The following is a 58,036-nucleotide window of genomic DNA, read 5'->3' as shown; positions in this document are numbered from 1 at the left end:
AGGGATTATAGTGTGGTGTGTTACTGTAGAAGTGGAAAATTATAATGTGAGGTGTGGAGAGGGATTATATTGTGGTGTATTTACTGTAGAAAGGAAGGATTATATTGTGAGCTGTGGAGGGATTATAGTGTAGAGGTAATATTTACTGTAGAAGGAATGGTGATTAGTGTGGTGTGTTACACTGTAGAAGGGAGGGATTATGTGTGTGGTGTGTGTTACTGTAGAAGGAGGGATTATAGTGTGGTGTGTTACTGTAGAAGGAGGGATTATAGTGTGGTGTGTTACTGTAGAAGGAGAGAGATTATGGTGTGGTGTGTTACTGTAAGAAGGAGGGATTATAGAGTGGGTGTGTTACTGTAGAAGGAATGATTATAGTGTATGGCTGTATTACTATAGAAGAATAATTATAGTGTGGTGTGTTACTGTAGAAGGAGAATGAGATTATAGGTATGGCTTATTGTTATAAGAAAGAATAACTTATAGTGTGGTGTATTACTGTAGAAGGGAGGGATTATAGTGTGGTGTGTTACTGTAGAAGGGAATGATAGGTAGCAGTGTGTTACTGTAGAAGGAATGATTATAATTATAGCTGTGTTACTGTAGAAGGAATGAGGAATTATAATAGTGTGGTGTGTTACTGTAGAAGGGAATGATTATAGTGTAGCAGAAAAGTGAAATTTACTGTAGGAAAGAGGAATGATTATAAGATGTGAATTATGTTTCTGTAGAAGGGAGGGATTATAGTGTGGTGTGTTACTGTAGAAGGAGGGATTATAGTGTGGTGTGTGTTACTGTAGAAAGAGGGGATTATAAGGTGGTGTGTTACTGTAGAAGGAATGGTATTATAGTGTGAAGGATATTTACTGTAGAAGGAAAAGAGTATATTGTGGTGTGGTGTGTGTATTTACTGTAGAAGGAATGATTATAGTGTGGTGTGTTACTGTAGAAGGAGATTAAATTATAGTGTGGTAAATGTTACTGTAAGAGGAAAAGAGTATATTGTGTGGTGTGGGAGGGATTATAGTGTGGTGTGTTACTGTGCAGAAGGAAGGGGAACATATTGTGGTGCTGGAGAGGATTATAGTGTGGTGTGTTACTGTAGAGAAGGAATGATTATAGTGTGGTGTGTTACTGTGAAGGAATGATTATAAGTGTGGTTGTGTGTTACTGTAGAAGGAATGATTATAGTATAGCTTGTTACTCTAGAAGGAATGAATTTTAGTAGTGTGGTGTGTTACTGTAGAAGGAAGGAGATTATAGTGTGGTGTATTACTGCTGTAGAAGGAATGATTATAGTGTGGGTGTGTTACTGTAGAAGGAATGATTATAGTGTGGTGTGTTACTGTAGAAGGGAATGATTATAGTATGGCTTGTTACTATAGAAAGGATGATTATAGTGTGGTGTGGTTCTGTAGAAGGGAGGGATTATAAGTGGGTAATATTACTGTAAAGAAAGGAAAAAGAGTTGTGTGTGGTGTGTTACTCTAGAAGGAATAATGATTATAGTGTGGTATGTTACTGTAGAAGGAAAAAAAGAGTTTTTAGTGGTGTGTTACTGTAGAAGGAAAGGAGTGATTATTGTGTGGTATGTTACTGTAGAAAGGGGAAAGAAGTATATTGTGGTGTGTTACTGTAGAAAGGAGGAAGGAATTATAGTGTGGTGTGTTACTGTAGAAGGAAAAGAGTATATTGTGGTGTGTTACTGTAGAAGGAAAAAGAGTATATATTGTGGTGTGTTACACTGTAGAAGGAAAAAGGATTATATTGTGAATTATTTACTGTAGAAGGGAAGAGTATATTGTGGTGTGTTACTGTAGAAGGAAAAAGTATATTGTGGTGTGTTACTGTAGAAGGAATAATTATATTGTGGTGTGAGAGGGATTATAGTGTGGTGTGTTACTGTAGAAAGAATGAATTATAATTGTGGTGTGTATTTTATGAGAGAATGATTTATATTGTAATTGTGTTCTGTAGAGAGAATGTGGTATTATGGTTGTTATTTACTGTAGAAGGAATGATTATGGTAGCGGCTTGTTACTGTAGAAGGAATGATTATAGTGTGGTGTGTTACTGTAGAAAGGAATAATTATAGTGTGGTGTGTTACTGTAGCAGGGAATGATTATAGTAGTGTGGTGTGTTACTGTGGAAGGGAATGATTATAGTGTGGTGTGTTACTGTAGAAGGGAATGATTATAGTATGAAAGCTTGTTACACTATAGAAGGAATGATTATAGTGTGGTGTGGTTCTGTAGAAGGAGGGACTATAGAGTGGTGTGTTACTGTAGAAGGAAAGGGGGTATATTGTGGTGTGTTACTCTAGAAGGGAATGATTATAGTGTGGGTATGTTACTATAGAAGGAAAGAGTTTTTGTGGTGTGTTACTGTAGAAGGGAAAGAGTATATTGTGGTGTGTTTACTGTAGAAGGGAAGAGAATTATATTGTGGTGTGTTACTGTAGAAGGAAGGAGTATATTGTGGTGTGTTAATTTACTGTAGAAGGAAAAAGAGTATATTGTGGTGTGTTACTGTAGAAAGGAGTATAATATATGGTGGTGTGTTACTGTAGAAGGAAAAAAGATATTGTGGTGTGTGCACTGTAGAAGGAAGAGTATATTGTGGTGTGTTACTGTAGAAGGAAAGAGTATATTGTGGTGTTGTATTACTGTTGAAAGGAATGATTATATTGTGAACTGGAGGGATTAGAGTGTGGTGTGTTACTGTAGAAGGAATGATTATAGTGTGGTGTGTTACTGTAGAAGGAATGATTATAGTGTGGTGTATTACTGTAGAAGAGGAATGATTATAGTGTGGTGTGTTACTGTAGAAGGAATGATTATAGTATGGTGTGTTACTCTAGAAGGAATGATTATAGTGTGGTGTGTTACTGTAGAAGGAATGATTATAGTGTGGTGTGTTACTGTAGAAGGAATGATTATAGTGTGGTGTGTTACTGTAGAAGGAATGATTATAGTATGGCTTGTTACTATAGAAAGGAATGATTATAGTTAATGAGGGTATTAGTTCTCTGTAGAGGAGAGGGATTATAGGGGTGGTGTGTTATTTTAGAAGAGGAAAAAGAGTATAATGTGGTGTGTTTCTGTAGAAGGAATGAGATTATAGTGTGGTATGTTTTTGTAGAAGGAAAGGATTATTTTGTGGTGTGTTACTGTAGAAGGAGAAAGAGTTATATTGTGGTGTGTTACTGTAGAAGGAGAAAGAGTATATTGTGGTGTGTTACTGTAGAAGGAAAGGAGTATATTGTGGTGTGTTACTGTAGAAGAGGGAAGGATTATATGGTGGTGTATTACTGTAAAGAAAGGAAAAGAGTATATTGTGGTGTGTTACTGTAGAAGGAAAAAAGTATATTGTGGTGTGTTACTGTAGAAAGGAAAAGAGTATATTGTGGTGTGTTACTGTAGAAGGGAAAGAGTATATTGTGGTGTGTTACTGTAGAAGGAAAAGATTATATTGTGGTGTGTTACTGTAGAAGGAATGATTATATTGTGGTGTGGAGGGATTATAGTGTGGTGTGTTACTGTAGAAGGAATGATTATAGTATGGCTTGTTACTAGAAGAATGAATGATTATAGTGTGGTGTGTGTTCTGTAGAAGGATGGACTATAGAGTGGTGTGTTTTACTGTGGAAGGAAAAGGAAGTATATATTGGTGTGTTACTGTAGAAGGAAAGGAATTATATTGTGGTGTGTTACTCTAGAAGGAATGATTATAGTGTGTGGTATGTTACTGTAGAAGGAATGATTATAGTGTGGTGTGTTGCTGTAGAAGGAGTTATTATATTATGGCTTGTTACTGTAGAAGGAATGAGTACAGTGTGGTGTGTTACTGTAGAAGGAATGATTATAGTGTGGGTGTGTTTCTGTAGAAGGAGGGATTATAGTGTGGTGTGTTGCACTGTAGAAAGAGGGATTATAGAGTGGTGTGTTACTGTAGAAGGAAAAGTATATTGTGGTGTGTTACTGTAGAAGGAAGAATTATATTGTGGTGTGTTACTGTAGAAGGAAGAATTATATTGTGGTGTGTTACTGTAGAAAGGAAAAGAGTATATTGTGGTGTGTTACTGTAGAAAGGAAGAGTATATTGTGGTGTGTTACTGTAGAAGGAAAGAGTATATATGTGGTGTGTTACTGTAGAAGGAAAAGAGTATATTGTGGTGTGTTACTGTAGAAGGAAAAGAGTATATTGTGGTGTGTGAGAGATTATAGTGGAAGTTTATTTTACTGTAGAAGGATGAATTATTTTGTAATGTGTGGTACTGTAGAGGAATAATGAGATTGGATATGTGGGGTTGTTACTGTAGAAGGAAAAGTATATTGTGGTGTGGAGGATTATAGTGTGGTGTGTTACTGCAGAAGGAAAAGAGTATATTGTGGTGTGGAGGATTATAGTGTAGGTGTGTGTTACTGTTGAAGGAAAGAGTATATTGTGGTGTGGAGGGATTATATTGTGGTGTGTTACTGTAGAAGGAAGGAGTATGGTGTGGTGTGTTGCTGTAGAAGGAAGGAGTATGGTGTGGTGTGTTACTGTAGAAAGAGAGATTAAAAAGTGGGATGTTTTAATAGGTTGGTTTGTTAACAAAGTGGGAGATCAAATGTGTGAACATGTAAACTAAAACAAAGGATATAGATGTTAGTGGATTTTTTATATACATTATGAGAATCTAATCCACTGAAAATATGTCCTTCGAATGTTCTCTAGAATCAATTTATAAAGAACAAGATACACGTCTTGCTACACCAGTTAAAGATACTTCAACTTTCATTACATGTTAGGCATTATATACAAATATGGAAGATGGAAAAGAAAATTGCAAAAAAATGTTATTGGAATTGTGTGTATAACTGAAATAAACTTATATAAATGACAACAACATGTCCGTGTTTCTCAAACATTGGATAACTTTGATTTTGGTACTGGAAAAAACAGCATTAGTTTTATATAAAATAAAACATGGTGAAAGACTTCAGTGTTAGTACAATACCATGAATCAGTGTGTTTATGAAACAGATATGTTTCTAACTCTGTGGTGTAAGTGTTAGTACAATACAAGTTACAGTTGTTAAATTGTACTTCTAGTTAAAGGTGTTTTTCACTCAATTAATAGCTTTGAAGTTCGCATTCATTTAAACATAATATGACTAGAAGATAGGAGAGTATTAACAACTGTAATTCTGGGAATGGTTTATCTTGTGTTATCATCACATTGTGACTAGAAGATAGGACAGTATTAACAACTGTAATTCTGGGAATGGTTTATCTTGTGTTATCATCACATTGTGACTAGAAGATAGGACAGTATTAACAACTGTAATTCTGTGAATGGTTTATCTTGTGTTGTCATCACATTGTGACTAGAAGATAGGACAGTATTAACAACTGTAATTCTGGGAATGGTTTATCTTGTGTTATTATCACATTGTGACAAAAGATAGGACAGTATTAACAACTGTAATTCAGGGAATGGTTTGTCTTGTGTTATCATCACATTGTGACTAGAAGATAGGAGAGTATTAACAACTGTAATTCTGGGAATGGTTTATCTTGTGTTATCATCACATTGTGACTAGAAGATAGGACAGTATTAACAACTGTAATTCTGGGAATGGTTTATCTTGTGTTATCATCACATTGTGACTAGAAGATAGGACAGTATTAACAACTGTAATTCTGGGAATGGTTTATCTTGTGTTGTCATCACATTGTGACTAGAAGATAGGACAGTATTAACAACTGTAATTCTGGGAATGGTTTATCTTGTGTTATCATCACATTGTGACTAGAAGATAGGACAGTATTAAAAGCTGTAATTCTGGGAATGGTTTATCCTGTGTTATCATCACGCTATGACTGGAAGGTGTCTTAAAATCATTAAACGTATTGCGATGTGTTACGGTTTAAACGGTAGACACAAGAGCCAGTTTATTTTATCTCTTATACGATAAACCATAAAAGTACCTGTAAACACTACGCTAATTTCTGTGTCTTAGTCTTTCACAGTTCAGTTCACATGTTTCTGGCATCCCATGCTTGCATAGTTGAATTCTTCAATGAATCCAGCTACAGTTCATTTTACTTTCGGTAGATGTCGCTTCATGTGTAGAGCTAAGTGGTCCGACCGAGCGAAAGATCGTTCACACACATTGCACTTGAACGGCTTGGCTCCAGTGTGTTTCCTGTAGTGGCGAGTAAGTTCGTCCGACCGAGCGAATCGCCACTGACACTCCGGCCAGTGACATGTATAGGGCTTTTCTCCTGAATAAAACAAATACATGTATGTATATCACAAGTAGCATGCATTAGGAAGTTAATCAACGTATTTGTCTACATCGGAAAACATTAAGCCTCTTATTTAACATGCACTAATAAATTAGTAGTTTTAAAACAAATTACGTTTCAGTTTCTCACGAATGATCAAAATAAGCAACTTGTGAATGTCCATAACAATAGGGCAATAAGCAGTTTATGAATATTCTAGCAAGAAGGCAGAGACAGATTATAATGTAAGGCGAGGTTCTTTGTGTAATCGATATGTACTGTCACACGAATGACTGTTCCTGCAGTTGTGGGCAGTTGACCTGAAATTACGATCGTCTACAGATAAGTTAGCTCTTGAGTTAGATGGTCAGAAAAATTGCAGTATTATGTGTGACCACTTAAAGTCGATATCTGAAACCCATCCCTTTAAGCTGGTGTTTTATGTGACCAATCAGACTTGATTTATTTGTTTGTAGTAAAGCATAGAGTACATACACCACGGATATCGAAACCCTGCTTTTAACGTAGTAACTCCACAGACATTAAAGTTCATTAATGGTTCTTCTGATCTGATGTTATTAACAATTTTAAACATCAACCTTCTCTCTTCAAGTCATATATTTACTATTTCCAAATTGCTTAGTATTTCTGTGCTGTGTTGAAACAGTAACTCTGTCAATAAGCCGATAACGTTGTTGTCCAATCACCAACTCACACGTCAGGTGAAGGTCTTGTTGACTGACACTTTCAAAGCTATACAATATACTTACTGACTAAAACGTCCACATTGTGTTAAAGCTACTGACCTTGGCCTGAACTTTGTTCGTTACACACGTGCAGTACAGCTTCACAGTTGTATGTAGTGGTAGGTACAACCAGCTTTGATTTACTACCTTTAAGCCAATGTTTACTCTGTAAACCGTTAGGAGGCGGCTTTTGTTAAAAGAAGCGCTGTTAGCACGACTTAGTGACATATGTTGTAAAATAACGTCCGCTTTAGAAAACTGACTCAGTCATAAAATCCTGCTCTAAGTTCGGATTGTATGGCCGAATTGGAAAGGAAAGCCATTTTAGAAAACGATAAGTGAATAATTGTAAAATAAGAGATCGTTCAAAGAGCTTTCCTTATTAAAACAGGCTCACTGTTTTTAGAAACGAATTATACTTTCACGCCAGCGGCTTTAACTGCTGTATATCTCAGTGTATTTACGAAGTTCTTACTTTTCCCAAAAATATGTCGTTCCAAAGTAACACAACGTAATACGTAGATGACTGTTTTGAAAGAATATGAAACCAAAATATTACCAGGCTGTAGAGATTTTCTTCACCATGAACCGTATTGCCATATAGCGATTATTAAATGCGATTTATCTTCAATTATGTAAAGTGACACAATTTAATATTCAAAAGAACAGATATAAACGTTTTTTGCTCATATTTTACGGATTAGTTGGACTAAACACATAAACTGTTATTTTCAAGCTCATTATATCAAAATTTAAAACAGATAAACTGCTATCTTCAGGCAGTGTTTTACATCTGTTTTTTTTCAGACCGATAGGTCATAAAACAAAAGCCGTACATGTACTTCCACAGACTGTGTCCCAGAATGCATTATTTATTGAACATTTTAAGATTGATAAATACAATACAAATTAAAGGTACAAATATAATAGAAATTGGAGTATAAATACAATCCCAATAAAGTTATAGTTTATCTGGTTATTTACTTAGTACTGAAATTATTAACATTTAATTATGAAAATTATTGTTTTACTTTAAATAAATATTGTGTTTTTATTGTTAAACAGAAATCATCTCATGGTTAGTGTTATACAGTAAGTAAGGTTTCTATTATATTACAAGTTAGTGTTATACAGTAAGTAAGGTTTCTATTATATTACAAGTTAGTGTTATACAGTAAGTAAGGTTTCTATTATATTACAAGTTAGTGTTATACAGTAAGTAAGGTTTGTATTATATTACAAGTTACAGTTTCTACAGTAAGCAAGGTTTATATTATAATACAAGTTACAGTTTCTACAGTAAGCAAGGTTTATATTATATTACAAGTTACAGTTTCTACAGTAAGGTTTACATTATATTACAAGTTACAGTTTCTACAGTAAGGTTTGTATTATATTACAAGTTACAGTTTCTACAGTAAGGTTTGTATTATATTACAAGTTACAGTTTCTACAGTAAGTAAGGTTTGTATTATATTACAAGTTACAGTTTCTGCAGTAAGTAAGGTTTGTATTATATTACAAGTTACAGTTTCTACAGTAAGTAAGGTTTACATTATATTACAAGTTACAGTTTCTACAGTAAGTAAGGTTTGTATTATATTACAAGTTACAGTTTCTACAGTAAGTAAGGTTTGTATTATATTACAAGTTACAGTTTCTACAGTAAGTAAGGTTTACATTATATTACAAGTTACAGTTTCTACAGTAAGTAAGGTTTACATTATATTACAAGTTACAGTTTCTACAGTAAGTAAGGTTTACATTATATTACAATTTACAGTTTCTACAGTAAGTAAGGTTTACATTATAATACAAGTTACAGTTTCTACAGTAAGTAAGGATTGTATTATATTACAAGTTACAGTTTCTACAGTAAGTAAGGTTTGTATTATATTACAAGTTACAGTTTCTACAGTAAGTAAGGTTTGTATTATATTACAAGTTACAGTTTCTACAGTAAGTAAGGTTTGTATTATATTACAAGTTACAGTTTCTACAGTAAGTAAGGTTTGTATTATATTACAAGTTACAGTTTCTACAGTAAGTAAGGTTTGTATTATATTACAAGTTACAGTTCTTTACAGTAAGTAAGGTTTGTATTATATCACAAGTCACAGTTTCTACAGTAAGTAAGGTTTGTATTATATCACAAGTTACAGTTTCTACAGTAAGTAAGGTTTGTATTATATTACAAGTTACAGTTTCTACAGTAAGTAAGGTTTGTATTATATTACAAGTTACAGTTTCTACAGTAAGTAAGGTTTGTATTATATTACAAGTTACAGTTTCTACAGTAAGCAAGGTTTGTATTATATTACAAGTCACAGTTTCTACAGTAAGTAAGGTTTGTATTATATCACAAGTCACAGTTTCCACAGTAAGCAAGGTTTGTATTATATTACAAGTCACAGTTTCTACAGTAAGTAAGGTTTGTATTATATCACAAGTTACAGTTTCTACAGTAAGTAAGGTTTGTATTATATTACAAGTTACAGTTTCTACAGTAAGTAAGGTTTGTACATATATTACAAGTTACAGTTTCTACAGTAAGTAAGGTTTGTATTATATTACAAGTTACAGTTTCTACAGTAAGCAAGGTTTGTATTATATTACAAGTTACAGTTTCTACAGTATATAAGGTTTGTATTATATTACAAGTTACAGTTTCTACAGTATATAAGGTTTGTATTATATTACAAGTTACAGTTTCTACAGTATATAAGGTTTGTATTATATTACAAGTTACAGTGTTATACAGTATATAAGGTTTGTATTATATTACAAGTTACAGTGTTATACAGTATATAAGGTTTGTATTATATTACAAGTTACAGTGTTATACAGTATATAAGGTTTGTATTATATTACAAGTTACAGTGTTATACAGTATATAAGGTTTGTATTATATTACAAGTTACAGTGTTATACAGTATATAAGGTTTGTATTATATTACAAGTTACAGTGTTATACAGTATAATATCTTTAATGCCTTTACTGTAGTTAGTAGTAGACACTTGAGGCTGTATAATATCTGTAAAGTCATTAGTGGTAGACACTTGAGGCTGTATAATATCTGTAAAGTCATTAGTGGTAGACACTTGAGGCTGTATAATATCTGTAAAGTCATTACTGGTAGACACTTGAGGCTGTATAATATCTGTAAAGTCATTACTGGTAGACACTTGAGTCTGTATAATATCTTCAATGTTTGTATGATATCTGTAATACTTTTACAGTAATTACCACTACAGTCAGTAAACTGTTTAATGTGTTTTTTAGTTTTTTGGAGTAGTGTTTTTACAGTAATTACCACTACAGTGAGTAAACTGTTCAATATGTTTTTTAGTTTTTTGGAGTTGTGTTTTTACAGTAATTACCACTACAGTCAGTAAACTGTTTAATATGTTTTTAGTTTTTTGAGTTGTGTTTTACAGTAATTACCACTACAGTCAGTAAACTGTTTAATATGTTTTTTAGTTTTTGAGTAGTGTTTTACAGTAATTACCACTACAGTCAGTAAACTGTTTAATATGTTTTTAGTTTTTGGAGTAGTGTTTTTACAGTAATTACCACTACAGTCAGTAAACTGTTTAATATGTTTTTAGTTTTTGGAGTAGTGTTTTACAGTAATTACCACTACAGTCAGTAAACTGTTTAATATGTTTTTAGTTTTTGAGTAGTGTTTTACAGTAATTACCACTACAGTCAGTAAACTGTTTAATATGTTTTTAGTTTTTGAGTTGTGTTTTACAGTAATTACCACTACAGTCAGTAAACTGTTTAATATGTGTTTTAGTTTTGAGTTGTGTTTTTACAGTAATTACCACTACAGTCAGTAAACTGTTTAATATGTTTTAGTTTTTTGAGTAGTGTTTTTACAGTAATTACCACTACAGTCAGTAAACTGTTTAATATGTTTTTTAGTTTTTTGGAGTAGTGTTTTTACAGTAATTACCACTACAGTCAGTAAACTGTTTAATATGTTTTTTAGTTTTTTGGAGTAGTGTTTTTACAGTAATTACCACTACAGTCAGTAAACTGTTTAATATGTTTTTTAGTTTTTTGGATAGTGTTTTTACAGTAATTACCACTACAGTCAGTAAACTGTTTAATATGTTTTTTAGTTTTTTGGAGTAGTGTTTTTACAGTAATTACCACTACAGTCAGTAAACTGTTCAATATGTTTTTTAGTTTTTTGGAGTAGTGTTTTTACAGACTACAGTAGCTGTTTTCCATTGATCTACACAACAATAACTTTATCACTTGAACTGAGTTAATGAAGATGATTTACCTGTGTGGATACGTTGATGAGCTTTCAGATGGCTGCTTTTTGTATACACCTTGGAACAACCTAGAAATACACAGTAAAATATCAAAGATGGCTGTGTGCACCTTGGAACAACCTAGAAATACATAGTAAAATATCAAAGATGGCTGCTTTTTGTATATACTTTGGAACAACCTAGAAATACATAGTAAAATATCAAAGATGGCTGCTTTTTGTATATACCTTGGAACAACCTGTAAATACATAGTAAAATATCAAAGATGGCTGCTTTTGGTGTGCACCTTGGAACAACCTAGAAATACAAAGTAAAATATCAAAGATGGCTGCTTTTGGTGTGCACCTTGGAACAACCTAGAAATACATAGTAAAATATCAAAGATGGCTGCTTTTGGTGTGCACCTTGGTACAACCTGGAAATACATAGTAAAATATCAAATATGGTTGCTTTTGGTGTGCACCTTGGAACAACCTAGAAATACATAGTAAAATATCAAAGATGGCTGCTTTTGGTGTGCACCTTGGTACAACCTGGAAATACATAGTAAAATATCAAATATGGTTGCTTTTGGTGTGCACCTTGGAACAACCTAGAAATACATAGTAAAATATCAAAGATGGCTGCTTTTTGTATATACCTTGGAACAACCTGTAAATACATAGTAAAATATCAAAGATGGCTGCTTTTGGTGTGCACCTTGGAACAACCTAGAAATACATAGTAAAATATCAAAGATGGCTGCTTTTTGTATATACCTTGGAACAACCTGTAAATACATAGTAAAATATCAAAGATGGCTGCTTTTGGTGTGCACCTTGGAACAACCTAGAAATACAAAGTAAAATATCAAAGATGGCTGCTTTTGGTGTGCACCTTGGAACAACCTAGAAATACACAGTAAAATATCAAAGATGGCTGCTTTTGGTGTGCACCTTGGAACAACCTAGAAATACATAGTAAAATATCAAAGATGGCTGCTTTTGGTGTGCACCTTGGTACAACCTGGAAATACATAGTAAAATATCAAATATGGTTGCTTTTGGTGTGCACCTTGGAACAACCTAGAAATACATAGTAAAATATCAAAGATGGCTGCTTTTGGTGTGCACCTTGGTACAACCTGGAAATACATAGTAAAATATCAAATATGGTTGCTTTTGGTGTGCACCTTGGAACAACCTAGAAATACATAGTAAAATATCAAAGATGGCTGCTTTTTGTATACACCTTGGAACAACCTGAAAATACACAGTAAAATATCAAAGATGGCTGCTTTTTGTATATACCTTGGAACAACCTAGAAATACATAGTAAAATATCAAAGATGGCTGCTTTTGGTGTGCACCTTGGTACAACCTAGAAATACATAGTAAAATATCAAAGATGGCTGCTTTTGGTGTGCACCTTGGTACAACCTAGAAATACATAGTAAAATATCAAAGATGGCTGCTTTTGGTGTGCACCTTGGAACAACCTGTAAATACACAGTAAAATATCAAAGATGGCTGCTTTTGGTGTGCACCTTGGTACAACCTGGAAATACACAGTAAAATATCAAAGATGGCTGCTTTTGGTGTGCACCTTGGAACAACCTGTAAATACACAGTAAAATATCAGATGGCTTATTTTGGTGTGCACCTTGGTACAACCTGGAAATACACAGTAAAATATCAAAGATGGCTGCTTTTGGTGTGCACCTTGGAACAACCTGTAAATACATGGTAAAATATCAAATATGGCTGCTTTTGGTGTGCACCTTGGAACAACCTATATATACACAGTAAAATATCAAATATGGTTGCTTTTGGTGTGCACCTTGGAACAACCTAATAAATACATGGTAAAATATCAAAGATGGCTTATTTTGGTGTGCACCTTGGAACAACCTGTAAATACATAGTAAAATATCAAAGATGGCTTATTTTGGTGTGCACCTTGGTACAACCTGTAAATACACAGTAAAATATCAAAGATGGCTGCTTTTGGTGTGCACCTTGGAACAACCTGTAAATACACAGTAAAATATCAAATATGGCTGCTTTTGGTGTGCACCTTGGAACAACCTGTAAATACATAGTAAAATATCAAAGATGGCTTATTTTGGTGTGCACCTTGGAACAACCTGTAAATACACAGTAAAATATCAAAGATGGCTGCTTTTGGTGTGCACCTTGGAACAACCTGGAAATACATAGTAAAATATCAAATATGGTTGCTTTTGGTGTGCACCTTGGAACAACCTAGAAATACATAGTAAAATATCAAAGATGGCTGCTTTTTGTATACACCTTGGAACAACCTGAAAATACACAGTAAAATATCAAAGATGGCTGCTTTTTGTATATACCTTGGAACAACCTAGAAATACATAGTAAAATATCAAAGATGGCTGCTTTTGGTGTGCACCTTGGTACAACCTAGAAATACATAGTAAAATATCAAAGATGGCTGCTTTTGGTGTGCACCTTGGTACAACCTAGAAATACATAGTAAAATATCAAAGATGGCTGCTTTTGGTGTGCACCTTGGTACAACCTAGAAATACATAGTAAAATATCAAAGATGGCTGCTTTTGGTGTGCACCTTGGAACAACCTGTAAATACACAGTAAAATATCAAAGATGGCTGCTTTTGGTGTGCACCTTGGTACAACCTGGAAATACACAGTAAAATATCAAAGATGGCTGCTTTTGGTGTGCACCTTGGAACAACCTGTAAATACACAGTAAAATATCAGATGGCTTATTTTGGTGTGCACCTTGGTACAACCTGGAAATACACAGTAAAATATCAAAGATGGCTGCTTTTGGTGTGCACCTTGGAACAACCTGTAAATACACAGTAAAATATCAGATGGCTTATTTTGGTGTGCACCTTGGAACAACCTGTAAATACATGGTAAAATATCAAATATGGCTGCTTTTGGTGTGCACCTTGGAACAACCTATATATACACAGTAAAATATCAAATATGGTTGCTTTTGGTGTGCACCTTGGAACAACCTGTAAATACATGGTAAAATATCAAAGATGGCTTATTTTGGTGTGCACCTTGGAACAACCTGTAAATACATAGTAAAATATCAAAGATGGCTTATTTTGGTGTGCACCTTGGTACAACCTGTAAATACACAGTAAAATATCAAAGATGGCTGCTTTTGGTGTGCACCTTGGAACAACCTGTAAATACACAGTAAAATATCAAATATGGCTGCTTTTGGTGTGCACCTTGGAACAACCTGTAAATACATAGTAAAATATCAAAGATGGCTTATTTTGGTGTGCACCTTGGAACAACCTGTAAATACACAGTAAAATATCAAAGATGGCTTATTTTGGTGTGCACCTTGGAACAACCTGTAAATACATAGTAAAATATCAAAGATGGCTTATTTTGGTGTGCACCTTGGTACAACCTGTAAATACACAGTAAAATATCAAAGATGGCTTATTTTGGTGTGCACCTTGGTACATCCTGTAAATACATACTATAATATCAAGTAACTATATCAAGTATTAGAAAACAGTGAAATAATTTCTATAAATAATGTCTATAAATGCATATTCAAATGATGACATGTAGAGTTTAATCTAGTAGTCTGACTATATAATGTAGTTTGAAGTTACAAGGTTGTCTGTACAATGCAGTAATCAGTTCAAGGTAGTCTGACACTACAATCTATTCTGTCTCTACAGGTTAGCCTGACTATAGAATGTAATCTGACATTACAAGATACTCTAACTGTACAAGATAGTTTGTTTGTACAATATAGTCTGAACGTAAAGGGTATTCTGTCTGTTCAGTGTACTCTGTTTATACAAGGTAGTTTGTTTGCACAATGTAGTTGTTGTTAAAAGGTAGTCAGACTGTACGATGTAGTTGTTGTTGAATGGTAGTCTGACTGTACAGTGTCCTCTGTTGGTACAAGGTGGTCTCGCTGTACAGTGTCATCTGTTGTTACAAGGTAGTCTGACTGTACAGTGTCCTCTCTTGGTACAAGGTGGTCTCGCTGTACAGTGTCATCTGTTGTTACAAGATTGTTCGATTCTATAAGTTAGTGTATCTGTACGAGATCTTACTGACAAGGGTTGTACAACTAAACAAGATATTCTGATGAGTGTATCGTAGAAACCATGCTCTGGAAAACAAGCTGGTAAATACATAGATATACAAATTAATATTTAAACAAACTGTTGAAACTATACATTGACAAATAAGTTGGTAAGTAATCAGATATACAAATTAATATTTAAACAAACTGTTGAAACTATACATTAACAAATAAGTTGGTAAGTAATCAGATATACAAATTAATATTTAAACAAACTGTTGAAACTATACCTTGACAAATAAATTGGTAAGTAATCAGATATACAAATTAATATTTAAACAAACTGTTGAAACTATACATTGACAAATAAATTGGTAAATACATAGATATACAAATTAATATTTAAACAAACTGTTGAAACTATACATTAACAAATAAGTTGGTAAGTAATCAGATATACAAATTAATATTTAAACAAACTGTTGAAACTATACATTGACAAATAAATTGGTAAGTAATCAGATATACAAATTAATATTTAAACAAACTGTTGAAACTATACATTGACAAATAAATTGGTAAGTAATCAGATATACAAATCAACATGAAAACAAACTATTGAAACTATACATTGACAAATAAGTTGGTAAGTAATCAGATATGCAAATCAACATGAAAACAAACTATTGAAACTATACATTGACAAATAAGTTGGTAAGTAATCAGATATGCAAATCAACATGAAAACAAACTATTGAAACTATACATTGACAAATAAGTTGGTAAGTAATCAGATATGCAAATCAACATGAAAACAAACTATTGAAACTATACATTGACAAATAAGTTGGTAAGTAATCAGATATGCAAATCAACATGAAAACAAACTATTGAAACTATACATTGACAAATAAGTTGGTAAGTAATCAGATATGCAAATCAACATGAAAACAAACTATTGAAACTATACATTGACAAATAAGTTGGTAAGTAATCAGATATGCAAATCAACATGAAAACAAACTATTGAAACTATACATTGACAAATAAGTTGGTAAGTAATCAGATATGCAAATCAACATGAAAACAAACTATTGAAACTATACATTGACAAATAAGTTGGTAAGTAATCAGATATGCAAATTAATATTTAAACAAACTGTTGAAACTATACATTGACAAATAAATTGGTAAGTAATCAGATATACAAATTAATATTTAAACAAACTGTTGAAACTATACATTGACAAATAAATTGGTAAGTAATCAGATATACAAATCAACATGAAAACAAACTATTGAAACTATACATTGACAAATAAGTTGGTAAGTAATCAGATATGCAAATCAACATGAAAACAAACTATTGAAACTATACATTGACAAATAAGTTGGTAAGTAATCAGATATGCAAATCAACATGAAAACAAACTATTGAAACTATACATTGACAAATAAGTTGGTAAGTAATCAGATATGCAAATCAACATGAAAACAAACTATTGAAACTATACATTGACAAATAAGTTGGTAAGTAATCAGATATGCAAATCAACATGAAAACAAACTATTGAAACTATACATTGACAAATAAGTTGGTAAGTAATCAGATATGCAAATCAACATGAAAACAAACTATTGAAACTATACATTGACAAATAAGTTGGTAAGTAATCAGATATGCAAATCAACATGAAAACAAACTATTGAAACTATACATTGACAAATAAGTTGGTAAGTAATCAGATATGCAAATCAACATGAAAACAAACTATTGAAACTATACATTGACAAATAAGTTGGTAAGTAATCAGATATGCAAATCAACATGAAAACAAACTATTGAAACTATACATTGACAAATAAGTTGGTAAGTAATCAGATATGCAAATCAACATGAAAACAAACTATTGAAACTATACATTGACAAATAAGTTGGTAAGTAATCAGATATGCAAATCAACATGAAAACAAACTATTGAAACTATACATTGACAAATAAGTTGGTAAGTAATCAGATATGCAAATCAACATGAAAACAAACTATTGAAACTATACATTTACAAATAAGTTGGTAAGTAATCAGATATGCAAACCAACATGAAAACAAACTATTGAAACTATACATTGACAAATAAGTTGGTAAGTAATCAGATATGCAAATCAACATGAAAACAAACTATTGAAACTATACATTGACAAATAAGTTGGTAAGTAATCAGATATGCAAATCAACATGAAAACAAACTATTGAAACTATACATTGACAAATAAGTTGGTAAGTAATCAGATATGCAAATCAACATGAAAACAAACTATTGAAACTATACATTGACAAATAAGTTGGTAAGTAATCAGATATGCAAATCAACATGAAAACAAACTATTGAAACTATACATTGACAAATAAGTTGGTAAGTAATCAGATATGCAAATCAACATGAAAACAAACTATTGAAACTATACATTGACAAATAAGTTGGTAAGTAATCAGATATGCAAACCAACATGAAAACAAACTATTGAAACTATACATTGACAAATAAGTTGGTAAGTAATCAGATATGCAAATCAACATGAAAACAAACTATTGAAACTATACATTGACAAATAAGTTGGTAAGTAATCAGATATGCAAATCAACATGAAAACAAACTATTGAAACTATACATTGACAAATAAGTTGGTAAGTAATCAGATATGCAAATCAACATGAAAACAAACTATTGAAACTATACATTGACAAATAAGTTGGTAAGTAATCAGATATGCAAATCAACATGAAAACAAACTATTGAAACTATACATTGACAAATAAGTTGGTAAGTAATCAGATATGCAAATCAACATGAAAACAAACTATTGAAACTATACATTGACAAATAAGTTGGTAAGTAATCAGATATGCAAATCAACATGAAAACAAACTATTGAAACTATACATTTACAAATAAGTTGGTAAGTAATCAGATATGCAAACCAACATGAAAACAAACTATTGAAACTATACATTGACAAATAAGTTGGTAAGTAATCAGATATGCAAATCAACATGAAAACAAACTATTGAAACTATACATTGACAAATAAGTTGGTAAGTAATCAGATATGCAAATCAACATGAAAACAAACTATTGAAACTATACATTGACAAATAAGTTGGTAAGTAATCAGATATGCAAATCAACATGAAAACAAACTATTGAAACTATACATTGACAAATAAGTTGGTAAGTAATCAGATATGCAAATCAACATGAAAACAAACTATTGAAACTATACATTGACAAATAAGTTGGTAAGTAATCAGATATGCAAATCAACATGAAAACAAACTATTGAAACTATACATTGACAAATAAGTTGGTAAGTAATCAGATATGCAAATCAACATGAAAACAAACTATTGAAACTATACATTTACAAATAAGTTGGTAAGTAATCAGATATGCAAACCAACATGAAAACAAACTATTGAAACTATACATTGACAAATAAGTTGGTAAGTAATCAGATATGCAAATCAACATGAAAACAAACTATTGAAACTATACATTGACAAATAAGTTGGTAAGTAATCAGATATGCAAATCAACATGAAAACAAACTATTGAAACTATACATTGACAAATAAGTTGGTAAGTAATCAGATATGCAAATCAACATGAAAACAAACTATTGAAACTATACATTGACAAATAAGTTGGTAAGTAATCAGATATGCAAATCAACATGAAAACAAACTATTGAAACTATACATTGACAAATAAGTTGGTAAATAGATAGGTATAGAAATGAACATGAAAAGAAAGTAAATGTAAACGAACTATATTCATAGCCAAAGTTACCACATATACTAGTAAGACTAGACTGGGTATTGAAACCTCAACTTACCTCCGTAATTACAGTGATGAACTCGTCTCTTTTCAAGGTCCGGATTCTGTCGTCCGTTAAAGCACGTGCTCATTATGACTGGTGGAACATCAGTGTCAGAGCTCTGAGTAAGAATTTCGTACGGCAGTGGGGGTGATCGTAGTGAGTACTTCTCTGTCGATGGACGACCTTGGTGTGAATGTGGTGGAAGGGAAGGAAATGCACAGTAAGGATCCACGGAAGAGCTGCACGTTTGTATATCACGTTCCGATCTCGTGGTCATTGTGTCCAGTGATGTCACTGGAGTTGATATGCACATTTGCATAGAGCTCGTGACGCCATCAGGAGAAAACTGAGATGCCCATATGTGCATGTTTTCTTGTTTAATGGAGAGTTGAGCCAGGTCAGAGATCTTATTTCTATATAAACAAGAAACGAATTCTGGACTCTCGTCGTCCAACTTCATAATGTGAGACAAAGTGGGCTTGAGAAATATTTTATCATCAGACAACTCACTACCGAAGCTTGGACTCGAACCTTCGTTTGATAGGTGGCGGTGATAGAAATGACTGTAATATGACGGATGGTCACTTCGAATTTCGGAGCTAATCCTGTTTTTCCCGTGACTAGTTGGAGCAGACAATCTGTTCATTGCGACGTCAAAGCAATTTGTCGGTAGGAATTCGGTATATTCCTCAGAAAACTCATCTACTTCAGAGACACTTTCTCGCCGAGGATTCTGTGACATTGTTTTCAATGGTTCATTTGTTCCTAGGTAAATGTCCATTTCACTCTTGGTCTGGGGAAACGTACAAGAGAGGTGTAAGCACCGCTAGTTCTGAAACATTTCGGTAAAGTAATACTATAAAGTGAAGTGTGTACAAAATGCCTCTCTAATCTATCAATATGAATATGGAAGCCCTATGTACCACATGTAAACCCCTTCGACGTATTAATTAGACACGAATAGTAAATAGTCAATTATATTATTGCAAAATCTGTATCTCACACGACAACCACTTTACTTGTCGACTACACATTCCTTATAGATGTTGAGTTTTTTACTGTGTTTCATTATTTCTGTGGTTTCTCTACTATTTCTAGTTGAGTACTCTGATAATATTACATTAAAGAAAGAAATAATTCCGTCTGGAAGAAGAATGAACATCAGAAAGTAAGTACATCTTGTTTACATCAGTAAACCAACGGTCACATGACCTTGTTTTTTAAATATTTACATTGAGTTTAACGTTAAGGATGTTGAAAATACAGAGCGTCTTTTAACAATAGAAGTTTAATTGTATGTACAATTAATTATTGAGTATTGTAATATATTTAACAGTAACCACAACAACAAGTCTGTGAACTGGAAAAAAGAACAAGAATAGCGTGGAAGCTTCTAACACTCTACTATATCATACGAGGTCTGTTCAAAAAATATGCGGACAGACGTCATAAAACAAAATGTACTGTACATGTCTGGGACCCCTTCAAAGTACTCTCCTCCCCAACGCACACATTTTTCCCAACGGTGTTTCCACTTGTTGAAACAGTCCTGGTACGCTTCTTTTGTAATGTCCTCCAGCTCCTTTGTCGCATTTGCCTTAATCTCGGGAATCGTCTCAAATCTTCTTCCTTTCAAGGGTCTTTTGAGTTTGGGGAACAAGAAAAAATCGCAAAAAGCAAGGTCAGGTGAGTAGGGGGGGTGGGGAAGAACAGTGATCGAATGTTTGGCCAAAAACTCACGAGTTCTGAGGGCTGAATTTCGCAGCAACGCGGTGCATCTTCTATTTTTCGGTCAAAATCTCGTAACAAGATCCAACAGATATCCCACACTCTTCAGCAAGCTCCCTGACAGTCAGACGTCGATTTGCCCGCACCAGGGTGTTGATTTTGTCGACATATGGGTCGTCAATTGACGTGGAAGGACGCCCAGGACGCTCATCATCTTCAATGGACTGTCGACCATCCTTAAAACGTTCATGCCACTTGAAACATGCCGTACGATTCATAGCAACATCACAGTAAGCCGTGTTAAGCATGGCAAAAGTTTCAATCGCAGATTTACCAAGTTTAACACAAAATTTCACAGCAAGTCGTTGCTCCTTCAGGTCATTCATTCTGAAATCTGCCAAACGAAAAAAATCGCACTTCACTTAAAACCGCGTAGCTAATACACAAATGAAGATATCTACAATCGGGAAATGGGGTCGTAATCAGCTGATCTGTGCGAATCTAGCGACACCAAACGGATTCCCCTGGAACCAACTGGAGCCGCGCAATTCAAACAGTCCGCGTATTTTTTCAACAGCCCTCGTACATAACGTTATATAACAGAAACACTCTACTATATAATACATAGCATTATATAACAGAAACACTCTACTATATCATACATAACATTGTCTAACAGAAACACTACTATATCAAACATAACATTATATAACAGAAACACTACTATATCATACATAACATTATATAACAGAAACACTACTATATCAAACATAACATTATATAACAAACATTCTACTATATCATACATAACATTATGTAACAGAAACACTCTACTATATCATACATAACATTATGTAACAGAAACACTACTATATCATACATAACATTATGTAACAGAAACACTCCACTATATCATACATAACATTATGTAACAGAAACACTCTACTATATCATACATAACATTATGTAACAGAAACACTACTATATCATACATAACATTATGTAACAGAAACACTCCACTATATCATACATAACATTATGTAACAGAAACACTACTATATCATACATTACATTATGTAACAGAAACACTCTACTATATCAAACATAACATTATATAACAGAAACACTCTACTATATCATACATAACATTATGTAACAGAAACACTACTATATCATACATAACATTATGTAACAGAAACACTCTACTATATCATACATAACATTGTCTAACAGAAACACTACTATATCATACATAACATTATATAACAGAAACACTCTACTATATCATACATAACATTATGTAACAGAAACACTACTATATCATACATAACATTATATAACAGAAACACTCTACTATATCATACATAACATTATATAACAGAAACACTCTACTATATCATACATAACGTTATGTAACAGAAACACTCTACTATATCATACATAACATTATATAACAGAAACACTACTATATCATACATAACATTATATAACAGAAACACTCTACTATATCATACATAACATTATATAACAGAAACACTCTACTATATCATACATAACATTATGTAACAGAAACACTACTATATCATACATAACATTATATAACAGAAACACTACTATATCGTATATAACATTATATAACAGAAACACTCTACTATATCATACATAACATTATGTAACAGAAACACTACTATATCATACATAACATTATGTAACAGAAACACTCTACTATATCATACATAACATTATATAACAGAAACACTACTATATCATACATAACATTATATAACAGAAACACTCTACTATATCATACATAACATTATGTAACAGAAACACTCTACTATATCATACATAACATTATATAACAGAAACACTACTATATCATACATAACATTATATAACAGAAACACTCTACTATATCATACATAACATTATGTAACAGAAACACTACTATATCATACATAACATTATATAACAGAAACACTCTACTATATCATACATAACATTATGTAACAGAAACACTCTACTATATCATACATAACATTATGTAACAGAAACACTCTACTATATCATACATAACATTGTCTAACAGAAACACTACTATATCATACATAACATTATATAACAGAAACACTCTACTATATCATACATAACATTATGTAACAGAAACACTACTATATCATACATAACATTATATAACAGAAACACTCTACTATATCATACATAACATTATATAACAGAAACACTCTACTATATCATACATAACATTATATAACAGAAACACTCTACTATATCATACATAACATTGTCTAACAGAAACACTACTATATCAAACATAACATTATATAACAGAAACACTACTATATCATACATAACATTATATAACAGAAACACTGTACTATATCATACATAACATTATATAACAGAAACACTACTATATCAAACATAACATTATATAACAGAAACACTCTATTATATCATACATAACATTATGTAACAGAAACACTACTATATCAAACATAACATTATATAACAAACATTCTACTATATCATACATAACATTATGTAACAGAAACACTCTACTATATCATACATAACATTATGTAACAGAAACACTACTATATCATACATAACATTATGTAACAGAAACACTCCACTATATCATACATAACATTATGTAACAGAAACACTACTATATCATACATTACATTATGTAACAGAAACACTGTACTATATCAAACATAACATTATATAACAGAAACACTCTACTATATCATACATAACATTATGTAACAGAAACACTACTATATCATACATAACATTATGTAACAGAAACACTACTATATCATACATAACATTATATAACAGAAACACTCTACTATATCATACATAACATTATGTAACAGAAACACTCTACTATATCATACATAACATTATATAACAGAAACACTCTACTATATCATACATAACATTATATAACAGAAACACTCTACTATATCATACATAACATTATATAACAGAAACACTCTACTATATCATACATAACATTATATAACAGAAACACTCTACTATATCATACATAACATTATATAACAGAAACACTCTACTATATCATACATAACATTATATAACAGAAACACTCTACTATATCATACATAACATTATATAACAGAAACACTACTATATCGTATATAACATTATGTAACACAATTTTTACTTTTTGTTGTTCCTGGGCAGAAAGTGTTATTTCCCAGTTGCTTTTGCCTAAAGTAAATGGAAAAGACTTATTTTTTCTCTTCAAACTTTGCCTTTGTGACCTGGGTAATGAAATTTTCAAATTTATCCATTTTCCAGAATATTCCAGGAAGATTCAGTGCTGAGTAGTATAAAGATTAAAAGCCTCTCTACTTGGACAAGAAGGTAGTAGATTTCAAAATATAAAGCCCTTTTAGTAGGATAAGAGCACAGTTGATCTGAACATTTAGGCATTTTCTACAGCGTAGTAAACCAAAAGATTTCGGATAAAAGTGTAGTCGACCTAAAGAATTCAGTTATCTTTATTAGTTATCTTTTACTGAACAGAGATTTCATATTGAAATTAAATATAACACATGAACGAATACTGCATTTCACATGAAGTAGGAGACAAATACGGGAACCTGAAGTAGGATACAAATACGGAAACCAGCAATATCTTCACCTCACTTTCTTGCCAAAAAGAGAAACAATTCGGTACCTAATATTACACTCAAGAAGAAAGAGGGTTTTTGAATTTCGCGCGAAAATACTCGAGGGTTATCTACGCTAGCCGTCTCTAATTTAGCAGTGTAAAACTAGAGGGAAGGCAGCTAGTCGTCACCACCCACCGCCAACTCTTGGACTACTATTTTACCAATGAATAGTAGGATTGACCGTCACATTATAACGCCCCCACGGCTGAAAGGGCGAGCATGTTTGGTGCGACGGGGATTCGAACCCGCGACCTTCATATTAGAAGTCGAGGGCTTAACCCACCTGGCCATGCCGGGCCCTCAAAAAAGAGGGCTAAAACAAAACTACAATATACGAATATATAGGATTTGTTAACCTATACAAGTGGAAGATTCAAGTTAGAATGTGTTAAATACAAGTTCAGGTTCATTTTAATCCTCGGTTTTCTCTTCAACTGTATAAACTACTAGTTATCCATCATCCGAACTTGTTTTCAGTTGATACCTCCATTAACTGACATTCAACTATATGTGAGCTTCTTGTGCACAGGCAGCGCTGATCCTCTCTTTATCTTACCGTTTTCAACAGTTTTTCAAAATACTGACGAATTGTGATAACTAATTTTTAATCACGTGACGTTTTCGTTATACTGCATGAAAGGACGATGATACGCAAAGATCACATCGAATAAAACTGACATCATCCAATAAGTTTAGTTTACATATTAAATATTACATGACATCATCCAATCAGTTTAATTTACATATTAAATATTACAGCTTTTCACTGTATTTTTTAAATTAATTCTCATATTTTAACCTCAACTCAGACACACGTGAGGTAAATGCCCCAATTCTATACGACAGTGTTCCAAATGCTCAGTTCGTGTTCTGAAAAGTCAAAATAAGAAAACTATGATCGATATCAAACGCTGAAACTTCCCGCACCTATGCACTCAAACCCTGAATCTTTTAGTTACCTAGTAACATGTATGATCATAACGTCTTACCAATGATAAAGAAAGTATAACATAGAATTGACTATTGGCGTGCTTTTAATAAACCAGTAGTTATACAATTAGAAGTTGGTTTCGTTCTACCTAACACAGCAAGATTTAGTTAAATATAACCTGTGAAGTGATAAAGACTAGGTTAAGTTTATAACCTGTGGATGATAAAAATTTGTCAGGAAATTACCGTTATAACTTTATTTTAGTGCTTCTGTATAGTTTTTTGTGTGTGCATGTTACGTGCTTTCTTGACTGTGTATTGCGCATGTTGTGCCTGTTATCGGAATTGGTAGAGAATTCTTGAATGTTAGAATCTTGTTTACGAAAATGCGCTAGATCACTGTTGAAATTTCTAGAAACTCGTGTGATTGGTTTATAAAAACCGACTCGTCCTAGAGACAGAGAGAATATAATAGGACAGGTACAATCAGTACGCTACAGGCCTAGGAAGCTACAGTTGTAATTAACGCTTATTAATCGAAAAAGCACAGAATATTAGGAACTTTTCCAGATTTTGAACGTTACAGAATGTTCAACTTCAGTGATGTTCTTCACACTTTTTCTTCTTTTGTAAGGAGTGAACTTATGAATGATATGAGGTCAATCGAGCCTTAAGCGAGATGTGACATTATTAACTCAGAATTAATTTGCTTATCGTGGACGTGGGTTATGAATAAAATATTCAGCTCTATACCGGATATAAGACTCAGTATTGTCTGTAAACTTGTAAAACTGTTGTATATAAATCATCATTTGTAATAACTACTAGTACTGACCGTTATTATAAATTGTATTGTTTTTATGTTTGTATATTCAAATTCAAATTTCCAACTGTTTGAAATAGTAATACGTAACGTATGTAACATAATAAATCGGAAACTCGTCAGAAATAAGTTATATCTTGTCATGACTGTATTGTTAAAGATAAGTTTCGTGCGCAGTCATGGTTCTCGACAAATGCTGCCTATAGTAGGTTCTTGGTTCTCCACAAATACTGACTGCAATAGATTCTTGGTTTTCAATAAATGGTGACTATACCAGGTTCTTGGTTCTCGACAAATGCTGGCTATAATAGGTTCTTGGTTCTCCACAAATACTGACTGTAATAGATTCTTGGTTCTCAACAAATGCTGGCTATAATAGCTTTATGGATCGTCTTCATCAATAAAACTATGTCGGATTGAACGTCTGGTTAAGAAAGTATGTGTAGACGCAGTGGATTGCTTGAACTTTATGTTGAGATATAGGGAAGTGTGTATTTATATCAATAACATTTAACTACAGTGAACATAAATAAATAAACAGTAATGACGAGAAAACCCACTTGTAGAAAAAAATACATATGTAAAATCGGCTGGTTTGGGACGAGAAAATTTTTTTATCCAAAGGAGCGAACAACGTTTCAACCGTCTTCGGTCATCGTCAGGTTTGTGAATTCAAAACAAGTCTTTCGATGTATTAAAATAGTCTGTTTGTACTTTCACAAATGTTTTCCACGAGGCCACAGTTGGAGACGTTTTGGTTTAAATATTACTTCACTTCGAAAACACGATGCCCCAGGCGGTAACTGATTAATTAGGATGATTTAAATAATTTCGAACTGAACCTTCTGCGTTAAACTACGTCTAACGTAATAAACAGAAAATTGTTCGTGAGTCACGAGTTAACAGTGTATGGAAAATGTCTTCACTGCAAGTTAACAACTTGTTTTTCAGTTGGAGACTCAGTTCTGTAGTTCGATAAATTGGCACAATCCACATAACTACATACGATGTGCCTGTAAATCTTTCGTTTTCCATATTAAGTCAACTCTGTGACGTTATTCAAACAAGCGAAACGTGCGTCATTCATGTAATACATTAAGTAATCAATAAGCTATCACGCAGGAAATATTAAAAGCAAACCTAATTGGCAGGCTTATTTAAACGGCTCATTATGACCTGCCTTCTTAGAAACTTCATGAAGATTGAATGATATACAAAATGAAAATCAGAAATTCCGTTTTAACCACATTCAATTTCAGCGAATTTTGTAATGGTGGCAAGGAGTTTGTTTTTAACTTAGTTTGAAAATGTCTAATAATTTTCATAAATAATCATGTAAGACAAGATGTTATTACGACACCTCGAGTAACGAAAGCATTTTGGCGTGTAAGAACATGTGTGTCTACATGAACGGCCTTTCGAAGTCATGACTGGTGATATTATGTAAACATACGTGTCGCCTGTAGGTTTGTCATTAGAAGTCATGACTGGTGATATTATGTAAACATACGTGTCGCCTGTAGGTTTGTCATTAGAAGTCATGACTGGTGATATTATGTAAACATACATGTCGCCTGTAGATTTGTCATTAGAAGTCATGACTGGTGATATTATGTAAACATACATGTCGCCAGTAGGTTTGTCATTAGAAGTCATGACTGGTGATATTATGTAAACATACGTGTCGCCAGTAGGTTTGTCATTAGAAGTCATGACTGGTGATATTATGTAAACATACGTGTCGCCTGTAGGTTTGTCATTAGAAGTCATGACTGGTGATATTATGTAAACATACGTGTCGCCAGTAGGTTTGTCATTAGAAGTCATGACTGGTGATATTATGTAAACATACGTGTCGCCTGTAGGTTTGTCATTAGAAGTCATGACTGGTGATATTATGTAAACATACGTGTCGCCAGTAGGTTTGTCATTAGAAGTCATGACTGGTGATATTATGTAAACATACGTGTCGCCTGTAGGTTTGTCATTAGAAGTCATGCCTGGTGATATTATGTAAACATACGTGTCGCCTGTAGGTTTGTCATTAGAAGTCATGACTGGTGATATTATGTAAACATACGTGTCGCCAGTAGGTTTGTCATTAGAAGTCATGACTGGTGATATTATGTAAACATACGTGTCGCCAGTAGGTTTGTCATTAGAAGTCATGACTGGTGATATTATGTAAACATACGTGTCGCCTGTAGGTTTGTCATTAGAAGTCATGACTGGTGATATTATGTAAACATACGTGTCGCCAGTAGGTTTGTCATTAGAAGTCATGACTGGTGATATTATGTAAACATACGTGTCGCCTGTAGGTTTGTCATTAGAAGTCATGACTGGTGATATTATGTAAACATACGTGTCGCCTGTAGGTTTGTCATTAGAAGTCATGACTGGTGATATTATGTAAACATACGTGTCGCCTGTAGGTTTGTCATTAGAAGTCATGACTGGTGATATTATGTAAACATACGTGTCGCCTGTAGGTTTGTCATTAGAAGTCATGACTGGTGATATTATGTAAACATACGTGTCGCCTGTAGGTTTGTCATTAGAAGTCATGACTGGTGATATTATGTAAACATACGTGTCGCCAGTAGGTTTGTCATTAGAAGTCATGACTGGTGATATTATGTAAACATACGTGTCGCCTGTAGATTTGTCATTAGAAGTCATGACTGGTGATATTATGTAAACATACGTGTCGCCTGTAGGTTTGTCATTAGAAGTCATGACTGGTGATATTATGTAAACATACGTGTCGCCTGTAGGTTTGTCATTAGAAGTCATGACTGGTGATATTATGTAAACATACATGTCGCCTGTAGATTTGTCATTAGAAGTCATGACTGGTGATATTATGTAAACATACGTGTCGCCTGTAGATTTGTCATTAGAAGTCATGACTGGTGATATTATGTAAACATACGTGTCGCCTGTAGGTTTGTCATTAGAAGTCATGACTGGTGATATTATGTAAACATACGTGTCGCCTGTAGGTTTGTCATTAGAAGTCATGACTGGTGATATTATGTAAACATACATGTCGCCTGTAGATTTGTCATTAGAAGTCATGACTGGTGATATTATGTAAACATACATGTCGCCTGTAGGTTTGTTAATTGTGTTTTTAATGTATGCGTTTCCATCATTTACTTTGGTAAATCTACCAGCCACTCTTTTTCTATAAAAATGTTACATATTGGTTAAAATACATTATTTAATACTAACAACATTTACTCTCTAAATACTAAGAACATCTGCCATAACTGATGCCGAAGAGACAATTTGATAACTACCAGTAAGATACAACACAGATATCATCAGTTTTCTTGTCTGTGTAAGTAAATATTCAGAGAGATTACACTGAACATATTTCCTGTTGTTGTTTCTCTAGAACCACTAGACAGACACACACAAATAAATCTAACACTCCTGGGAAAAACCAAAATCCCACACTAATCTCCTGGTGGGTTAGTGGGGAAGTTTATGCCGGGCTGGTTTCTCGCATGCCAACAGGTGGCACAACGATCGATCATACGTTGCTGGTAAAACAGATGAGTTGGGCAAACGTCCTGCTCGAGATGTTTATACGTGACACTAGTAACGTGATACTCGAACCACACAATGTTCGTCAAGACAAATCAATAACACTGTTTACTGGTGGATAGAAGAGAACGTAAAGCACAAAAAGAAGTAGAAAAAACGATGGCAAAGGATATATTTAGTGGTATACCGGCTGATGGGGCAAGACATATAGGTTCCGTCATTAACTATGACACACCATATTCACAAACCGAACACTAGGATTCTGTAGATGACGTCATGAAGAAATGTTCTAAGCCTTCATTTTGACTTGTTTACGCTTGGAAAGGTAAACTTTATGTCCGTGTATGTCACCCCAGTAGAGAATACGTTTTAAACGGACGCTCTATGTAATGTGCTGCATATATTCAGTGTACTTCAACTTTATTTTATGCTAAGTAATAATAAGAAATATATGATAAAATATTTTGAAAGAAAACATGAAACATTTAATAACTTTTGTCGTCGTTATGTTCAGAACGATCGTAAACCCGTTTTTGTCTGTTTCACTCCACTGACATCACTTTATATATTATTATTATTTATATGGTGAGCTTTGTTCAATCAACTGACATCACTTTATATAACACTATGTGACAAAATTTGTACTTTTTCTTGTTCCTTGTTATTTCCCAATTGCTTATGCCTAAAGTAAATGGAAAAGACCTATTTTTCTCTTAAAACTTTGCTTTTGTGATCTGGGTAATGAAATTTTCTAAAACATTCCAGGTAGATTCAGTGCTAAGTAGCCGATAGAGAATTTTCTCAAACTTACAAGACCTTTCTAGAATGTTGTAGAACTTACGAGAATTTTCAAGAACCTTTTAGAATTTTCTGGAACTTTCTACAGTAATCTAGATATAGAGGCTCACCACTCACCATTTCAGTTTAGTTTTAGCTGCCTAAGTGAACACATAGACCTATCTGATTTTATCAGAGATGGCATAAAGAAGCTGCAAGCATTCTCCATATGGATTCTGCAATGTACGTGGCCAATTTATCAAGACAAGAGCGAAAAAGTACTCTGTGACAGCATCTACTAAAATGTGTGAAGCCTACAAGACATATTTCGGTATGTCTGTCTGGGATCAAGACAAACCCTGGGCACCTCATTTTACCTTGCGAGTACTGCGAAAAACTCTAGAAGGACAATTTTTGCTTGCTTGAATAGTAAGATTTTATATTCTACAAACGTCAGACCTTTTAAAATTTAAATATATTTCGGTGCACCTCAACGAGGAATGCAACAGTGTCAAGACCTTGCTAGAAGCCTTCAAGTATGATGCGTATGGCTGGGAGGTTATTGGAGACTTCAAAATGGTGGCATTCCTGGTGGTCTCTAAAGATGCTTTACCAAGTTTCCCTGTTATCTTTGCCTTTGAAACAGCAGACACCGCAGTGCACTACAACAGGAAGCACTGGCCACAACGGACTGAGTTCTCTGTAGGGAGGCATAATGTCAAATGTGAGCCATTAGTGGACCTCCAGAAGGCACCATTGCACATAAAATTAGGTCTTATGAAACAATTTGTCACAGCTCTTGATAAGGAGTCTACAGTCTTCAAGTATCTTCGAGACTTCTTCCCTAAGCTGTCTGAGGCATAGGTCAAAGATGGTGTCTTCATTGGACCACAAATAAAGATCCTGGAGTGCACAGAATTCCCCAAGAAGCTCAGTAGGAAAAAAGAAAAAGCTTGGAGCAGCTTTGTCGCAGTGGTTCAGGGCTTCTTGGGCAATCACAAGACCGAAAATTATGTGGAACTGGTTGAGGCTTTGGTGAAGAACTACATCAAAATGGGCTGTAAGATGTCCCTGAAAGTTCATATCCTTGACGCTTATCTTGAGTGATTCAAGATCATAGAATCAGAGGAGGAAGGCGAGCACTTCCACCAAGATATACTAGACTTTGAACGCTGCTACAAAGTAATGTAAAACGAAAACATGATGGGAGACTATATTTGGGGGGCTGATACGTGAAAGCGATTTACATTACAGTCGAAAATCTCTCATATGTTGTTTTATTCAGACCTCATGTAAATGAAAATGCGCAAATTTGCCTCTTTTTACACAGAAAATAGGTTAATTTCTAAATTCCATTATCCAGGTCACAAAAGCAAAGTTTGAAAGGAATAATGACCATTTTATGTACTTTTACAACATAAACAATTAAGAAATAATAGATACTATACAGTAACAAAATTTATGCTACATCACTTTATATATTATTATTTATATGGTGATCTTTGTTCAGTTTACTGGCATCACTTTATATATTATTATTATTTATATGGCAAACATTACTCAATTACTGACGTCACTTTATATAATATTTATATGGTGATCTTTGTTCCTTGTACCAACTGACGTCAGTGGTAAAGTACTTGTACAGTTACCTGTATTGAAACAAGAAGAAAGATAAACAATTTGATTGGTTTGTTAATTTCTAGTGATGTGTCTTAACGATGGTTCCTTGCTTTGTTTTTTTACCCAAGAAGACTTACCATCGAACATTTTGGCGTCTAAGCTGTCAATCACATTATTAGTTGGTGATGTTGATTATATGTTTTATCTCATTGTCTCTGGTCTGTTAATCGAAAATTAGGAATGGTCAGTGAAGAAAGGTCTGGTGTACTTTGCACAAATTTCAATAATCATAGAAATAAATATAATTTGTAATATTTTGTTTAGAAATATCTGAAATGAAATGTCTTCGCCTGGTTTACTTTTAGTACCCCGCTGGTACAAGACTACGGATTTACAACGCTAAAATCAGAGGTTTGATTTCCCTCGGTAAAATCGGCAGATAGCCCGATGTGGCTTTGCTTTAAGAAAATACACACAAGCTTACGTTTATTTTTTTTCTAACCTATTTAAAAAAGAATAGTTGAAGTCTTGTTAGAAGCTTGGGAGTAGAAAATGGTAAAATTACTGGAGTTAATTCATAGAAATCACTAGATTCAAGAATCCATTTTATCTGGTTCTTGGTTAAAAATCTGTGAATATTAATTGACTTTAAGAACTTCGGTTTTTCACTCGGCGTAGTACATATTATTTACGACGTCAGCACATAGAGAAATGTGGGCATTTGTGGAAAGCTGTTAATTATGAGTGTTTCTGATGAGGGTGGCGCTGCCTTCTACTTCAGACAATTACTAACTAGTCCACTAAAAATGGTCCTGCACATAACATATACACAGGCTGGTCAATAATTGTCCTTCCACTCACGACTTCATGAAATAACATTGACTTTACTTTCTGGTGGTATAGTAGGTCTGTATTGTTGTCGCAGTATATTAATTTGATACTATTGTTCTGATGTATTAATTCTATACAACCCTAGTAACGTATTGATTATTGTTTTTTAACAAATCGAGCCAATACTAGTAACGACAAACAAAAGCGTATTTTGAGATTCCAATACTTGACAGGTGGGTCCTTTCACGTAAAATGTTGGTACCTGTAGGATACATTGTACGAATTGTTATGAGCTTCATGAAACAAGATTGTGTTTGTTTTCTTTGTTGATGAACTAATAAAAAACATTTCACCCTTGAAAAGCTAAACTAAGTTTTATGAAAAATTACAAAGTTTGGTTCAGTTACTTCCTTGGTATGAGTTCCAATAATATCTACCGGTACTCGATCCCGAACAGTAAAGGTCCACTTCGATCATTAACCTAAGGTCTCATGAAATAAGGTCAGTGAAAGTAGAGATAAATAAATATATAGGTAAGGTTAAACTTAAAAATGTGACAGTGAGAAAAGCTGTAGATGGACAAGTGATGTGATCCAGCTTGGAGAATTCAGAATGTTCATTTTGTTAAACACCAATAACGAAATCTTGCCTACCTGCTGACCACGCCACATTCCCGCTACGGGCTGTCCTGTCGGCAGCGAAGAATCGGGTACCATTTGGTCAGCTTCGAACGTCTGGCAATGTTTGCTATTCATAAGTTAGGCACGCGCACTGGCACTCAAGACGTAGAAAGTTACTGCACATACCAATGAAACTTGTTCGTTATCAATGAATATCCTTCCGCAAGCGTGACAGAGGTTTGATCAATGGATTTGCGCTTTCTCAAGCTCCAGGCAGGCGCAAATGTATACACTTCCTTATTTGGAAGATAAGTGGTCTTCCGTTAGCCTCGGTTTGACAAGATCATTCGTCATTGGCTAGAAGAATAAGGACGCTCCGTGATTTGCTTATGAATGAGTAAGGCCTAATTCGTCTTGTTTTCTCTAAGAAGGGGTCATAAAAACGTGCAGGCATTCCGGGAGTTTATTAAATAGATCATATGTCTGCCCTCTGGCTTAATTATTCCACACAACTACAAGGTTTTCCTGACAATTACAAAACAACAAGAATATAATATAACAACCATAGTCCTGGTATTATTTTCACAATAAGAATAATAGTCCTAGTATTGTCTTCACAATAAGATTAATAATAATATTTTTTAATAGTCCTAGAGCTGTCCTCAGAACAACATTAATAATAGTAACAATATCCCTGGCACTGTCATCACAACAACATTAATAACAATAACAATAGTCCTAGTACTGTCCTCACAATAACAACAGCAGCAATAGTCCTCGTATTATCCTCCAATAATAACAATAGTCCTAGTATTGTCTTCACAACAATAATAATAACAATACTCCTAGTATTGCATTTATAAAACATTAATAATAACAATAGTCACAGCATTGTCATGACAACAGTCCTAGTACTGTCCTCACAACAACAATAGTCCTAATAGTGTATTCACAAAAACAATAATAACAATAGACCTAGTATTATATTCAAAAAACATTAATAATAATAACAACAGTAGTCCTAGTACTGTCATCATAACAACATTAGTAACAATAACAATAGTCCTAGTACTGTCCTTACAATAATAACAATAGTCGTAGTACTGTCCTTACAATAATAATAATAACAATTATAATAACATCACTATTCCTGGTACTGTAATCACAATAACATTAATAATAACAACCGTATTCCAAGTACAGCCATCACAATAACATAATAACAACAATATTCCTAGTATTATTATAAGAATAGCATTAATAACAATAATAGTCCTAGTACTGTCCTCACAACAATAAAAAAAATAATAATAATACTAGTACTGTCTATACAACAACATTAATAATAATAACAATATACCTAGTACTGTCCTTGCAACAACATTAATAATAATAACAATATTCCTATCAAAATAAGATTAATAATAACAACATTAATAATAATAACAATATTCTTAGAACTGTTATCACAATAACATTAATAATAGCAATAGTCCTAGTACTGTCCTCACAATAACATTAATAACAACAATATTCCTAGAACAGTCCTCAGAACAACATTAATAATAATAACAATATTCCTAGTTGTGTCTTCAGAACATTAATAACAATAACAATATTCTTAGAACTGTTATCACAATAACATTAATAATAGCATAGTCCTAGTACTGTCTTCACAATATTAATAACAACAATATTCCTAGTACTGTCCTCACAATAATATTAACGACAACAATATTCCTAGTCCATGATGGCGAGAAAAGTCACTTGTAGAGAAAAATATATATGTAAAAACAGCTGATTTGGGTAGAGAAAAAACTCTACGTAGAGGAGCGATCAATCTTTCAACCTTCTTCGGTCATTTTCAGGTTCACTAATATTCTTAGTACTGTCATCAGAGTAACATTAATAACAACAATATTCCTAGTACTGTCTTAAGAATAATAATAATCCTAGTAGTGCCCTCACAACATTAGTAACAACAACATTCCTAGTACTGTCCTCACAAGAATAATAACAATATGCCTAGTACTGTCCTCAGAACAATAATAACAACAATATTCGTAGAAATGTCCTCACAACAATAATAACAATATTCCTAGTACTGTCATCACAACAACATTAATATTAACTTTTTTTAACTTATATTGGCAACCTGAACAGAACACAGTTGTTAAATAAGTTATATCCTGAACACTACTTATAAGTTCAGTACTTGAATATCTAGAGTTGGCTTCTATACCAGTTTTTAGGATCCAGGGCAAAGATTGTCCATGATCACTGAGTTTTGCTTTTAAGCAAACTAACTTCTGATCTTGCATTCCTTTATATAATGACAGAGTTTTGCAAAAATGTGACTGGCATTACTTTGATAAGTTTACATACTGTGTGAAAAATTATAACTATACTACTGGAACGTGGTAATAAAAATTCTAATTATATACATTTGTTTGTCATTTTGTTGAGAGCTGCTCGAGAATAATATTCACTAGCTGTTCCACTTTTGAAGAGGTATATTAAAGGAAAGATATTTTTATAAATTATTTACTGTGGTAAAATAAAACATGACTCAAACTTTATTAGCTGTCCAAAAATTTTTAAAAACTTTACTACAGGATCATAGGGCCATCTATCCAATCAGAACAGAACTAAGATGCAGAACAAATAATCTGTCGTTTCTTCGTTAAAACATTTTTATGACTCTCTATTGTAGTTTGAGTTCCAAGTTGGGTATTGATTTTATAAATCCTTCATCAAATAAATGTAGGAACTTGAATAAAAACAAACAAGCATTGACTTAATGTTTTCCTTAGTCAGAGTCAAGTTATAAAACTAATGTAACTATGGCTAAGTCATTGTTTCTAGGTGCTGATGTCACAAAGTAAAGTTATGAACTAAGATAATTATGGCTAAGTCATCGTTTCTAGGTGCTGATGTCACAAAGTAAAGTTATGAACTAAGATAATTATGGTTATTCATCGTTTCTAGGTGCTGATGTCACAAAGTAAAGTTATGAACTAAGATAAGTATGGCTAAGTCATCGTTTCTAGATGCTGATGTCACAAAGTAAAATTATGAACTAAGATAATTATGGCTAAGTCAATGTTTCCAGGTGGTGATGTCACAAAGTAAAGTTATGAACTAAGATAATTATGGCTAAGCCAATGTTTCCAGGTGCTGATGTCACAAAGTCAAGTTATGAACTAAGATAATTATGGCTAAGTCATCGTTTCTAGGTGCTGATGTCACAAAGTAAAGTTATGAACTAAGATAATTATGGTTAATCATCGTTTCTAGATGCTGATGTCACAAAGTAAAGTTATGAACTGAGATAATTATGGCTAAGTCATCGTTTCTAGGTGCTGATGTCACAAAGTAAAGTTATGAACTAAGATAATTATGGCTAAGTCATCGTTTCTAGGTGCTGATGTCACAAAGTAAAGTTATGAACTAAGATAATTGTGGCTAAGTCATCGTTTCTAGGTGCTGATGTCACAAAGTAAAGTTATGAACTAAGATAATTGTGGCTAAGTCATCGTTTCTAGGTGCTGATGTCACAAAGTAAAGTTATGAACTAAGATAATTGTGGCTAAGTCATCGTTTCTAGGTGCTGATGTCACAAAGTAAAGTTATGAACTAAGATAATTGTGGCTAAGTCATCGTTTCTAGGTGCTGATGTCACAAAGTAAAGTTATGAACTAAGATAATTATGGCTAAGTCATCGTTTCTAGGTGCTGATGTCACAAAGTAAAGTTATGAACTAAGATAATTATGGCTAAGTCATCGTTTCTAGGTGCTGATGTCACAAAGTAAAGTTATGAACTAAGATAATTATGGCTAAGTCATCATTTCTAGGTGCTGATGTCACAAAGTAAAGTTATGAACTAAGATAATTATGGCTAAGTCATCGCTTCTAGGTGCTGATGTCACAAAGTAAAGTTATGAACTAAGATAATTATGGCTAAGTCATCGTTTCTAGGTGCTGATGTCACAAAGTAAAGTTATGAACTAAGATAATTATGGCTAAGTCATCGTTTCTAGGTGCTGATGTCACAAAGTAAAGTTATGAACTAAGATAATTATGGCTAAGTCATCGTTTCTAGGTGCTGATGTCACAAAGTAAAGTTATGAACTAAGATAATTATGGCTAAGTCATCGCTTCTAGGTGCTGATGTCACAAAGTAAAGTTATGAACTAAGATAATTATGGCTAAGTCATCGTTTCTAGGTGCTGATGTCACAAAGTAAAGTTATGAACTAAGATAAGTATGGCTAAGTCATCGTTTCTAGGTGCTGATGTCACAAAGTAAAGTTATGAACTAAGATAATTATGGCTAAGTCATCGTTTCTAGGTGCTGATGTCACAAAGTAAAGTTATGAACTAAGATAATTATGGCTAAGTCATCGCTTCTAGGTGCTGATGTCACAAAGTAAAGTTATGAACTAAGATAATTATGGCTAAGTCATCGCTTCTAGGTGCTGATGTCACAAAGTAAAGTTATGAACTAAGATAATTATGGCTAAGTCATCGTTTCTAGGTGCTGATGTCACAAAGTAAAGTTATGAACTAAGATAATTATGGCTAAGTCATCGTTTCTAGGTGCTGATGTCACAAAGTAAAGTTATGAACTAAGATAATTATGGCTAAGTCATCGTTTCTAGGTGCTGATGTCACAAAGTAAAGTTATGAACTAAGATAATTATGGCTAAGTCATCGTTTCTAGGTGCTGATGTCACAAAGTAAAGTTATGAACTAAGATAAGTATGGCTAAGTCATCGTTTCTAGGTGCTGATGTCACAAAGTAAAGTTATGAACTAAGATAATTATGGCTAAGTCATCGTTTCTAGGTGCTGATGTCACAAAGTAAAGTTATGAACTAAGATAATTATGGCTAAGTCATCGTTTCTAGGTGCTGATGTCACAAAGTAAAGTTATGAACTAAGATAATTATGGCTAAGTCATCGTTTCTAGGTGCTGATGTCACAAAGTAAAGTTATGAACTAAGATAATTGTGGCTAAGTCATCGTTTCCAGATGTTACCATGTCAAGTTACATACGAAGGTAACTATGGCTGGGTCAAGATTTCCAGATGCTGTTACCATGTCAAGTAACTATGGTTAGATCAAGATTTCCAGATGTTACTATGTCAACTTACATACCAAGGTAACTACAGCTATGTCAAACTTTCCAGATGTTACCATGTCACGTTACATACCAAGGTAACTACAGCTATGTCAAAATTTCCAGATGTTACCATGTTACGTTACATACCAAGGTAATTATGGTTAGGTGAAGATTTTCAGATCCCCGTTACCATGTCAAGTTACATACCAAGGTAACTATGGCTAGGTCAAGATTTCCAGATGTTACCATGTCAACTTACATACCAAGGTAACTATGGCTGGGTCAAGATTTCCAGATGTTACCATGTCAACTTACATACCAAGGTAATTATGGTTAGGTCAAGATTTCTAGATGTTACCATGTCAAGTTACATACCAAGGTAACTATGGCTAGGTGAAGATTTCCAGATGCTGTTACTTTTCATATAAAGAGAAAGAATGGTGAGCTTTTGTTCCAACTGCAGCAGTACTAAGTACCATAGAGACTAAAACTACACAGCATTTTAACTTTTATATTAATTGAGATGACACAAAGCTACTTTACTGTCACACCACATGAGATGACACTGTCCTTAAGTTTCACACTACAAGATGACACTGACCTTAACTTTAATGTGAAAGTTCACATTAGTTTAGTTTGATAACTACTTTTATGAGCTCTCACCTAGTGACAACAGAAATACAATTAACTGTTTAAGGTTCACTTAAGTTTATTCCTCATGTCATAATAAGATACATGAGGTCCACTAGACAACTAATAATACATGAGTAGTACCTGTGTCACTGTACAACTATTTACAGAACTTTACAATCTTGTATATAAACTAAGTTCCTGTGTTCATAAAACTTCAAGATCCACATGTCGTACTTCAGGATGGCGTTTCTGAAAACAACAACAACAACAACAAATTTTTATATTGTAATGGCTTATTCATACATCTTAACAGTGACATTAAAATATAAATGTACCAGAACACAGTATAGCATGTTTCAAACTCACACATACTTATGATACCTCCCCTCTAAACTATAGGAAGTAAGAATACCTTAAGCCTACCTTGAATTAACAGCTCAACTTTCTTTATTAAATAAAACTGCATGATTATATTTACTGTTTTATATATTACGTCACTTGTGTGACAAAACTTTTTACCTTCATGGTAGTCTCTATTCTGTCCACATGGGCCCCCAATAGATCAACAATGTTTTCACCATGTTTCAACATGAAGGCTTCCATTTCCTCAAATGTCTTGATACTTTGTATTTCCTTTAGGTTGTAAAAAATACTTTAATTAATACACTTGGATTTTCTAAAGTCTAACAACTCCAAGTACTGGACATTAATTTTCACCAACATTTTAAATCATCTACACATGAATAAAACAAAAAGTTATATAAATGACTTTATCTAATGGGAGAAATGAACTATTATGAAAGTGTTGGTTGTGGAATACAGACTGGTGTCAAAGTGTAGTATATTAAAGTAGTTAGTTAAATTAAGGTACTAAATTATAAAGTAGTCAGTTACAACATAATGAAGTAGTTAGTTACAGCAAGATACTACATTATAAAGTAGTTATTAAGACCAAGGTACTACATTATAAAGTAGTTAGTTAGACCAAGGTACTACATTATAAAGTAGTTAGTTAGAACAAGATACTACATTATAAAGTAGTTAGTTAGACCAAGGTACTACATTATAAAGTAGTTAGTTAGAACAAGGTACTACATTATAAAGTAGTTAGTTAGAACAAGGTACTACATTATAAAGTAGTTAGTTAGAACAAGATACTACATTATAAAGTAGTTAGTTAGAACAAGATACTACATTATAAAGTAGTTAGTTAGAACAAGATACTACATTATAAAGTAGTTAGTTAGAACAAGATACTACATTATAAAGTAGTTAGTTAGAACAAGATACTACATTATAAAGTAGTTAGTTAGAACAAGATGCTACATAATAAAGTTGTTTTTAAGACCAAGGTACTACATTATAAAGTAGTTAAGAACAAGATACTACGTTATAAAGTAGTTAGTTAGAACAAGGTACTACATTATAAAGTAGTTAGTTAGAACAAGATACTACATTATAAAGTAGTTAGTTAGAACAAGATACTACATTATAAAGTAGTTAAGAACAAGATACTACATTATAAAGTAGTTAAGAACAAGATACTACATTATAAAGTAGTTAGTTACACCAAGGTACTATATTATAAAGTAGTTAGAACAAGATACTATATTATAAAGTAGTTAGAACAAGATACTACATTATAAAGTAGTTAGAACAAGATACTACATTATAAAGTAGTTAAGAACAAGATACTACATTATAAAGTAGTTAGTTAGACCAAGGTACTATATTATAAAGTAGTTAGTTAGAACAAGATACTACATTATAAAGTAGTTAGAACAAGATACTACATTATAAAGTAGTTAGTTAGACCAAGGAACAACATTATAAAGTAGTTATTAAGACCAAGGTACTACATTATAAAGTAGTTAGTTAGACCAAGGTACTACATTATAAAGTAGTTATTAAGACCAAGGTACTACATTATAAAGTAGTTAGTTAGACCAAGGTACTACATCATAGAGTAGACAGTTAGAACAAGATACTACATTATAAAGTAGTTATTAAGACCAAGGTACTACGTAATGAAAATGTAGACAGCTTAAACTGCAACAGAATAGAAGATTTAATTTATCCATAATGTTAAATAGTCTGTTTATATCTAAAGACCACAAGATTACCTGCAACAATTTATCTAAGTCCTGGGAATCTAAGTAAGACGTCGTCAGTTCCCGACCATCAAAGTCCACTTCTGCTTTATATCTGACCACAAGGTTTCCCATATCTGTTGCCTTAACATCATGGATGGCACTAAGGATAATAGAAATATATACACGTTACAGAAAAGGAAATTGCAAATTGTAAATAATTTTCTAATAAAGATGATATTTATTTATGACAGTTAGAAATGAACAATTTAATGTTACCAAAATGATAAAATATTCTATAAACAATCTATACAACTTATAGTAATCAAACTTTATAAGACTGAGGTTCCAGGTCCCACACTACACCCACAATTACTTCCTCTGTCATCAGTAATACCAATTGTTTTTCCAATGGTTTAGTACTATTGACAGAAACTATAATTTACATTGTAGTAAGCATAGTTATCATCACTATATCCTCGTTTACTTTTAGTGATGGTACCAAGAGATACACACATCCTTGTTTACTGTTAGTGACAGTACCAACAAATACACCATCCTTGTTTATTATGTTATTCACAATATTGGAGGTACACACATCGTTATTATGTTAGTGGCAGTACCAAGAAATACACACATTTGTTTACTGTTAGTGACAGTACCAACAAATACATTTGTTTACTGTTAGAGACAGTACCAAGGAATAGACACATCCTTGTTTATTAAGTTATTCACAGTATAAAGAGATACACACATTGTTACTATGTTATTGACAGTACTAAAAGATACAACTATCATTGTTTATTACGTTGGTGACAATACCAAGAAATACACACATCCTTGTTTATTATGTTATTGAGAGTACCAAGAAATACACACATCCTTGTTTATTACATTATTCACAGTACCAAGAATTACACACATCCTTATTTACTGTTGGTGATAGTAATAAAAGATACACACATCATTATTTATTATGTGAGTGACTCTACCAGGAGATAGACACATCCTTGTTTATTGTTAGCAACAGTAGAAGGAGATACATACATCCTTCTTTATTATGTTAGTGATAGTACCAAGAGATAGTCACATACTTGTTTATTATGTTAGTGATATTACCAAGAGATAGACACATCCTTGTTTATTATGTTAGTGATAGTACCAAGAATTACACACATCCTTATTTACTGTTGGTGATAGTACCAAGAATTACACACATCCTTATTTACTGTTGGTGATAGTAATAAAAGATACACACATCCTTATTTACTGTTGGTGATAGTAATAAAAGATACACACATCATTATTTATTATGTGAGTGACACTACCAGGAGATAGACACATCCTTGTTTATTGATAGCAACAGTAGAAGGAGATACATACATCCTTCTTTATTATGTTAGTGATAGTACCAAGAGATAAACACATAATTGTTGATTATGTTAGTGATAGTACCAAGAGATAGACACATCCTTGTTTATTATGTTACTGACAGTACCAAGAGATACACACATACTTGTTGATTATGTTAGTGATAGTACCAAGAGATAGACACATCCTTGTTTATTATGTTAGTACCAAGATATATACACATCCTTGTTTATTATGTTAGTGACAGTACCAAGAGATACACACATACTTGTTTACTGTTAGTGACAGTTCCAACAAATACACCATCCTTGTTTATTATGTTATTCACAGTACTAGGATGTACACACATCATTATTATGTTAATGACAGTACCAAGAGATACACACATACTTGTTTATTGTTAGTCACAGAACCAAGAGATACACACATACTTGTTTACTGTTAGTGACAGAACCAACAAATACACCATCCTTGTTTATTATGTTATTCACAGTACTAGGAGGTACACACCTCATTATTATGTTAGTGACAGTACTAAAAGATACAACTATCCTTGTGTATTACGTTGGTGACAGTACCAAGAAATACACACATCTTTGTTTATTATGTTATTGACAGTACCAAGAATTACACACATCCTTATTTACTGTTGGTGATAGTAATAAAAGATACACACATCATTATTTATTATGTGAGTGACTCTACCAGGAGATAGACACATCCTTGTTTATTGTTAGCAACAGTAGAAGGAGATACATACATCCTTCTTTATTATGTTAGTGATAGTACCAAGAGATAGTCACATACTTGTTTATTATGTTAGTGATTTTACCAAGAGATAGACACATCCTTGTTTATTATGTTAGTGATAGTTCCAAGAGATAGACACATCCTTGTTTATTATGTTAGTGATAGTACCAAGAGATACAGACATCCTTGTTTATTATGTTAGTGATAGTACCAAGAGATACAGACATCCTTGTTTATTATGTTAGCGATAGTACCAAGAGATAGACACATCCTTGTTTATTATGTTAGCGATAGTACCAAGAGATAGACACATCCTTCTTTATTATGTTAGTGATAGTACCAAGAGATACAGACATCCTTGTTTATTATGTTAGTGATAGTACCAAGAGATACAGACATCCTTGTTTATTATGTTAGTGATAGTACCAAGAGATACACACATCCTTGTTTATTATGTTAGTGATAGCACCAAGAGATACAGACATCCTTGTTTATTATGTGAATGATAGTACCAAGAGATACACGCATCCTTGTTTATTATGTTAGTGATAGTACCAAGAGATAGTCACATACTTGTTTATTATGTTAGTGATATTACCAAGAGATAGACACATCCTTGTTTATTATGTTAGTGATAGTACCAAGAGATAGACACATCCTTGTTTATTATGTTAGTGATAGTACCAAGAGATACACACATCCTTGTTTATTATGTTAGTGATAGCACCAAGAGATACAGACATCCTTGTTTATTATGTTAGTGATAGTACCAAGAGATACAGACATCCTTGTTTATTATGTTAGTGATAGTACCAAGAGATACAGACATCCTTGTTTATTATGTTAGTGATAGTACCAAGAGATACACACATCCTTGTTTATTATGTTAGTGATAGTACCAAGAGATACACACATCCTTGTTTATTATGTTAGTGATAGCACCAAGAGATACAGACATCCTTGTTTATTATGTTAGTGATAGTACCAAGAGATACACACATCCTTGTTTATTATGTTAGTGATAGTACCAAGAGATAGACACATCCTTCTTTATTGTTACTGACAGAATCAAGAGATACACAGATTCTTGTTTATTGGTATTAACACTACCAAGAGATATACACATCCTTGTTTATTATCTTATTGACAGCACCAAGAGATATACATATCCTTGTTTATCATGTTATTGACACCACCAAGAGATATACATATCCTTGTTTATTATGTTATTGACAGTACCAAGAGCTGCACATATCCTTGTTTATGATATTATTAACAGTACCAGGAGATACATCCATTTGTAAATCCTTCACTTACCGAATCATAACATCATTCTCTAGTTCTTTATTTATCATCTGTAGCCGTTCAGGAGGAATAGACCTGTTATGGAAAAATGTTTCACACGTTTTTATACTTCAATCTCTAAATTATTAATACATTAACCTACTAGTTGAAAGAAAAAATTTAATTGCAAGTTAAGTGCATTGTTTAAAACAACGAATAGGTATGTTAATATGACACTGTCTACAGTGTAATTCACTTAATATCTTTATTAAACTTATGAAATAACCCATTAATATGCTTTCCAATTTTATTCACTTTCTTTTATATTCTCTTATACCATCAATAGCAGAGATCCAGTTATATTTCTGACTTATACCATCAATAGCACAGAATCTGATACATTCCTGACTTATACCATCAATAGCAGAGATCCTGATACATTCCTGACTTATACCATCAATAGCAGACATCCTGATACATTCCTGACTTATACAATCAATAGCAGACATCCTGATACATTCCTGACTTATACAATCAATAGCAGACATCCTGATACATTCCTGACTTATACCATCAATAGCACAGAACCTGATACATTCCTGACTTACACCATCAATAGCAGAGAATCTGATACATTCCTGACTTATACCATCAATAGCACAGAACCTGATACATTCCTGACTTATACCATCAATAGCACAGAACCTGATACATTCCTGACTTATACCATCAATAGCACAGAACCTGATACATTCCTGACTTACACCATCAATAGCAGAGAATCTGATACATTCCTGACTTATACCATCAATAGCACAGAACCTGATACATTCCTGACTTATACCATCAATAGCACAGAACCTGATACATTCTTGACTTACACCATCAATAGCAGAGAATCTGATACATTCCTGACTTATACAATCAATAGCAGCGATCCTGATACATTCCTGACTTATACAATCAATAGCAGCGATCCTGATACATTCCTGACTTATACAATCAATAGCAGAGAATCTGATACATTCCTGACTTATACCATCAATAGCAGAGAACCTGATACATTCCTGACTTATACCATCAATACCAGGGAACCTGTTATATTCCTGACTTATTCCATTAATAGCAGAGAACTTGATACATTCCTGACTTATACCATCAATAGCAGAGAACCTGTTATATTCCTGACTTATACAATCAATAGCAGAGAATCTGATACATTCCTGACTTATACCATCAATAGAAGAGATCCTGCCACATTCCTGACTTATACCACCAATAGTAGAAAACTTGATGTCTTACACCATAATGTGTTTAACACCAATATCAGAGAACCTACTGTCTTCATAATCTTAAAGCAAAAAATCAGTTTAGTCAGCTTGTTTTTAAAATTAACTGTAACAACTATTCTAGTTCCCCAACTATGAATAAATTACTTGTAACCTTCAATATTAAACTTCTTACCTGACAATCAACACCACATTATTACCTAGGCAACTAGTGTATCCTTTGCCTGGTAACCATCACTTCATTGTCACCCAAGTAACAACTGTATCCTTCACCTATTAACCATCACTACATTGTCAACTAGATAACAACTGTATCCTTCACCTATTAACCATCACTATATTGTCACCTAGGTAACAACTGTATCCTTCACCTATTAATCATCACTACATTGTCACCTAGGTAACAACTGTATCCTTACCTATTAACCATCACTATATTGTCACCTAGATAACAACTGTATCCTTCATCTATTAATCATCACTACATTGTCTCCTAGGTAACAACTGTATCCTTACCTATTAACCATCACTATACTGTCACCTAGATAACAACGGTATTCTTCACCTATTAACCATCACTATGTTGTTACTTAGGTAACAACTGTATCCTTCACCTATTAACCATCACTATATTGTCACCTAGATAACAATGGTATCCTTCACCTATTAACCATCACTATGTTGTTACTTAGGTAACAACTGTATCCTTCACCTATTAACCATCACTATGTTGTTACCTCGGTAACAACTGTATCCTTCACCTATTAACCATCACTACATTGTTATCTAGGTAATAACTGTATATCTTTCCACTCTAGAATGGCATTGTACTTTTACCCGAGTAAATGATATATTACTTACCTTCCAACCAGTGCAGCACTGTTAGTATAAATAATGAAAGAAGCCACTGTTCCCAGAAGTCCACCAACCAAGATGGAGCCAACAGCATCATAGACTGGACTACCCATATAGGAACTCAACCCCATACATGCGGCTGCTATTCCAACACCTAACACAGCTGCGAGGTCTTCTAGTAGCACTACATTTACACTGGGATCTTGGCTGCGTAGAACTAGACACACAATATTATAGGTCTTAAAACTATGTCAAATATTGTGACACTGAAATACTATCAAATATTGTGACACTATGTAATACTATCAAATACTGTGACACTATGTAATACTATCAAATACTGTGACACTATGCAATATTATCAAATATTGTGATACTATGTAATACTATCAAATATTTTGATGCTATGAAATACTAACAAATATTGTGACACTATGTAATAGTATCAAATATTGTGACACTATGTAATACTATCAAATACTGTGACACTATGTAATACTATCAAATACTGTGACACTATGCAATATTATCAAATATTGTGACACTATGTAATAGTATCAAATATTGTGATACTATGTAATAGTATCAAATATTGTGACACTGAAATACTGCTCTATGACCCACATTTAGATACCACAAGTTATATGCTTCTTTTAGCAAGAGATACTGTTGCAAATAACATGATGTATTAGAAACATAGCCAACTGTAAAAGGTAGAAACTTTAAGGTTTTTGACATCACTTTAGTAACACACCATACTCTTTCACAGACATTCCTTCTTGAAAGGCTCCCTTCTTTATGGAATTATAGGCAATGATAAGAGTTCCTGAAAATAGATAACAAAATATGACCAACAAAACTAGTCAGCTACTTAAACATAAATTACATCAACTGCTAGAATTACTACAACATAAAATTAAGTCTAAAAATTTCCCCAATCTCTCATTAAACAATTATAATGTTAGTTTTAAAAGCTAAATAAAGTCATAAATAAACATGCTGGTATAAGCTATTTTTTGGTAATTCCCAGAAGTTTAAAAGGTATACAGTTTACTAAAGAAGGCTTCTGTCTGTTATCTGCTGGTATGATTAGAGTTAAATATTATCTATTCTTTATATGGGTATTAAGTTAAAGTTAGATGATGGTGGGTGTCCAAATAAATGACACCCAACAAGATAACATTGCTGGTGTAATTTGGTGTAAACAAGGTAAAAATTGGTTATTGTTTTTATACTGTCAAAATCACAAACCATTACTGATGACAATAATTAAAGTTACTGATTTTATCCTATTAGAACCGAAAAGCAGAACTGGTTACAATAATTAACGTTATTGTTCATGTACCAGTAAAACACGAAACAAAACTGATTAATGTAAGTAAAGAAATGACCACTCTTAACAATATGTATTGTTATATTAGATCATGAACAACACTGAAGTATGTGATCTGTCTGAAGATCTGTAAGTTATGTCAACAAAAACAACACTTACCACCTTCAGTCATCAGGGATATGCTTAACGTCAAGTAAGCCTGAAAGAAGCCATAAAACACTTTACTGAAACACTTAATAACAACTAAACCTGTACGTTAACATCTTCATAAATCCTAAATTTATTTTTAATAATACTTCGTTCCCATCCCATGACAGCTATTACGTTAGTACTAGGGTTTCGTCTTTCTCATCTAAACAAACATTATTCTGACTTTTTTCTTTCTAGCTCAGATCTTCTATACCCCATTTAATTGTACTTTATGATATGTTTCTCATGACTCTACATCAATACACCCTTTATCCTGGTACTACATATAAGCACTTCACTCACAAAATACATCACTCTTTCTGAAACTGATTCAGTTTCCAACTCTAAGTTCAGGAGAGCATGAAAGAAGCAAAATTGATTAGAATTACATTTTTGATATATGAAAATGTTAACTTCCAAAACATCTTTACTTCCACTGCAGCTAGAATCCTACACTTCAAAAGTTTAAGGGCTGGTGAGGGCATTATCCATAGAGAAAGTATCTGCATGGGTCAAGAGTGTGTCAACAGAAAAATGGGTACCGTGGGTGGAACTGTAAATGATTGATCACCACTATAGATTAGCCCCAGCTATATAGTTGAGGTTCCATTACATGGGGTTGGAATTAAGGGGTTTTTGTCTTTATATATATATATATGTGTGTGCGTGTAATGCGTGCGTGTGTGGCGTGCATATGTATATTGAATATGAATGGATCCCAACCTGTACTCATAGAGTAATATGTTCTGAACCAACAAAATCATGACAAGAAACACTAACTGGACAAACCTTCTCCTCAACCTGAAGAAGTCTGAAAGACAACATTGCAGGGTGACAAGATCCTCTATACCAAATTCAATCTGATGAAACAAAACTAATAAAGTCTGGAATTATTAACACTCATCTTCTCTCCCATTCAAGTAGGTACTGTAAATTCACTTGCTCCTGGAACTTTGTGGAACAACTGTTCTCAACCAAGGACCCAGGATGGGAATAAACTGAATTCAGAATTATGAGGAGACAATGGACCCTCTTCCAGGAACAAGGTCCTGAAATTATTGATTGAAAAGGAGACATTGAACTCCATTTCAGGAATAATGTCCTGAACCAATACTGGTTGAAGAAAGATAATGGACCCTCTTTCAGGCACAATGTTCTGAACCATTACTGATTGAAAAGGAGACAATGGACCCTCTTCCAGGGACAATGTTCTGAACCAGTATTGATTGAAAAGGAGACAATGGACCCTCTTCCAGGGACAATGTTCTGAACCAGTATTGATTAAAAAGGTACTTGTAATAAGCTCCCACATAGTTTGGTGCCTTTCCTACCAATAACTAGGAGAACTCATCCAGAGACCAATGTAGGAGAGCCACTAACTTCACCTCTCTCTACAACCCCAGTGACTGAAAACTGGGTATAGTTAGAACCACCTAGTTTCACTAGTAGAATTTGTTGGAGTAATATGCAAAGGGAGAGTCCTGAATAACAGTACTCTAGAAACAGTTCAGCAGTAGGTGAAAGCTAACCAAACCTGATTTCTTCAATCCAATGATCAGCAGGAAAGGGCAGGATCCCCTTATGTTTTACTCACGATAGTCCATGAGAGGCAATAAGTCGGAGTACAGTGATACCACACATCAGTTTTCAGATGATCTTATGGAACACCTAAGTTTTACAGAGACTGCATGCAATATAGATAAAGTATATTAAATTAATGGTTGTTAGTGTAGAATTGGTTTGATAAAACACACCTGCCTAAGAGTGGAATCCTGTGAAAAAGAGATTTAAGGGACACTTAAAGGTGAAAACACTCACCTCTCTATATAATTTAGAGGAAATGCTTAAAATGACTACAGGGGTAGGAAGAGCCCTCAGATGAATATACTGCCAGGTCATGCAAATAAAGTGAGACAAAAGTAGTGGAGAAGGTCCACATATCAGTCTGCATAACATGATCCAGTGGGCAGTTTAACTGAGCCACTAAGGACATATAAACATGACAAACCAGATCAGATGTAACTTGTAAAAGATTCATCTTCTTCAAAGAGAGCCCAGAATAAATGGTATGGATCAATGTTGTACCACCATACCAATGTAACCAGGTATAAACAGTATGATTCCGATGAATAAAAAGTCATCTCTAGAGGCATCAGTGCAGGCAACAAATCTTTTAAGAACCTCACTGAATATAACAATGATCAAAATCTGATCAGTCAAAGAAGTGAGAAATAGTTATCAGATAAATTGCTGAAAAAGAGTTCTTCTCTTCCATGTCTGACAGTGTCTTAGGTAAGAAGAACCAGTCTGAGGATGTTGATAGAATGATAAAGTGTCCTATGGATACACAGAACAAACCAATGTGACTGGGGATGTCCATAGGTCAGCATCAATAAAAACGGTGATACATGGTATATGAGAATAAGGTCACAAACAGATGTTGAGAAAGGGCATGTAACCTTGATATACCAGTTAGGTAACTGGAATGATCGTATGAGATAAAGGACCCAATGTGACTTCAGGAATCTAGAGAGTACTGGGGATCCAAAGAATATATTGTTGCAAGTGGTTCTTGATGAAAGGGTGATTATGGAAGAGCCAGGTCAAAAACAAGTTATGACTGGCCCTTCTTATTGAATTGGGTACAACCTCCTCTCAATACACTATTACTGTTATGTGCTACTTCCATTGATAAATGTTTGTCAAGGGATTAAGCAAAGACTAAGATATATACATTGTAACCTTAGAAATTAACCCCAACATTGTGCAAAGACTGCATGACTTCCACCTGAAGTCTGAGTTTCTTGATGGTCGAAAGTGTTTGTTTATTTTGGAATTTCGCACAAAGCTACTCGAGGGCTATCTGTACTAGCCGTCCCTAATTTAGCAGTGTAAGACTAGAGGGAAGGCAGCTAGTCATCACCACCCACCACCAACTCTTGGGCTACTCTTTTACCAACGAATAGTGGGATTGACCGTCACATTATAACACCCCACAGCTGAAAGAGGCGAGGCATGTTTGGCGACTGGGATGCGACCTCGGATTACTGGAGTCGCACCCCTTAACACGCTTGGCCATGCCGGGCCGGATGGTCGAGTGTACCACATGGTTGCCTTCACAGAGAGGGCCAAAGGAGAAATGGAAGTGGTGTACTCTCTTGAAGATAACACAGAAGCAGTAAATAGGGTGTAGTTGCCAATCTGGTGGTATAAACAGGACCTGAAAATGGTTGGTACAAATCATGGTTATTATCTTGGGTAGCATAAAAAACTGGAGAGAATACCTATAGTTGTAATCCATTCCCTTTATGACAAAATGCATCCATTGTCAAAGCACGAAGGTGAAGTACCAGAGACCAAATTGCCAGCAGTCAGGAATTCCAATGTGTAGCCAGCCCACCAATTACCAATGTTGCAAAAAATCAATAGAACCATTGTGTTGGGAGAATCTGTCAGAGATTGGAATCCTGCAGAAGCCAATAAAAGACGAGACACCAACAACAGGTATGAACCAATGATGGTTTCAGCTAATCATCAATGAAGATGGTGAGTTTGAGAATCTTCCAATAAAGTTTAGTGTTAAGAAAACAAAATGTGAGATTTGAGAGAGGTAAATCCATAGACTTAGAACTGTCCCATAAAGGAAAATTGAGCTATTTAAGTTAACTACAAACTGCATCTTAAAACCACTAATTTTAAGCAGCAAGTGTATTAGTTGAGTCAGAATGTTTCCACCTCGAGGTAGTGGGCTAAATCATGTACTTTTGACAACAACAGTGGATAAGGCATAACTGTCCCTTCACATAACCAAAAAATAAACCACTCTGCATGAACCAGAACATCTATGGATGGTGAGACAACTAAATATTCACTACAAGACATTTCAGCTATTAGGTAAAGTGCAGACTCAAAACCAACTCGTGAAAGACCCAAAATATCACACTCTTGATGAACTAACTAAAGAAAACCAATCAGACGCAGCTTATCAAAGTAACCTCCTGTTTTCTCTGTTTCACTTAAAAACTGTGTTTACTGCCATTATAAGAACAACATTTAGTCTGGTAAATTTCTGACAGAGCAAAGCAAATTTGGGCTATCTACTCATCCACTATAGAGAACTGAGCCAGCCATAAGCTTGATGCTGTCCCACATTGGGACTGAGGAGCCAACAGACAAAAAAAAAAAAAAAGGTGAAGGAAACAGAAAATCTAAATTCACTCCAGCAAACTAAGTATGTGACTCCATCTCACCACGAATAAGTTCACTGGCAATCTCAACTGAGAGTGGCTTATCCCCAGACAGAGGACAGGAGGGACTAAGAGCTGGAAATAACATTCTGGATTTACCAAAAGCAATAGAAAATTTCTATTTTCTTTTTACAAAACTATGTAACATGAAAAATGTTTAAAGTATTTCCAATGGTTGTTAGAAAACACTCAAAGTATTTCCAATGGCTGTAGTACAAAGAAACTCATTAAGGGTGCTTTGTTGAGATAAAGTGATAACCTCAAGTGAATAAGGTGCTTTACATGAAATACAAGAATGAAATTCTAATAAAACACATTACAATTAAATCTGTAAGAAAATAAAACATACTATAAATATATAAGAAAAAGTAAGCCTATAAGACAACAAAACATGGTATTTAAATACAAAATAACAGTTAAGACTAAAAGGAAACAAAACATACCATATGATTACATTATAAAAGTAGGCTACTTAAGATAAAATATGTCATTTAAATGGATATTAATAAATAGGAATGACTTATTCTTGTTTAAAAGTTGCAACCAAATAAATAAAATGTAAAATTTACAACACAAAGTTAGGGTTAACTAATAAACATTTTAATGTTACACTATCATTCTTAGGGTTAACTTTTGAACACAACATATTCATATGTTACATTGTCATTCTTACTGGTAATTTATAAACACTACATCTGTCTATGTTACATTGTCATTTTTTAAAGGTATCTTACAAACACAACATATTTCTATGTTACATTGTCATTTTGAGGGGTAATTTATAAATACTACACATTACTATGTTACATCGTCATTCTTATGGGTAACATATAAATACTATACATTTCCATGTTGCATCATCATTCTTACGGGTAACATATTAATAATATACATTTCCATGTTACATCATCATTCTTACGGATAACTTATGAGAACCCAATATTTGTAAATTTAAAATACTATCATGTCATGTTACGTCTGCTATTTATATAACCTGTTAATGACCTACTGTTAAGATCAGGCTTTACATGAACACGAAAACAGGGTGGATCTTCAGGTTTGTTTACATACTTTTTTAAATGTTATTATTACTGGTAAATTATAAATGGTGTTAGCAGTTGAATTATTAGGTTGATGTACAGCTATTATTATATTATATATTACATAGTAAATGTTGTGTTTTGCTGAATTTAAACATTATTACTTTTAATGCAACTTTTAAACCTATATTTTATGTTATTACTGTTTGAGTAACATCTATAATACATTATATTCCAGGATAAACTAGTGAATAATTTAATGTTTCTAATAAACCACAGACACAAATTTATCCTGTTTTGAAACATATAAATATGGTTCGTCAAGTTTGAGTTAATCCAAAAATGAAACAAATTCACTAGAACTTACATTACAGAATGGGAATGTTATTTAAATTAGTTCCCTTTAAACTGTGATTACAACAACATAAATATTGTGTAAACTGAACATTCAAACAAATTCACTAGAACTTACATTACAGAATGTGAATGTTATTTAAAATAGTTCCCTTAAAACTGTGGTTACAACAATATAAATATTGTGTAAACTGAACATTCAAACAAATTCACCAGAACTTACATTACAGAATGTGAATGTTATTTAAAATAGTTACCTTAAATCTGTGATTACAACAACATAAATATTGTGTAAACTGAACATTCAAACAAATTCACTAGAACTTACATTACAGAATGTTAATGTTATTTAAAATAGTTCCCTTAAATCTGTGGTTACAACAATATAAATATTGTGTAAACTGAACATTCAAACAAATTCACCAGAACTTACATTACAGAATGTGAATGTTATTTAAAATAGTTATCTTAAAACTATGATTATAACAACATAAATATTGTGTAAACTGAACATTCAAATAAATTAACTAGAACTTACATTACAGAATGGGAATGTTATATAAAATAGTTACCTTAAAACTGTGGTTACAACAATATAAATATTGTGTAAACTGAACATTCAAACAAATTCACTAGAACTTACATTACAGAATGTGAATGTTATTTAAAATAGTTACTTTAAAATTGTGATTAAAACAACATAAATATTGTGTGAATGAGACTTTCAGCAAAATTTACTACTTTCATGTCGACTAAATATAAAAAAAATGTTTGTTTGTTGTACCCAAAAATTTGTTCCATTTGTTCTGGGTGAAGCAATCCCATAATTCCATGGTATATAGAGAGGCCAGTTCAAACAGAAAATGCCAACACCACTGATAAGAGAAGCCACATATCGCATGGTGTGGTAACCATAGCTGTAAAAATATGTAGAAATTAATCTTTAGTCAAAACTATGAGGTGAAATTACACATTCCAAAATAATATTCAACACAAAACCAAACACTTAAACTTGTTACCTGTTTGTTTGTTGTTAAACACAAAAAATATGACTATTTGTGCTGTGCTAGTCTCAGGTACCAATAGTTGATAACTTGTTATCTGTTTGTTTATTAAATATATATTAACATGATTATCTGTGCTGTGCTAGTCTCAGGTACCAATAGTTGATAACTTGTTATCTGTTTGTTTATTAAATATATATTAACATGATTATCTGTGCTGTGCTAGTCTCAGGTACCAATAGTTGATAACTTGTTATCTGTTTGTTTATCAAATATATATTAACATGATTATCTGTGCTGTGCTAGTCTCAGGTACCAATAGTTGATAACTTGTTATCTGTTTGTTTATTAAATATATATTAACATGATTATCTGTGCTGTGCTAGTCTCAGGTACCAATAGTTGATAACTTGTTATCTGTTTGTTTATTAAATATATATTAACATGATTATCTGTGCTGTGCTAGTCTCAGGTACCAATACTTGGTAACTTGTTATCTGTTTGTTAAACACATACTGACATTATTATCTGTGCTGTGCTAGTCTCAGGTACCAATACTTGGTTTTTTTAGTGTTATAATCCTTGTTTTAAAAGTGAATTAATTTTCAAAATTTTTGTTATAAAATATGGAGTTAATTGATTACAGAACTAACCAAACTATTTTATTACAAGTTAGAGCTTTTATAGTAAGTAAGGGTTGTATTAGGAATGGATACAATGTTTCGATGACTATTGTGTTCATTCTCAACTGCTCAAGTTTCAACAGCAAGGAATAATTCAGTATTTAAAATCAATATTCAACAATCTAACAATAAATTCATATTTTAGAATTGATACTGGTTATTTAAGGTGTGTGTAACCATGGGCTAAGACTGTTTGTGGGACCCTACACCCCATGTGTAATTTTACATAGAATAAAATTATCAATCGACTTCCCATTAAGATCATCGGCCCAGGGGCTGAGTCCTCTAACCCCTACATAAATATGCACACTGGTTATTTAATGTATATCAATCTGCATGAATTGGACAAAATTAGAAATATGTGGGAAAGCAATGATAAAACACATACAGAATGTGTATGGGACTGTTTAATTCTGTTAATAAAACTGTGATAAAACATATACAGAATGTGCATGGGACTGTTTAATTCTGTTAACAAAACAGTGATAAAACACTCTACATAGAATGTGCATGGGACTGTTTAATTCTGTTAACAAAACAGTGATAAAAACATATAGAATGTGCATGGGACTGTTTATTTCTGTTTAAAAAACAGTGATAAAACACCATAATCAGTGATAAAACACATACAGAATGTGCATGACTGTTTAATTCTGTTAATAAAACAAGAATAAAACACATACAAAATGCATGGGACTGTTTAATTCTGTTAATAAAACAATGATAAAACACAAACAGAATGTGCATGGGACTGTTTAATTATGTTAATAAAACAGTGATAAAACACAGAATGTGCATGGGACTGTTTAATTATGCTAATAAAACAGTGATAAAACACAGAATGTATGGGACTGTTTAATTCTGTTAATAAAACAGTGATAAAACATACAGAATGTACATGGGACTGTTTAACTCTGTTAATAAAACAGTGATAAAACACATACAGAATGTACATGGGACTGTTTAACTCTGTTAATAAAACAGTGATAAAAAACATACAGAATGTGCATGGGACTGTTTAATTCTGTTAATAAAACAGTGATAAAACACAGAATGTGTATGGGACTGTTTAATTCTGTTAATAAAACAGTGATAAAACACATACAGAATGTGCATGGGACTGTTTAATTCTGTTAATAAAACAGTGATAAAACACAGAATGTGTATGGGACTGTTTAATTCTGTTAATAAAACAGTGATAAAACACAGACAGAGTGTATGGGACTGTTTAATTCTGTTAATAAAACAGTGATAAAACACATACAGAATGTGCATGGGACTGTTTAATTCTGTTAATAAAACAGTGATAAAAAACACACAGAATGTGCATGGGACTGTTTAATTCTGTTAATAAAACAGTGATAAAACACAGAATATTGCATGGGACTGTTTAATTTGCTAATAAAACAGTGATAAAACATACAGAATGTGTATGGGACTGTTTAATTCTGTTAATAAAACAGTGATAAAAACACAGAATTGTGTATGGGACTGTTTAACTCTGTTAATAAAACAGTGATAAAACACAGAATGTGTATGGGACTGTTTAATTCTGTTAATAAAACAGTGATAAAACACATACAGAATGTGTATGGGACTGTTTAATTCTGTTAATAAAACAGTGATAAAACACATACAGAATGTGCATGGGACTGTTTAATTCTGTTAATAAAACAGTGATAAAACACATACAGAATGTACATGGAACTGTTTAACTCTGTTAATAAAACAGTGATAAAACACATACAGAATGTGCATGGGACTGTTTAATTCTGTTAATAAAACAATGATAAAACACAAACAGAATGTGCATGGGACTGTTTAATTCTGTTAATAAAACAATGATAAAACACAAACAGAATGTGCATGGGACTGTTTAATTCTGTTAATAAAACAGTGATAAAACACAAACAGAATGTGCATGGGACTGTTTA

The 58,036-nt window shown here is 33.1% G+C and overlaps 2 protein-coding genes and 1 long non-coding RNA gene across 5 annotated transcripts; 1 reads left to right on the top strand and 2 right to left on the bottom strand.

The window, feature by feature from the left end:
- Positions 1–5,906: 5,906 nt before the first annotated feature.
- On the bottom strand, positions 5,907–34,323 carry LOC143241659 (uncharacterized). 3 transcript variants are annotated; one of them, XM_076484877.1, is made up of 4 exons: positions 33,890–34,309; positions 19,257–20,034; positions 11,316–11,375; positions 5,907–6,271 (listed from the first exon to the last, which is right to left on the bottom strand). In XM_076484877.1, the coding sequence occupies exons 1-4, from the start codon at positions 33,989–33,991 to the stop codon at positions 6,084–6,086; spliced, it is 1,128 nt and encodes a 375-aa protein (XP_076340992.1). In that variant the 5' UTR covers positions 33,992–34,309; the 3' UTR covers positions 5,907–6,083. The 3 variants fall into 3 exon arrangements, with proteins under 3 accessions (XP_076340992.1, XP_076340993.1, XP_076340994.1); XM_076484878.1 differs by having other exon boundaries at positions 19,257–20,073; positions 33,890–34,301; XM_076484879.1 differs by lacking the exons at positions 5,907–6,271; positions 11,316–11,375 and adding an exon at positions 13,557–13,609 and having other exon boundaries at positions 33,890–34,323.
- On the top strand, positions 20,070–25,663 carry LOC143241660 (uncharacterized). The gene is made up of 2 exons (XR_013022249.1): positions 20,070–20,409; positions 24,321–25,663. It is a non-coding gene; the product is annotated as an uncharacterized LOC143241660 (long non-coding RNA).
- Positions 34,324–39,754: 5,431 nt separating the features above from the next.
- LOC143241658 (proton-coupled zinc antiporter SLC30A9, mitochondrial-like) lies at positions 39,755–48,784 on the bottom strand (the record flags this gene model as incomplete). The annotated part of the gene is given in 7 exon segments (XM_076484875.1): positions 39,755–39,862; positions 40,133–40,246; positions 41,737–41,866; positions 45,142–45,204; positions 47,259–47,469; positions 48,007–48,078; positions 48,745–48,784. Coding segments are annotated over 7 exon segments (675 nt in total), but the record flags the coding sequence as incomplete, so codon positions are not given.
- Positions 48,785–58,036: the final 9,252 nt, after the last annotated feature.

Source organism: Tachypleus tridentatus, unplaced genomic scaffold (genome assembly GCF_004210375.1).
Source record: "Tachypleus tridentatus isolate NWPU-2018 unplaced genomic scaffold, ASM421037v1 Hic_cluster_1, whole genome shotgun sequence".
Lineage (NCBI taxonomy): Eukaryota > Metazoa > Arthropoda > Merostomata > Xiphosura > Limulidae > Tachypleus > Tachypleus tridentatus.
This window is presented reverse-complemented; position numbering and strand designations above follow the sequence as displayed.

Excerpts from the sequence above, each read along its gene's own strand:
- LOC143241659 (XM_076484877.1), bottom strand. The coding sequence starts at position 33,991 with ATGAATAGCAAACATTGCCAGACGTTCGAAGCTGACCAAATGGTACCC. Across the intron at positions 20,035-33,889 it reads GAATGTGGCGTGGTCAGCAG|ACCAAGAGTGAAATGGACAT; the intron begins GTAGGCAAGATT and ends ACGTTTCCCCAG. Across the intron at positions 6,272-11,315 it reads TCATCAACGTATCCACACAG|GAGAAAAGCCCTATACATGT; the intron begins GTAAATCATCTT and ends TGTTTTATTCAG.